The following is a 72,089-nucleotide window of genomic DNA, read 5'->3' on the forward strand; positions in this document are numbered from 1 at the left end:
TGTGAGACCCCCATAGCTCTGCAAGTAAGACCAGGGGCTTCTCAGCTTAATACCTGAGAACAAGCAGGCCAGGTAAAGAAGTACCAAGCTGCCTGTACTCATATGCAAATTCACCGGCCACTTGGGCTAGGACTGTAAGTCTCCAGCACAGGAGGGTACTGGGAAGATGAAAGTTGCATTTGAAGTACAGGGGAGGAGTGACAATCACTGCAAGATTGATAAAATAGAAAAAAAAAGCAAGGAAGATGGAGCCACAATGGGCATAGAGGATAGGGGCCATGGGTGTCAGAATGGCTGCCACTTCAGATCTGGCAAGAGCATCTCCAGCTATCAAGGCAGTATTGAACGTGTAACACTAACTCTTAATGTGGTCAGTTCGTTCTTAAGAGATTCCAATGAGTTGGTCAGCTGTGACCCGTGAACCCATGTTGATTTTTATGATTTATTATCTTCAGATCTTGCTCCTTGCTCCTCCATTTCTTCTTTTCTAATGAACTCTTCCCTGTATCGATGTTAAGTTACCTTGTCTGTATTTCCCTGGATGAGACTTCTGTCTCTTTCTGAAAGTCTTAGTAATATTAGACTTGGCTCTTTTCCTCATCCCACCTCTTACGCACAACACTGGGCTCAAATTAAATTAAAGAGAAATAATTTTGTTTTGATGCACAACATTACATAACCTTTATTCCTGACCGGCTCCCTCTTTCAACAGCCGTGCTCTAACGTTCTGGATCCTTCGATCTATCAACCAAAGTTTACCGAATCAGTGCCAGCATTACTGCCATACGAAGCACCCTCTGCTGGACATATATGTGACTGCATAATGAATTCATAAACACTGTGCCTAAGAAACATTGCAAGAGTCTCCACGAGAGCAATCCCATCTTCTTCGGGGATTTATTTAAACCATCAAATGGAAATTCTCCAAGAGAAAAGTGGTTTAATCTTCATTCACTCTAAATGTGCATGAATTTGTTGGCCAAAGTTTTCACAAATGTCTTCGATACTTTATTTTCCAACTTAATTTTTTGGACTGCAGAAAGCTTTAATGGTCAATCCTGATGGAAAATCATTAAATATTTACTATGAGCTGCCCCATCGTTGTTAATAGTGACTGACTGAGTTATTCATACCAAGAAAGTTCTAGGTGTAGTTTCCAGATTGTTTTGAATTAAGTAGTCATTTTTCAATGTGAAAGGTAATGGTTAGAATATTGTCTCATTTACAATAGACGCAGTTCAGAGGAGGTTCACTCGATTGATTCCAGAGATGAGAGGCTTGTCTTATGAAGAGAGATTGAGAAGTTTAGACCTGTACTCTCTTGAGTTTATAAGAATGAGAGGAGATCTAATTGAGGTACATAAGATGATAAAAGGTATTGGCAAAGTAGACGTGGAGTGGATGCTTCCTCTTCTGCGGCAACCTGGAACGAGAGGTCATAGTTGAGGATAAGGGGTAGCAGATTTAAAAAAGAGATGAGGAGAAATTGCCTCTCTCAAGGAGTCAAGAATCTGTGGAATTCACTAACCCAGACTGTGGTGGATACTGGGACATTGAGTAAATTTGAGGAGATAGACAGATTTTTAATTAGTAATGGGTTGAAAGGTCATGGAGAACGGGCGGTAAAGTGGAGTTGAGGCCGAGATGAGATCAGCCATGATCGTGTTAAATGATGGAGTGGGCTCGAGCGATTGAATTGCCTACTCCAGCTCCTAGTTCTTCTTGTCTTCTTATATAGAACATAGAACATAGAACAGTACAGCACAGAACAGGCCCTTCAGCCCTCGATGTTGTGCCGAGCAATGATCACCCTACTCAAACCCACGTATCCACCCTATACCCGTAACCCAACAACCCCCCCCCCCTTACTTTTTTAGGACACTACGGGCAATTTAGCATGGCCAATCCACCTAACCTGCACATCTTTGGACTGTGGGAGGAAACCGGAGCACCCGGAGGAAACCCACGCACACACGAGGAGGACGTGCAGACTCCGCACAGACAGTGACCCAGCCGGGAACCGAACCTGGGACCCTGGAGCTGTGAAGCATTTATGCTAACCACCATGCTACCGTGCTGCCTTCTTATGAACAGTCTTTATATCACTTTTGCTGTCCACCACAAAATTATTTCCCAGTGGCCAATGCAACAGAAAAGATAGTCTTCAGAATACTTTCATCAAATGTTTGCACCAAACAATGTAATTATCATAGCACTGCGTTCATGATCAAAGCATTTATCCATGTCAAGAAAGTTGGGCAGATAGGAGGACCATTACAGTTGGTTGCAGTTGAAAGGAGGTAAATACACACTAGGTTCCCACACCTGAAAACTATCCAGTAAATGGCACTGTATTGTGCTTGTGCGGATGGTGGATGAGGGTATGATTGGGTTTGGCCTCTGTCGTCTGAACGGCTGGCCAACACTCAATGTGCAGACAACCACAGGTAGAATGGCAATGAGGCTGAGCGGCCCAACACCTGTGGAAATGTAACGGAGTGAGGGGTCAATGGTTTAGAGGAGGACGCAAAAAGGGAGCAGGTGCAGAGAAGCATAAGTATGAAATATTAATGGTTGGTGCAGTGATTATGTGTCCAAGAAAACATAAAACATACAGTGCAGAAGGAGGCCATTTGGCCCATCAAATCTACACCGACCCACTTAAGCCCTCACTTCTACCCCATCCCTGTAACCCAATAACCCCTCCTAACCTTTTTTGGTTACAACCTCTTATGCGGCAACGGTTTTGTTACAAGGTGTTGTGAGGAAAATAACGCAACACTTTGAGTTCAAGCTCACAATTCTACATTCTGAGTTCCTACTCTGGGTTGTGCTGTACGAGAAACCACTAAACTAATGTCAAATCCTCCTTACAGAGGGAAACAAGCAGCAGACTCTTACATGCCACTTGAGCGGGAACTCCAAGTACAACTGGAGGGACATCCAATAAGTTATTAAGTGTGTGAGAGGCATCAATAACACTCCAGAATCTTACCCATGGCCATTCTTCATACTTTCACTGGATTTCCATATACAACGTACACTCCATGTTCAATAGCAAACTAAAAGATTTGTTCCGATACTTTTTTCAATGACACTACGAAATATCATCTAAAACAAATGCAGCTGAATTAGTCAGTCCTGCCCATCAATGGGGCATTCATCTTACAATGAGAATGAACCGGAGTTTCCAAAGGCAGTGGTGCAGCCACACAAACACAGATGAAGGTTTTTTTATGTGTTGAGCAGAATAAGTGAAAGAAACATAGACATAGACATAGAACATACAGTGCAGAAGGAGGCTATTCGGCCCATCAAGTCTGCACCGACCCACTTAAGCCCTCACTTCCACCCTATCCCTGTAACCCAATAACCCCCTCCTAACCTTTTTGGTCACTAAGGGCAATTTATAATGACCAATCCACCTAACCTGCACATCTTTGGACTGTGGGAGGAAACCGGAGCACCCGAAGGAAACCCACACAGACACGGAGAGAACGTGCAGACTCCGCACAGACAGCGACCCAAGCCGGGAATCGAACCTGGGACCCTGGCGCTGTGAAGCCACAGTGCTAGCCACTTGTGCTACCGATCACTGGAAGAAAGAGGATGAAGAGGGGAAGAATTAAAAGAAGGGAACGTAAGTCCAAGGCAATTGTAGACAAACTAGTAAGATCCAGTAAATGTTTAAAGGCTTAGATATGTTTCTATAATCAGCAACCTTGCAACATGTTCTCCAGAGCATCGCAAATGTGAAGCTAAGGAATGAATGTTGATGGTAATGTCCAGAAAAGAGCTTTCTCATCGCTTATATTCACAATATTAAAGATCTGGAGACCTTGTTCTCTAAGCCGGGTTTACCTATTGGAATTATCTTTTTTTTCTCCAGAGAAGCATCGCAATATTCATGAAAACTATACTTCTCATATTGAACAAGCGCCTTATTAGTCCATCAGCAAAGGTCCTCGGACCTCGTTCATCTTGGATTGCCCACTTCTTCTACATCCAGTAGGAACTCATTGCATGGCAATGGCGGGCATGCAGGCCACGATGATGAAAGTCAGGTGACATGGCCAAGCCAGCTGAGCTGGGTTTTGTTGACAGATGACAGATGAAATAGGCTTTCCAGAGCCTATTCTTCATTCTGTGTTGGGTATAAAATCCCTCCAGTCTATGCCTGGAATCCTTCGAAAATATCAGGCATCAAAGGCATCCAGTTTCCTTTCTTGGCAGGTTTTCAGGTTCCATGTTTCACAACAATATAGGAGAGTGGAGAACACATTCGCACTGTTGAACCAAGTATTGTTTCCATGGAAAGGTTTTTACTGTTACAAGTCTTTTCCAGTTGGTTGAAAAGCTTTACCTTTTCTCGCACAGAGCTCTTTATCTCTGGCTCCCTGGATATTAATGGAACTGCCCAGACCAGTGAAGTTCTCTACGACATCAACTTGGTTTTGACTGACTAACTTCTGTTGGTTGTTAGACTCCCAGCAACCACTCTCTCAGCCGGTTTGCTGATTCGTTTTGGTTTCATGGACCCAGCAGATCGTGAGGTGCAAAATCATCGCTTCCGACAGATTAATAAAAGAGGCAAAAAAAAATGCAATGATTTTGTTTCAAGATGAAAATCTCTAAACCTGAATAGGAGGTGACTAATTGACGATGACATTTTTTTATCACAGACCCTGCAGCTCGGTATGGCTCTAATATCCATCGCAATTTCTTTAACCATAGTTTCTTTTTTTTAATTCTCCCATTGTGTTTTCTACAATCCTGTTCCTTATATTCCTTGAGTAATTTGAAACAGTTGTGAATAATTTTCTTTTCACTTCCTGTTAACCTTAGCATCGATTTAACTGTTCCAGCCCAGAATGATGAATGAATATGGTTTAGGCAAATCTGCCAACAAAAAGTAAGATTATCATTAAATGTCACTGAACAGAGACATGTTGCTGTAGCTTTACTCATCAGGACAAATGCAAGAATACCAAATTTCAAACAATTTGGGCAGCACAGTAGCACACATGGCTAGCACTGTGGCTTCGCAGCGCCAGGGTCCCAGGTTCGATTCCCTGCTGGGGCACTGTCTGTGCGGAGTCTGCATGTTCTCCCCGTGTCTGCACTTATGCACTTGGGTAGGAAGAGTAAAGGAGCTGAATATTATTTAAATGGAGAAAGACTGCAGAAAGTTGCAGCTCAGAGGGATTTGGGGGTCCCTGCACATGAATCATTCAAAGCTAGAATGCAAGTTCAGCAGGTAATAGTGAAGGCAACTGGAATGTTGGCCTTCATTTCAAAGGGAATGGAGTATAAAAATAGGGAAGTCTTGCGGAAACTATACGAGGCACTGGTTAGACAACATCTGGAATAGTGTGAATTGCTTTGGTCCCCTTATCCAAGGAAAGATATACTGGCGTTGGAGGCAGTCCGGAGAAGGTTCACTCGGTTAGTCCAGCGTATGGGGGGATTTTCTTATGAGAGGTTGAGTAGGTTGGGTCTGTACTCATTGGAGCTTAGAACGAGAGGTTATCTTATTGAGATATATAGGATTCTCAGAGGGTTTGACAATGTATATCCTGAGAGGCTGTTTCCCCTTGTGGGCGAGTCTCGGACCAGAGAGCATAATATGAGAGTAACGGGTAATTCATTTAAGACAGGCATGAGGAGGAATTTCTTCTCTCAGAGGGTAATGAAGCTGTGAAATTCTTTACCGCAGAGGGCTGCAGAGGCTGGGTCGTTAAGTATTTCAAGGCTGAGATGGACAGATTTTTAATCGGAAAGGGAATCACGGGTTATGGACATAAGCGGGAAAGTGAAGTCGAGGATTATCATAGCAGATGAGTCATGATCTTATTGAATGGCGGAGCAGACTCGATGGGCCGAATAGTCTGCTTCTGCTCTACGTCTTATGGTCCAGATTTGACATTGCACATGTCTTGATCACTACAAGACAAAAAGCTTCAGCAACATGTCTCCCGTTTCAGTACGAGCCTCCCCGGACAGGAGTCGGAATGTGGCGACTAGGGGCTTTTCACAGTAACTTCATTCGAAGCCTACTTGTGACAATAAGCAATTTTCATTTCATTTCATTTTCAGTAATAGTCAGGCTCTACTGCCAAGTGACTGATCACCATTGAAGTAAAACTCAAAGAAATCCATAGACATGAAAGAAACACTACTGAAATTATCAAAATCCAGTCCCACAGATATTGTCACAGTAATTTCTGGGGAAGAAAAGTGTACTATTGAAATCTCCACTTGCCTGGGAAACAGAGAATGTGACCCAGAGTCCAGTCATTTAACTTTATTACTAAGGTGATTCATGGGGGAGCACATTACCGCCATTAAGCAAAAGTACCAGAAAAGGTAGAATGCAGCAAGAGTTGGTGTTTAGTTAATGCTACGGGGTGATTCTGAGCCCGCACGAGCCCAACGAGATTGGAGGAGAAGCCGGAATATCTCTCGAGATTAGGGAAATGCAATTCTTGCCTGAGAGGTCATGCTGCCCGATTTTCCCCACCCCAGGTCGACGACGTCACGAGGCTCACGCACACAAAGGGCATGAACATAGAACATGTTCTATGTGAAAGATTTGCATCATTTCAGATGTTATTAGTGAGTCCCCTGCCACATGATTCCCCCCTCATTAAATATTCATACCTCATGTCAGCGAGGTTTACAACAGGTTGGGCTGGGTGTGAGGCAGTTCAGGTGATCCGTCCAGAGTAGCAGAGGAAAGTAGCCTCCGGGGGTGGGGGTGGGGGACAACATCCTCTGGCAGTGTCAATCCGGCAGTGCCAACTTGAGCCCCATGGAGGGAGGAGGTTCATTGATGTGTGGTTTGGGGGGAGGGGGGAAATGGGGGAGAGTGACACTGAGGGTGGGGGTGAGATAGAATGCCAGCAAGATATATCGGTGGAGGGGGAGTGGGGGAAGAGCCGCAGATACTTCCGTGATGGGCGTTGTGGGCCGTTAAGCTGCAGCGCTGGTCAAGGTGCCCGGTAAAGATAGAGCCCTGATATCTTTGGAGCCGGTTGCCGGCTTTGTGAGGCTCAACCTCACCAGAATGATGCCGTAAAACACGCCCACTCTTTTTTTTTCTTCATAGAGGCTCAATATTTGGAGAGAAAACTGGGGCTGGATTCTCCGCCCCGCCACAGTTCTGCCCCGACCCGCCGGCGGGATTCTCCGTTACGCCGGACGGTCAATGGGTTTTCCCATTGTGGGGCAGCCCCACACCGTCGGGAAACCCCCTGGCGCTGGCAAAATGAAGAATCACGCCGTCGGAGAATCCAGCCCCTGGTCTGTGCAACTGGAGAGTTACACGCCAGTTTTCAATCTGAACCTGACACTTTGCGAAACTCTGGTAAGATTCCACCCTAAGTGTGTTATCAAAAAGGACCTTGGAAGTGAACTTATCTTTTCTTATCTCAAAAGGAAATTTCCTGCATTTCTGGATCCCTCTGTTGTTCATTTCCCCCTCCCTTCACCCCAACAGTGGCAGCCGTGCCTTCAACCTTCTGGGCCACACAATTCCTTCACTGAACCCTTTGCTCTTTTAAGATCCTCCTTAAAACTCACCTCTTTGTTCAAGATATTGGCCAATCCATTTAATAGATTTGGCTTGGCATCTATTGTTTTCTTCTGTGTGCTACTGCGAAGTGCCTTAGGGCATTTTTTCTACATGAAAGGATTATATAAGTGCAATTTATTGCATATGAAATGTTTCTTTTGACTGAGTTATGTAAAAGAAAAACCCTCCATACTTTAGGGGCCCTGAGAAAGTGGGATTAGATACAGGCAAGAGGAAGAACCAGTGTCGAGGTAGTATGCTGGCAACTTCAGAACATAAGAGACAAAGGTTCATTGGAGTAAAATCACCGTAAATATTGAAATACTAGAGAAACAGCAATGGTTGTTCGATAACGAATGAGTTTGCCTGTCATAAGCATGGGAATGTTGTCTAGCAGAGATTGGAGGTAAATTTGGTGTAGTATCAATCTGTATTGAGAATGGGTCCAGAACCATAATCTTCTGTCGCTAAGGCACTTTTCAGAATATTGACGATGACGAGCTATGAGTAGGCACTCAATTCTACATTTCACAAGTGAACTATCTTAAGTAGGTGTAAAGCAGCATATTAGTATTTGCCTAAAAGAGTGTTTGAAATGTCTCATCTTACTTTTACCCACCAGGAGCTTCATCCAGGTAAATGTAAGACTCGGGCATCTGGTGTAAATCAGCGAGAGTAGATTTGTTGGGTGGGGTGTTGTGGGGGGAGACCTAGTGGGTTAATTTGTGTTTTATCCACCACGAGACCCATGGGACGACCTGATTAATCTCCCCATGAGCCTCATGGAGTACGCGCTGACCCACTGAGATCGGAGGCCCATCAGCGGGATAGTTAACTCTGGACATTCAAACCTGGGTCCCCAGAGCATCATCCTAGGTGGCTCGATTACTAGTCCAGTGACAATACCACTACACCACTGCATCCCCTGTGCTATTATGTGCTCTTATCAGAACTGTGTCAAGAAATAATCATACGTTTTATGGAAATAGAACACTGTAGGGCCTACCCCAAATGTTCGAGGAAGGTTTTCATTGATGTAAATTTCCCCCTTGGTTACTAATCTGGTTGTCAAATGCTCCAATTTGACAAAAAATTGAAAGTATCACTTAGCACTCAAAAATATTCTTCCTGCTTTTCAGACCGAGGAAGTAAACATTAATAAAGATAAGCTGTATGTCCTCACTTAAAGTTGAAGTTGTGATCTTGAAAAGAGCAAAATCAGATTTTCCCATTCAAACCAATTTAAAAGCTGTGGTTACTTTCTGTAGGACATTTCCCGTCAGAAAAAAAAAATTAAATACACTCTACAAATTAATATATTATAACATTATATTATATAATATGTATTAATATATTATATTATTACACATTCTTAAATTCCTGTTCGCAATGAAATAACTTTTCATAATATAATGAATTTTAAAATATTTTAAAAGATATGCTCATTCCATTCTCTCTGCCACAGGTCGATCCTTTCCTGGTCTACTTTCTCCCTCTCTCCAACTTTCCCTCTCACTGACTCCATTTGCGGCTTCCCTGCCCTACTCTCTTTACCTTACCCTCTCCTGAACCCTTGTAGTGAGTGAGGGCTCAGGAGAGGCCAGAAAGAGGGAGAAGCAAGCATGGAAGCTAAAGCAGCCATGCTTGCGATGGTCAGTGAGTGGAAGAGAGTCTTAGTGAGCTGGAGAGAGTCTTGAGGACAGGGAGAGAGTCTCGAGGAGAGGGAGAGAATCTCGGGGAGAGGGAGAGAGTCTCGGGGAGAGGGAGAGACTCTTTCTGAGTGGGAGAGAGTCTCGGGGAGAGGGGGAGAGAGAGAGAGAGTGTCTCAAGGAGCTGGAGAGAGTCTCTGGGAGAGGGAGAGAGCCTCGGAGAGAGGGTTTTGGGAAGAGGGTCTTGGGTGGAGGGAGAGGATCTCATGGAGTGGGAGAGGGTCTCGGGAAGCAGGAGATGGTCCCAGAGAGCAGGAGAGGGTCTTGGGGAACAGAAGAGAGTCTCAGGAAGCAGGACAGAGTGTGGTAGGGAGTGGGAGAGAGGCCCAAGAAGTGGGAGACTGTCTCAGGGAGAGGGAAAGCGTCTCGGGACTGGGAGAGATTCTTGGGAGTGGGACAGGGTCTTGGGATGGGGAGAAAAAATTGTGAGGAGAGACCTCTCCAAAATTGCACCAATTAGGTCATGCTCACTCTGTCAGCCCTGGTGTGAAAAGACAATAGTCTAAATGGACTTCAGTAAGGCTTTTGACAAGTCCCCAGTAGGAGACTGATCAAGAAGGTAAGAGCCTATGGGATCCAGGGCAATTTGGCAAATTGAATCCAAAGTTAGCTTTGTGGCAAGAAGTAAAGGATGATTGTCGACAGTTGTTTTTGTGACTGGAAACCTGTGTCCAGTGGCGTACCACAGAGATTGGTGCTGGGTCCCTTGCTGATTGCAGTGTACATTAATGGTCTAGACGCGAATGTGGCAGGTATAAGCAGTAAGTTCGCAGATGAGAAGAAAATTGGTGGTGCCGTATATAGTGAAGATAATATACATCTTCGCTAATATATACAGGGTGATATAGATGGGGTGATCAGATGGGCAGAATACTGGCAAATGGAATTTTATCTGGAAAAGCGTGAAGTGATGCAATTTGAGGGGACTAACAAGGCATAGGAATACACATTGGCCCATCGAGTCTGCTCTGCCACTTAATCATAGCTGCTGTGTTTCTCATCCCCATTCTCCTGCCTTTTCCCCATAATTCCTGATCCCCTTATTAATCACTGACTCCACAGCCTTCTGCAGCAAACAGTTCCACAGATTCACCACCCTCTGGCTGAAGAAATTCCTCTTCATCTCAGTTTTAAAAGATCGTCCTTTCAGTCTGAGGCTGTGTCCTCGGGTTCTAGTTTTTCGTACTAGTGGAAACATCCTCTCCATGTCCACTCTATCTAGGCCTCTCAGTATCCTGTAAGTTTCAATAAAATCCCCCCTCATCCTTTTAAACTCCTACGAATACAGACCCAGAGTCCTCAAATATTCCTCATATGACAAGCTCTTCATTCCAGGGATCATCCTTAAGAACCTCCTCTAGGCCCTTTCTAAGGCCTGCACATCCTTTCTTAGATACCGGGTCCTAAACTACTCACAATACTCATAAGACCTACAAATAAGATCTGACCAGAGCCTCAAAGTTCATCACTGCTCTTGTATTCTAGCCCTCTCGACATGAATGCTAACATTGCATTTGCCTTCCTAACTGCTGGCTGAACCTGCACATTAACCTTAAGAGAATCCGAAACTAGGACTCCTAAGTCCCTTTGTGCTTCTGATTTCCTAAGCCCTTTCTCATTTAGAAAATAGTCTATGCCTCATTTCTTCCTACCGAAGTGCATAACCTCACATCTTTTATGGGATACTTGCCTTTATTAGCCGAGGCGGAGAATATAAGAGCAGGGAGGTTATTATGAGGCTGTATAAAACGCTTGTTAGCCATAGTTAGAGTACTTTGTTCTAGCTGTCACACTACAGGAAAGGCGTGATTGCACTGGAAAGCGCACAGAGGACATTCACTAAGATATTGCCTGGGCTGGAACGTTCCATCTATGGAAAGAGGCTGGTTCGGCTGGGGTTGTTTTCTTAAAGCAGAGAACGCTGAGGGACAATGTTACTGAAGTGTACAAAATTATGAGGGACATATACAGGAAGGAACTTTTCGCCTTAGTAGTGCCGGGGGGGGGGGGGGGGGGGGGGGGTCAATAACCAGGGGGCATAGAATTAAGATAAGAGGCAGGAAATTTAGAGGGGCTTTGAGGAAAATCCTTTTCACCCAGAGGGTGGTGGAATCTGGAACTCACTGCCTGAAAGGGCGGTAGAGGAGGGAACTCCCACAACATTTAAGAAGTGGTTAGATGAGCACTTGAAATGCCACAGCAAGGCTACGGACTAAGTGCTGGAAAATGGGATTAGAATCGATAGGTGCTTGATGGCCAGCACAGACACGATGGGCCGAGGGGCCTTTTTTTGTGCTGTAAAACTCTATAACTAAAATGAAAGCCCCGACGCTAAATGTGCGTAGCACCACTATTATATTTGTGACGCTGAAACAAAATTACACTGTACGAGGAAATTTAAAACAGGGGCTTATGGGATTATTAAACATTGGAAATGTAGTAAACTAAATAATATCTCATCTGCCGAGGCTGCCATGTTATTGTAAAGCATCAATTTTGTCCTTGTTTCATTCAAACTCAGAATCCAAGTAGCTATTGTCAAAAGTGACCTTGTTTCTATTCAATGTTCCTTTCATTTCTGACACATCAACCAGATCCACCAGGAGAAGTGAAAAGTAAATGGAGAGCAGTTGGGGAACAATTGGACCTATTTAGAGGGGGAGAAATATCTACGGTGCAGCTGAAGACCCCCAAAGCCTTCAAAGATGTATGTTTGCATTTTATCAGCAATACCAACAATCCATTAATCTGTATGAATGGGTCCGTAAAATCCATGTAATGTGATCTCCCATGTTACTTTCATGTGCATCTCTGTGGAGCTGACCTTATTTAGCTATTACGATAAACCATTTCAAATTTACTTTGACATCAGTGCATTAAAGCTGAGATCTCCATGGGGCCTATGTTTTGGTCCGCAGCATCTGTTTTCCCTGTCCAATAACTAACTACATTCTTTAAGTTTTTAACAGCACTTATGAACTGAGATCCAAGCTGGAGAAATGGCTCTTTGGCTACCCTGGCAAATGAAAGCAATTATTTTCCGAACAATTTTCAAGGAGTGCAAAATAAATGGGATTTATTCTCTACTACTGCAGTCATTTATCGTTTTAAAACCTCGGCTGGTAATTATGATCATTTTGTTTGCAAGCATTAGCAGTGACTCGAAGCTAAAAGAAATCAATCTATTCACTGCCTTTCACACTGCTTCCAAACTCTGCCTTACCTTGTTAGCTCCTCAGCTCCCTCCAGCACCACAACCTCTCACCTTTGCCGAAGGAGGCTCATCCATACAACTAATACATTACTTTGGAATGTAATGTTGTCAACATAGATTTCCCACTTAACAGCATGACTGCACTTTATATGTAATTCATTGGCTGCAAAGCACTTCAGAATGAGCTGAGGACGTGGATGGTGCTATACAAATGCAAGTTCTTGCTCATTTCTTCTTCTCCCTCACATTGGGATTTGGTTTCATTTACTGTCCACCCTCTGGTATCTGACCTAAGAAGCCAGACTCTATTTGTGAGCCTAGAGAGTGAGCCTTTTCACTCTGGGATTCCCTTCCTGAACCCTTTCGCCTTCCCACACCTGTCCCATCTTGATAAACCTTTCCAAAATGTCACATTTTGAGAGTTCTGAACGCTCTCCTACCCCATTCCTCCAATGATGTAGTGCAGTGGTATGACAGATGTCAAAATTAAAGAGTATGTGTGTGTTGTGTGTGCGTGTATAAATGTTTTAAATACTTTCAATCCCAAAATTTCTAACTTCAGTGGCAATGGATTCAAATGAATGCTGTTGGTTCTGAATGATAGAGTGTTTTGTGTACTTGTTAAGTACATACTTGTTTGCTGTATGTGGCAGACCCGGTGGGGGGAATGCCGGAGGTGATGGAGATTCTTGCTGAGTTTGGGAGTTTCTCGGGATATAAGTTGAACCTGGGCAAGAGTGAGCTGTTTGTCGTACACCCGGGAGATCAGGAGGAGGGGATTGGTAGGCTCCCGCTAAAAAGGGCAGTGAGGAGTTTTAGGTACCTGGGGGTCCAGGTGGCTAGGAGTTGGGGGACTTTGCATTAGCTTAAATTTACTAGGTTGATGGAGCAGATGGAGGAGGAGTTTAAAAGGTGGGACATGCTGCCGCTGTCGTTGGCGGGTAGAGTACAGTCCGTTAAAATGACGGTGCTCCCGAGGTTTTTGTTTTTGTTTCAGTGCCTCCCCATTTTCATTCCGAGGGCCTTTTTTAGGAGGGTGAACAGCAGCATCATGGGATTTGTTTGGGCGCACGGGACTCCGAGGGTGAGGAGGGTCTTTTTGGAGCGGGGCAGGGATAGAGGGGGGCTGGCGCTGCCCAACCTCTCTGGGTACTATTGGGCGGCTAATGTCTCGATGGTACGCAAGTGGGTAATGGATGGGGAGGGGGCAGCATGGAAACGGATGGAGATGGCGTCCTGTGGAGGCACGAACCTGAAGGCACTGGTAATGGCGCCGTTGCCGCTCCCTCCAACGAGGTACACTACGAGCCCGGTGGTGGCGGACACCCTCAAGATTTGGGGGCAGTGGAGGCGGTACAGGGGGGAAGTGGGGGGCTCGCTGGAGGCCCCCGCTGCGGGGGAACCACCGGTTTGTCCCAGGGAACATTGATGGCGGATTCCTGGGGTGGCAGAGGGCGGGCATAAGGACGTTGGGAGACCTGTTCATTGACGGGAGGTTTGCGAGCCTGGGTGAGCTGGAGGAGAAGTTTGAGCGCCCCACGGGGAATATGTTCAGGTACCTTCAGGTCAAAGCGTTTGCTTGGCAGCAGATTCCCTTCACTGCCCCCGCGGGGGGTAAGGGAAAGGGTGCTTTCGGGGGTGTGGGTCGGGGATGGGAAGGTATATGACATCTACCAGGTGATGCAGGAGGTGGAGGAGGTGTCGGTGGAGGAGCTGAAGGCTAAGTGGGAAGTGGAGCTGGGGGAGCAGATTGAGGAGGGGACATGGGCGGACGCCCTGGAGAAGGTGAATTCCTCCTCTTCATGTGCGAGGCTTAGCCTCATCCAGTTCAAGGTACTGCACAGGGCTCATATGTCCGGGACGAGGATGAGCAGGTTTTTTGGGGGTGAGGACAGGTGCATTAGGTGTTCGGGGAGCCCAGTGAACCATGCCCATATGTTTTGGGTATGCCCGGTACTGGGGGAATTCTGTCAGGGGGTAGCGAGGACGGTGTCGAGGGTGGTAGGGTCCAGGGTCAAGCCAGGCTGGGGACTCGCGATATTTGGGGTTGGGGTGGAGCCGGAAATGCAGGAGGCGAAAGAGGCTGGTGTTTTGGCCTTTGCGTCCCTAGTAGCCCGGCGGAGGGTCTTGTTGCAATGGAAAGATGCGAGACCCCCAAGCATGGAGACCTGGATCAATGACATGACAGGATTCATTAAGCTGGAGAAGGTCAAATTCGCCCTGAGGGGGTCGGTACAAAGGTTCTTTAGGCGGTGGCAGCCTTTCCTCGACCTACTGGCTCAAAGATAGGGAACTAGGTCAGCAGCAGCAGCAACCCGGGGGGGAGGGGGGTGGAAAGGGAGGGGGGGGTTTCAGGGGAGCATTGTTTATGTTAATTTAATTTATTGTTAATTTATCTTGTTGTTTATTGGGTTGGGGGGGCGGTGGGGGGGTTTGTTATATGCGTTGTTATGGGTGCCGGGGGGGGGGGGGGGGGGGGGGGTTATTATTGTTATTATTATTATTGTTCTGTTGTTATACATTTTTCAAAAATCTCAATAATTATTTTTTTTTTAACGTACTTACTTGTCCAATAGTTCTGTGTGTATTACCATGCAAATGCTGATCACCATGGGCCATATTCTGCAGTAGAAGTAATGGTGAAGATTGCAGTACTCACTGTGATACAATGCTCAAATCACAAATGCACAATTTAAATCATAGGGCGCGAGCAAAGTTCCTGAGTGAGTGTGTTTATCCGCGTGTTTCCCGGTACTTGCAGTGCCACGAAACACATCGCTATCCAACGCGACTTGTGTTGAATAAGGGGCCTTAATGGGGAACGCCCTGTTTTTTTGCAAAGGGGAGCTCCGCTTGCCGGAACTCCGCGTTGTAGCGAGAGATTGGGACGCCACTTTTAAATCGTGGCCTGATCTCTGAAGCCCACAAAAAAATCCTAAACCTCTCCCAGCCTGAACGCAATTTGGAATGGACCCCCGCGTTCCCCAACATCTATGGCGGGTAACCCAGCCTGATTGCGCTCACGCAAAAAATTTCAGTTTGGCACCTTGGCAGTGCCATCCTAGCACCATGACAGTGCCCCTGCCAGCTGGCAGTGCCACCTGGGAACCTTGGCAGTGCCAGGCTGACACCCAGATGGCACTGCCAGGGAGCCACACTGACACTACCAGGATACCCAGGTGGCACCACCAGGGCACGACACTTCCCAAAGGGCATGCAGCTGGAGGCCTCCGATCCCCTTGGAGACCCTCAGGGGGTCCATTTGGTCCCCATTCATGGGCACCAGTACCAAACAGCACTTGCCCAAGGTCCCCGAGGCGAAGGGTACCATGGGAATCTGCATATTATAATAAGGCTTATTGCCTAGCTCTAATATGCAGATTTGCCAAAAACTGATGCCGTTCATCGTGGCGGGATTCCCCTTGCAACGTCTCGCAAGATTGCGATGAATTTTGCGAGGCGTTCCGAGCTGGGTAGATACGGGAGCAGGGTCTCTCGGCTTTCACCGGCCATGCTGCGCCGCGGCGAGCTGCTTTTCCGGTGTGGCTGGAAGATCAAGCCCAGAAATTCAGACATTGCTGTCCAAAATTTCCTGTTCTTACAAAACCTTCACATCAACTTTATAATTCAAACACAGCGCAAAGTTCCTGGGCGGTATTCTCTAATCGCCGATGCCCAAATCGCATTCGGCAATCGGCCGGAGAATCCCTGTTTGCGCCGAAATTGGAGGCGGTGCCACTTTTGTGATGCGCGGCTCCCTCAAAAACGGCGTACTCGAAGAGTACCTGAGGCCCTCCCTGATGGTCCGCCCCAGATGGGCCGAGTTCTTGATGGCAGGGAACACTTATCCTGCTTTTTTAGGGAACCCAGCATGGCGGCAGCGGACTCATTCCAGCGCCGCCTAGTCGGGGATGGGGGTGGTGAGCTGTTCCGCGGGCAGGGGGTTGCTTTGGCAGGGGCTGGGGACGCTGGTGGGGGGTGGTCCGGGGGTGGCAAGGGGGGTTACTGGGAGACAGTATGTTGCAAGCCGGGCCTGTGCGCTGCAGGCTGCCGGCATGCGCATGCGCGGCCACAGACCTGGCATTTCTCTGGCCGTATACGCAGCTAAAGCCGGGGGCTCTATGCGGTGCCTGCAACAGCCCCCCACCAGACGGAGGATCGGTTCAGCTTTTTCAATGTTTTTTCTGGCACTGTTCCCATGCCAATGCCAGCACTTGGAGAATCCAGCCCCCTGTAGAACATAGAACAGTACAGCACAGAACAGGCCCTTCGGCCCTCGATGTTGTGCCGAGCAATGATCACCCTATTCAAACCCACGTATCCACCCTATACCCGTAACCCAACAACCCCCCCCCATTAACCTTACTTTTTTAGGACACTATGGGCAATTTAGCATGGCCAATCCACCTAACCCGCACATCTTTGGACTGTGGGAGGAAACCGGAGCACCCGGAGGAAACCCACGCACACACGAGGAGGACGTGCAGACTCCGCACAGACAGTGACCCAGCCGGGAATCGAACCTGGGACCCTGGAGCTGTGAAGCATTTATGCTAACCACCATGCTACCGTGCTGCCCTATATTTACCACATAGATAGGAGCTAAACTTGCCAGAAAAAATTAGGGCTTGTCTATTCCAATATCAGTATAGTAGCATGTTAAGTCTTCTTTCGTTCCTGTGTGCTCTGCCCAAAGGCAGGTCCATGCTTTTTGATCTGTTGATCCTTTATCCTGAGTTGGTTTTCTTGGTAGCTTGTGCCAGTTGAGGCTTGTCATTGCCTTTCACTCTCAGGGAGATAACAAGGAGGCAGGCCCCAAGTCAGAATGAGAGTTGAACCCATGCTGTTGGTGCTAGATCCGAACCACATGCTAGCGGACTGAGCTAACCAGCCGCCCATATTGCATCTTAATTATTGCCGAAAAATAACATTTACAAATATGGAGCCCCATTCCTTCAGCTCTTTATTATATCTTAAATAATCAAAACAACTTGTTCTGACTCCTTTCTTCTCTGTTTTAATTCAATGGTTCTTTCTTCGAAGATAAGCAAGTTTAAAACAGGCATGAGGAGAAATTAATTCTCTCAAAGGTTTGTGAATCTGTGAAATTCGCTACCTCAGAGTGCAGTGGACGGCAGGACATTGAGTAAATTTAAGGAGCAGATAAACATATTTTTAATTAAGAATGGGTTGAAGGATTATGAATAGGTAACGGGCAGGAAAGTGGAGTTGAGGCTGAACGGAGATCAGCCATGATCATATTGAACGGTAGAGCAGGCTCAAGGGGCTGAGTTAGTTCTTATGTTCTTCTGTTCTTATTATGTTTATTTCACTCTCTGTACCTGATTTGACCTGGAGCTTAATATTCCAACTTGCACTTTCTGGTCCAGATTCTGCACTGCTCATTAACAACCCTCCAATCTTATTGATCAATTGCTTACACTGTTCACCCAGGTTTCAGATACCCTGGAGAGAGCAAAGCTACCTTTTTCAATGGTTGGCCAACAGGAACTTGTCGTTAAAGCCCCATATGGTCTATGGATAAGTACCAATCTAATGAACAGCTGGGACCGCTCATTCGAAGCTCAGGGAAAACACTGGCCCATTGAGACATATGGAAACAGGCACATTAAGGAACTTGCATGATTGAGTTAGATGTCAAATAAGCAACTTTCATATGTTTGACGTTAATTTATAGGTTTTGTTTCAAAGTTACAAAGGAGAAACTTCCTGTGCATTGTTTGAAAGCATCCTCCCCCAAGATTGAAGAGCTTTTAAGATTATGTTACACGCGAGGGCAGGACGGTGGCACAATGGTTAGCATTGCTGCCTATGGCGCTGAGGACCTGGGTTCGAATCCTGGCCCTGGGTCACTGTCCATGTGAGTTTGCACGTTCTCCCCGTGTCTGTGTGGGTTTCACCCCCACAACCCAAAGATGTGCACGTTAGGTGGATTGACCACGCTAAATTGCCTCTTAATTGGAAAAAATAATTGGCTACTCTAAATTTAAAGAAAGATTATGTTACATTCTCTACCGCAAATGTTACCTTTCTCTTCTCTTCTCTAGGTTTTGTCATTTCAGATTTCTCATTTGAATTTTCCTCATAGCTACAGCCTGAATGATTCCATTTCCCCAGGATAGCCCATTTTTATTGCTTATTGCTTCACGCAATGTTCAGCCCTGCTCTTTCAGCAGCCTTTCTGCCAGAGAATTATCTTATATTCCACAAATTATTCTTTAATGTATTAGTAATTCTGTCAGTTTGCCAGACTAAGAGGTCTTAATGTCAGTCCTTAATTCAGTTACTTATTGATCTTGTTTTCTATACACACATGAAAAATTTATGGCTTTCATATGTCTCATTTCTTTCAGTATTGGAGTTGCTTTTCAAATTTATTCATTATATTCCATCCACAACCAGATTCTCTCCCTCCTCAAGAATTTAAATTATTCTGAACTCTGGTATTTGTTCCCTAAAATCATGCAGCAAAGAACTGTTTCCACCTTTTTCTTAAAACCATTCTTAATCACCGTTAAATATACCTTTAAAGTTGCTTGTCTTCTGTTACATTTGATCAAATTACAGCTTATTCGTGTTGATACCTTCCTCTACTTGACACTATGGTTTTCTAATTTGCTCAATTCATTGGCCGCTGAAGAATCCTGGCTCGGACACACTTCGTAGTCTGGAATGTATTACCAGCAAGTCTTTATTAAACAACGCATAACTGTGTATGTGCTTTCAGTAGAGGGTGCTCGCATGGAGTTGACTCCAGCCCAAGGGCAGGGTTATCCGGCCCCGCACACCACCGGAATCTCACCTGTCCCACCAAAAGCCAATGGACTTTTCATAGAATCATAGAACTTACAATGCAGAAGGAGGCCATTCGGCCTATTGATGCTGTACCGGCTGTCGGAAAGAGCACCCTACTTTAGCCCACACTACCACCCTATCCCTTAAGCCACTAGCCCCACCTAACTTAACGGCAATTTAGCATGGCCAACCCACCTAACCTGCACATCTTTGGACTGTGGGAGAAACCGGAGCATCCGGAGGAAACCGACGCCGACATGAGGAGACCGTGCAGACTCTGCATAGACAGTCACCCAAGCCGGGAATCGAACCTGGGACCCTTGAGCTGTGAAGCAACTGTGCTAACCACTGTGCTACCATGCTGTCCTCTCATTTTATCTGGCTCATTGCATACCCCTCCCCGGTGCTGGCCAAAGTCTTGACCCATATTGTCCACCTTGAGGTGGCTGACCCTGGCTCTGGAACGTTACTGTATTCAATCCTACATTGACACTGTACCAGACCCTATTACTCCAACAATGATTCATCATTCTCATTTGGTAGTTACTTTATGCTACCGTTAGATTCTCAATAATTCAACACTGTATAACAATGGAAAGATAACAGATTTATTCAGGTGACTTGAGCAGGGTGTAAAAGCGAGGTCGCACGTAAACCCCTGTATTCCCCCCCACCACCACCCCACCCACCCCCTCGATGAGTGAGGTGAAAATGATCCCGACATGTTTTAGTGTGGCTGATTAGTTATTTGTTTCATGGTGCCCTCCTAGAGCAGAATTTCTAGACAATAATTAATTGAACAGCCTTCTGCTAACTGAGAAACATTATTTTACAAACTGACTTGTCTTGTCCAGTTAGCATCTAACCAGTTGTTTATTTGAACACTGAAGTACACAGAAATTAATACATTTTTAAAATCATTATGGCTCCAAACTGTTCCTGTTTAGCTTGTTTCTGTTAAATTTCTATATTCGTATTTGTAATGGATATGTCTATGTAAGACCACAGAACGTAAGATGTGGGAGCAGAAGTGGGCCATTCAGCCCATCGTGTTTGCTCTGCCATTCAAAGCTGATCTGATATAATCCTCAACAGCACTTTCCCACCTTATCATTATAACCCTGATTCCCTTACTGATTAAAGGCACCATCTAACCGAATGGGAACAGAGTCCCGTAACAAACTTGTTTAGCCGGGTGTCTCCCAGCACTCAGAGTGCCAAGGAACACCATGCTATCTACCAAGACTCTGGTTCTATTTGGAGCCTTATTGGGCAAGGCCCTGCCAAGGCTGCACTTAGACCCATTTCCTGTACTGAGGAGCTCCATTCGCCAGATCCCCGTCGCAGGAAAAATGCCAGCTTGGCACCTTGGCACTTCAGGCCTGTCACCTTGGCAGTGCCCCTGCTAGCTGACAGTGCCACCTGGGCAGTCCCAGACTGGCACCCAGGTGGCACTGTCAGGGTAACAGATTGGCTATCTGCCTGCATGCAACAGGCAAACAGTTAAGGCTGTTGGAAGGCCTATTCCGGTCTACTCTCAGAGGCCCACTGGAATTTTCCGGTCAACCTCTCGGTACCTGAAAAAGTTGGGAACAACCAGATGGCAGACCAGTGGGCCAATCTTCAGGGAAGGCTTTGTGTCCCTCCTTGACTGCCTGGCCTTAGCTTCAGCCATAGGCTATCCAGTGGTCCCAGCTGCTGATTCTATTTTTTAATCAACAGTTTAAAATGTTGGAGAGAAGGCACCTAAAAATGGTGCTTCCCTCTCTCAATAACTTGAAAAAGCAACCTTGCTGCTTCATCTGAGCTGGACGGTCTCCTCATGGTCCTCCAACTTCGAGAGCCATCCTAAATTGGGTAACAAGCCCATCTCTTTGGCTACTAATTGAGCAATTTAATGAAAATAACGACAGTGCAGGGTTGGGACATCCGTTTGAACTTACATCAATGTCCCGAAGCCGATGAGAGAATTCTTGCCTTTATGTCGACGCCCATCTAAACCCATAGAAACCCTGAAAGTTTTGTCTATAGCGGATGTATAATTCCCGTAAAACTTCCCAATTACACTTTCCCCACCATTGTCCAGATCTCATTTTTCACAGCCATGCTGTATGTAAAGCACATCCTGAGGTGCATTAAGGCTAATAACGCTATGTTCTGAGATGAACTAGCAGAAGATTGCAAACCACTGTTTCCTTCCAATGGTTATGAAAATAGCTACTTCTTCCTCTGAAAACAATGTTTTGACTCTGAAGTGCAACAGACAGACTGAAAATATTCACAGACGTCAGCCTGTATCATTACATGTCCCAACAACACATCTCAGCTCTATTGGTCTATTTCTGATACTGCTCATTAGCAAGCCTGCCTTGCTATGAATCTTGTTGACTATGCAGACATGCCTTTCAGGCAGCAGATAGATTTTTATCTCTTCAGTCAAGGCAGGATTTGAACACAATTTCCAGTGGCCTGCTAATATGTAACCCGTCAGACTATCCAGTGCTCATTGTGCCATTTATGTTCAAGGCAAATATGTTCAAAGTGTATCCTGTTCATTCCAACAGAAGATCTATTGCAACAGTAATTCTGAGGTCCCATTCTCCTAGAAAGGAGCTATACTGACTTCAGGGTTGAGCTGCTCCAATCCCATGTTGTAGTAATTGCAATAATTGGTGACCACCACAGAGCTAACTAACAACGACTGGTTGATTGAGAATTCTAAACTATGTACAAAGTTTTATAACCAATGTCAGCATTCTCAGCACAGGATCACAACTGGCTGCAAAGACCCTTGCTCCACACTGAGCTCCCCTGTTCTCGTCGCATGACCCTTCCGACGCATACTCCTTTAAAGAGGTTACCACACATCTCCAACTCGCTCACCTCATCCATTCGGCTTCCCATCTTTGTGCTGTTTCGTCTCCCTCGCTCTCTCTCTTTCAACATATCAGTGGTCTATTGACCAACACTGGATCAGAAAAGGGTCGGGTATATCGAATCTAGTTTGCTGCTATTGTCAAAATCAAATCTTTGAAAAAAGCATGCTTTCCCATCAAACAGAAAGGCACGTGCTTTTCAGGTCAATATCCTGGATGTTACTCAGCCAATCTGTATCATACAATTGTATGTTGGTAGAAATCACAATCAGGTAATTTGGATATTCTGAATTCTCCCTCTGAATACCCAAACAGCGCCGGAATGCGGTGACTAGGACCTTTTTACAGTAATTTCATTGCAGTGTTAATGTAAGCCGACTTGCGACAATAATAAAGATTATTATTATTAGTTGCCGAGGCCACATTTGAAACCTTCATCCCAGATTAGGCCTTCTCAGCTGTGTTTGACATTTTAGTGAATTTTAATGCAGATTGAAAGGTTTTGTATTCTATTACAATTAATATCCTTCTGAGGAACCTGACACAGATAAACAGGTTGGTCTTGTGTGGTTCCACATAATCCAATGTGGACAAGCAAAAAGATGGGAACAGTGATAGAGCAGATTGAGTAATCTAACCTTTTGCTTGTCCGAGGAGATATTTAACATAAGATGTTATTACATTTCACTATTAACTGCATGAAGGAACGTATTCAATATAGTATATGCATAATCCTATGTTCCATAGCAGTGTCGCTGAAATCAGATTCTCCTGCTGGCTCAGTGAATGTATCAAGTGAATGCAGATGCAGAAGCTCCTACATTCAATTCTCCTTTTTTTTAAATACTGCAATAATGCAGCTGGAATAAATGGCACCATTGGAGCTTTACTCATACCCACAAATGCCTTCATGTAAGGAAGTGGGGGGGGGGGGGGGGGGGTAAGGGAAAACAAACAAATGAAAGTCTTCAATTAGTGAGCTGAATACATGCAGGACATGGACACAAATCCACACCCAGCTACTTAGACAAAGCTGGAACTGCTTTATATCTTATGTAGTAGTCCACCTGCACAGAGATATGAACATGAAAACAAGGAGCAGGAGTAGGTCATTCAGCCCCTCAAGCCTGTTCCGCCATTTAATAAGATCATAGAATTCCTAGAACGCAGGAGGCGGCCATTCGGACTATTGAATCTGCACTGACCCTCTGAAAGAGCACCCTACCTAGACTCACTCCCCCACCCTATCCCTGAAACCTCATAACCCCATCTAGCCTGCACATCTTTGGACACTAAGAGGCAATTTGGCATGGCCAATCCACCTAACCTGCACACCTTTGGACATCATGGCAGATCTGATGTAATAGTTCCAGCACCACTATTTCTGATGTGTTCCAATTCTGGGCACTGCCTTTCAGGAAGGATGGGGAGGTTTTAGACAGGATGCAGAAAGGATTTGCAAGAATGGATGCCAAGGTGGGGTTCTCCAGTTACATGGATAGATTGGAGAAAGGAAGGATACCAGGAAAGTTGATGGAAGAGTTCAAAATCATGAAGGGAGCTGAACAGAGTAAATAAAGTTGTTGCCACGGGCAGAAGGGTTGGGGACAACAGGACCCGAATTTAAGGAGGCAAAACAACTAACAGCAATATGAGGAAAAGCTTTTTCACAGTGAGTGGCTAGGATCCAGAATGCGATTGCCTCAGAGTGTGCTAGATTTGTGCTAGAGTATGCTAGATTAGATAGGTGCCAGATTTGGAGGTAGGTGAGCACTTTGGTGATAGTCACAATTCAGTTACGTTTACTTTAGGGATGGAAAGGGATAGGTATATATCGCAGGGCAAGAGTTATCGCTGGGGGAAAGGCAATTATGATGCAATGAGGCAATACTTAGGATGCATAGGATGGGGAAGGAAACTGCAGGGGATGGGCACAATTGAAATGTGGAGCACGTTCAAGGAACAGCTACTGCGTGTCCTTGATAAGTATGTAGCTGACAGGCAGGGAGGTAGTGGTTGTGAGAGGTAACCGTGGTTTACTAAAGTAGTTGAATCACTTGTCAAGAGGAAGAAGGAGGCTTATGTAAAGATGAGACGTGAAGGTTCGGTTAGAGAGTTACAAGTTAGCTAGGAAGAACCTAAAGAGAGAGCTAAGAAGAGCCAGGAGGGGACATGAAAGGTCTTTGGCAGGTATCATCAAGGATAACCCTAAAACTTTCTATAGGTATGTCAGGAATAAAAGAATGACTAGGGTAAGAGTAGGGCGAGTCAAAGACAGTAGTGGGAAGTTGTGTGTGGAGTCCGAGGAGATAGGAGAGGTGCTAAATGAATATTTTTCGTCAGTATTCACACAGGAAAAAGACAATGTTGTCGAGGAGAATACTGAGATACAGGCTACTAGATGAGTAGGGCTTGAGGTTTATAAGGAGGAGGTGTTAGCAATTCTGGAAAGTGTGAAAATAGATAAGTCCCCTGGGCTGGATAGGATTTATCTTCGGATTCTCTGAGAAGCTAGGGAGGAGATTACTGAGCCTTTGGCTTTGATCTTTATGTCGTCATTGTCTACAAGAATAGTGCCAGAAGACTGGAGGATAGCAAATGTTGTCCTCTTGTTCAAGAAGGGGAGTAGAGACAACCCCGGTAACTATAGACCAGTGAGCCTTACTTCTGTTGTGGGCAAAGTCTTGGAAAGGTTTATAAGAGATAGGATTTTAATCATCTAGAAATAAATAATTTGATTAGGGATAGTCAACACGGTTTTGTGAAGGGTAGATTGTGCCTCACAAACTTTATTGAGTTCTTTGAGAAGGTGACCAAACAGGTGGACGAGGGTAAAGCAGTTGCCGTGGTGTATATGGATTTCAGAAAGCGTTTGATAAAGTTCCCCACGGTAGGCTATTGCAGAAAGTACGGACGCATGGGATTCAGGGTGATTTAGCAATTTGGATCAGAAGTTGGCTCCCTGTAAGAAGACAGAGGGTGGTGGTTGATGGGAAATGTTCAGCCTGGAGTTCAGTTACTAGTGGTGTACCACAAGGATCCAAAGTGTTGTGAATCTATGGAATTTCTTGCCCAGTGAAGCAGTTGAGGCTCCTTCATTAAATGTTTTTAAGGTAAAGATAGATAGTTTTTTGAAGAATAAAGGGATTAAGGGTTATGGTGATCAGGCCGGAAAGTGGAGCTGAGTCCACAAAAGGTCAGCCATGATCTCATTGAATGGTGGAGCAGGCTCGAGGGGCCAGATGGCCTACTCCTGCTCCTAGTTCTTATGTTCTTATGTTCTTTACTCAGAGAGTAGTAAGGGCACGGAATAACTGCCTGCAACAATAGTGGACTCGCCAACATTAAGGGTATTTAAATGGTCATTGGATAAACATATGGATGATAAGGGGATAGTGTAGATGTGCTTTAGAGTGGTTTCACAGGTCGGCACAACATCGAGGGCTGGAAGGCCTGTACTGCGCTATAATATTCTATGTTCTATGTGTGTTCGAGGCAGATTCAATCAGGGCTTTCAAAAGGGAAGATCATAGAATGTTATCATAGAATTTCATAGAATTTAAAGTGCAGAAGGAGGCCATTCAACCCACCGGGTCTGCACCGGCTCCTGGAAAGAGCACCCTACCCAAGGTTAACATCTCCACCCTATCCCCATAACCCAGTAACCCCACCCAACACTAAGGGCAATTTTGGACACTAAGGGCAATTTATCATGTCCAATCCACCTAACCTGCACATCTTTGGACTGTGGGAGGAAACCGGAGCACCCGGAGGAAACCCACGCACACACAGGGAGGATGTGCAGACTCTGCACAGACAGTGACCCAAGCCGGAATCGAACCTGGGACCCTGGAGCTGTGAAGCGATTGTGCTATCCACAATGTTACCGTGCTGCCCTCTATCAGCACCCAAAGAGCAAAAAAGTCCAGGTCTTCAGGGAATGGGGAAGGAATAGGATTAATGAAGTTGTTATTACAAAGAGCCAGACAGGCATAACAGACCAAACAGGTTCCTCTGCACTTTTACCCTTCTGTGAATCTCTGATTCTACCAGATTTCCCTTTAAATTCTTCAATATGGCTGCCAGATACATCTTTCCTGTTCGACCTGTTGTTAGTGTTCACATTTTCAGTGTCAAGACATTTGACTTAAAGTATTATTTAAGTTCGATCTCAACACACACCCAGACGGTTCTATCTCAATCCCAAAATGAAATAGATGTCTCTACATTTACAAGTGCTGTGCAACCTTATCTGGACCATACCTCCTCTGGATCATATCCAAGCGTCTGTGGGGGGATTTTCCAGCTCCCCCTCCCCCACCCCAACCCCTCCCGTGGCGTGTTTCCCAGTGGCAGAGATGACATGTTATTGGCTGCTGACCTCATCTTCAGGTCCCGCCAATGTCTACAGCATTTTGCGTGGTTTACCCGCTGAGGAACCCATCATGGGGCGCTGCCTTTGGCAGGTCCAGAAGATCCCGTTGGTGGGAAGGGCTGGAAAATCCCTATGTGACCTAAACATACTCAGACAGGGTCAGATATGTAAACTTGTTAATAAAAACAGAAAATGCTGGATCAACTCAGGAGGCCTCGCAGCATCTGTGGGGAGAGAAACTGAGTTAACGAGGGGGGGGCATGGTTCTTTGGCCTCCCCGCCATGTTTTTCCCACAGTGGGGAGTTGACACGCCAGTTGGCGTCAGGGGATCTTTCCCATTGATCCCACCCCACTCCAGCGGGACCAGAGGATCCCACCGGCACGATCAGCTGGAGAGTTCCGGCCAACATTCCGAGTCCAATATGATACTTCTTCAGAGGTATCCAGAGTCGAAACGCTAACTCTATTACTCTCTCCACAGATGCTGCCCGGCCTGAGGTTACCCTGCACTTTCTGTTTTTATTTCAGATTTCCAGCAACCGCAATATTTTGCTTTTATTCTAGTGTAAACTTAGCACATGACGATAAAGTTAAAAATACCCTCTCATTATCTCTGCTGACTGCATTGCCAAGAGAATTCTTTGAGTATAAAGGCTCAAAACGCTAGTCAACAGGTCATGAGACATTCACACGTATTTAAACCTTGAATTTCCATTCCATATGAAGCGTCTGCTTGGGGTTTATTTAGACAACCACTCCACTGTGTGTTCACCATAAGTGGGGCTGGAATTAAAGTTAATCTGGTTGGGACCTGGAGTAATCTGAAAGGAAGCAGGTGCAGACCAAACTATAAACGGGGCTCCAGAGACCCTTTTTGCATGAACAGCACTCTCCTCTCTCCCTATTTTTGCTGCACCTGCAGCCAGTTCTCTCCAGTGATACCCCCCCCCCCTCCCCACACACACACCCACACACACTCACACACACCATCCCCTCATCGAATTATATTGTACTCACAAGCTATTTTTGAAGTCCTCTCCATCTATCGCTAACTTAAATCATGCTCTCTCTCTCTCCCTATTTCTCTTTTTTGCCATTTTTATATTCTGAAGCATTTGCTAAGACGCTGCCACATACCAAATTCAATCAAATAACACCTATTTGCTTAATTTTCAGAGATCACTTACATGTCCCCTGGGGTCTGGGTGGAGTCGCTGCTCAATTCGATTCTATTTCGAAGCCTCACAACCCATCAGTAACAGAGGGTTTTCTGTTCTGCATTTTTTGACCTGGATGCAAACCCAGTTCCCAATGGTAAAAAGGAAAGACTGTATGTGTGTATGTGTTGCCCAGGACAGGTGCCCAGCCTCACAAGGTTAGGGTTCTCAGATGAAATAGACCAATTTACAGTGGGATGGTTTCAATCAGATACAAGGGGGGTTTAATTGCACCAAGCCATCCAGGTACTCAAGAGCAGGGAGCGTAGTGGCAATGTTGTATTCCATACCCTTGCGTCACAGATAATGAGCAACATTGATTCCAATAGAGAACTCGTAACCTCTGATCAAACAGTAAACAGGGCAGACTTGAATACCTGTATTCGCAGAATGACCATCTATCAAAGCCACTGCAGTCATCAGGCGATGGGTAAGTTTCACTGTAGCTGCTGTTAAACCATATTTATTATCCAATATTTCCAGTTAGGTTTAATAATAGTTTTACTGATGTGGCCAGAAATAGAGCAGGGAATTTTCCGTCTCTAACATGAAAGCTAAAACAGTACAGGATAAATATTTAATGAAAGAATGAATAAATAATCTGATTTAAAGGTCTGCAAAATTACTGAGTGCTCCCAAGTACTCGTCATAAAATATCGATATCTGAGCCCTAAAGACTTTCTCAGTATTGATTTTTGATTGCTTTGGAAGGAATACAAATCATTCATGTTTGTTTACCAATTCCATAAGAAACTTCAATTCTGTTAAAAAAAACTTCTGAGGTGTTCTGGTGTTTTTTATTTGACCCAGAGATGGGTTTTCAGCCATATATTCATGCCAGTGCTAAGACCATTGTAATATTTGACTTTGCCCCTGTTTGAGCTAATCTTCTGTTGAAACCCTCACTCAAGCTTCTGTTACCTTTTGACTTGATGATTCCAGTGCACTGCTAGCTGGTCTCTCACAATCTTATCCATCAGTAAAGTGATGGAAAAGGTTGTCAACAGGTGCTATCAAGCGGCACTTACTTAGCAACAACCTGCTCACTGACACTCAGTTTGGGTTCCACCAGGATCACTCAACTCCTGACTTCATTGTAGCTTTGGTTCAAACAAAAAGAGCCGAATGCCAGAGATGAGGTGAAAGTGACTCCCTTGATATCAAGGCCGCATTTGACCAATTGCATGCCAAGGAGCCCGAGCAAAACCTGAGTCCACAGGACCTGGGGAAAACTCACCACTGGTTCGAATCATATCTGACACAAAGGTGGAACAGCAACTTACTGCGGATGCTGGAATCTGAAACGAAAGAGAAAATGCTGGAAAATCTCAGCAGGACTGGCAGCATCTGTAGGGAGAGAAAAGAACTAACGTTTCGAGTCCGATGACTCTTTGTCAAAGCTGACACAAAGGTGGTAATTGCTGGAAGTCAATCATCTCAGCTCCAGGACATCAGTGCAAGAGTTACTCAGAATAGTGTCGTAGGCCCAACCATCTTCAATTGTTCCATCAATTACCTTCTTTCCATCATAAGGTCAGAAGTGAGGATGTTCGTTGATGACTGCTCAACGTTCAGCATTATTTGTGACTCCTCAGGTACTAAAGCAATCCATGTCGAAGTGCAGCAAAACCTGGACAATATCCAGGCTTGGGTTGTGTGGTGTCTCGCGACATTTGCTGGAGGCTCCCAGTAGTAAACAAAGGAGTTTATTGATGAAAACAAAAGGCAGTTAGATAACAGGCACAAAACACTATGCAAAGGTCTTAACACTTCAGCTCACTGGTTCACACTGCCCAGGGTCCTGTTACCAGGACCCCACTCAAGCTCCCCAGTGGCCGGGGTTTACACACACCCATGTGATTGCCCCAGAGCTTGTCACATAGTCTATGGAGCCTACCCTCTTAAAAGGGCCACTCTACCACAACGGCAAGTAGCATTCACGCTCTCACAAGTGCCAGGTAATGACCAACTCCAACAGAAGAGAATCTAACCATCGCCCCTTGATATTCAATGGTATTACCATTGCTGAATCCCCTATCATCATCCTGGGCTTTAACATTGACTAGGGATGGGGGTGGTACATGGCGTAGTGGTTAGCATTGGGATTATGGCGCTGAGGACCCAGGTTCGAATCCCGGCCCTGGGTCACTGTACGTGTGGATTTTGCTCATTCTCCGTATGTCTGCGTGGGTTACACCCCCACAACCCAAAGATGTACTGGTTAGGTGCATTGGCCATGCTAAATTGCCCCTTAATTGGAAATAAAATAATTGGGTACTGTAAATTTATTTTTAAAAATTGACCAGAGACTAATTGGGCTAGCCATATAAATAGTGTGGCTACAAGAACAGGTGAAACACTCGGAATCTGCAGTGAGTAACACACCACTTGTCTCTCTAAAGCATATTCACAATCTACATGGCATAAGTCAGGAGTATGATGGAATAATCTTTCCTTGTCTGGATAAGAGCCACTCTGAAAATACTGTTATGGGCGAGGGTTTAGAGAACCCCAAAGTGTATCATGGAGTTCACCTGACCCACAACTTTTAATAGATTGTGGTATGGGGAGCACACGGCCCACTCTACAGGTGTGGTACAGCAGAAATGGAAAAGTATTTTTAAAAAGCGAAACAATGTTTATTCTATGAACTCAAGTTAACCTTTTTAAAACATACAGTAAACATCTTAGCAACCATTAATTCAAATACAACCCCTGTGGTGAATTATATGCCATCGTAATTCACACTGTATTGCCTTGCATGTATTGTGTCCTTGTGGGCTCTGTATGTGAGCCGTTGCGCGGCTCTGCCCATAGGGGGAGATGAGGAGTTTGTACGGGGCTTCACCTTTGGCTCCGCCCATGGCTCCTCCCACTAACCGGAAGTATAAGGCACTGTAGCTGTAAGCCTGCTCTCAGTTCCTCTGATCGCAGGCTGGCTTAGTTGTAAGACTATTAAAACCACAGTTTACTTCCAATCACGTGTCTAGTGAATTGATGGTCACATCAATTTAATAGTCTTAGAAAACTTGAAGAAAACTACTATGGAATCAGCCCTCAAACCTGACCAACTAGAACTCGACCCGCAGGCTGCAAAGGCGAAAGAAATCTTTCTACACTGGCTCAGATGTTTCAAGGGCTACCTGACTGAATCAAGCACTTCAGAAACTACAGAGGAGCAGAAACTCAGCCTACTGCACGCAAGGGTGAGCCATCGTATCCCTACGCAACTTAACTATACTACCTCATATACGGAGGCCCTGGCCATGCTCGAACGAATGTACGTGCGGCCCATCAATGAGGTCTACACGCGCCATATTTCCACGACCCTCCATCAGCGCCCCGCGGAGTCGCTGGAAGACATTCTGCGCGATTTAAAAGCCCTTGCTCGGGACTGCAATTTTCAGGCTGTATCAGCCGCCCAGCATATGGAACTCGCTGTCTGTGATGTATACGTGGCAGGGCTCAGGTCCAACTATGTGCGCCAACGGGTGCTTGAGAAAGGGGCCCAGAACTTGGAGGACGCTGTAGAATTAGCTACAACCATGGAGGTCTCGTTCCGCAGCCTCGCCTCGTTCCCCGCGGTCCAAGCGACCCCATCGTGGGCCCCCAACCAGCGACTGCCCCAGGCCTGCGCCGCGTGGCCACCCACTCACTATGCCGCACCAGCGTGCCATTTGTGTGGGCAGCCCCAACAGCCACGGCAGCACTGCCCGGCCCGCAACGCGAACTGGAGCAGCTGCGGTCGCAAAGGACACTATGCCCGGGTATGCCTAGCGAAGAAAACTCCAAACTCTCCCGCAGCCCAGAACACTCGATTCCCAAACTCACAAGCCCGCAGGCCCCGTAATGCTGCAGCGTGTATACCAACTCCGCCCCCACCCGACATGTGCGACTCATGGGGCCGCCATCTTGGCAACCTTCCTCCATGCGGCCGGCCACGTGCGACTCATGGGGGCCGCCATCTTGGACGTCATCTTCCTCGCCGCCCGCCACGTGCTATCCACGAGGGCAGCCATCTTAGAGTCCATCCTCTCCAACCTCTGAAACTCATCTCGAAGACTACGATCTCAGCGGACAGTCATCACGGGGCCACTCCAGCACAGCTGATCGAGCCGCCGACTACCCGCAACTCAGCGCGGTCACGTTGGACCAGTCGCGTCCGAAACACCTCTGTAACTCTATGATGACCGTTAAAATCAACAGGTACAGGGCGCCGTGCCGCTTCGACTCCGGGAGCACTGAGAGCTTCGTACACCCAGATCTGGTAAGACGCTGTTCGCTCCCTATCTTCCCTGCACGGCAAACTATCTCCCTCGCCTCGGGCTCACACTCTGTTCACAGCCAAGGGTGCACCGTCGTGACCCTAATGATTCAAGGCGCCAGCTACTCTAATTTCCAGCTGTACGTACTCCCCGAGCTCTGCGTCCCACTCTTACTGGGACTCGACTTCCAGTGTAATCTCAAGAGCCTCACACTCAGCTTCGACATACCCCTACCTCCACTCACTATCTGCAGTCTAGCGACGCTAAAAATCGACCCCCCCTCCACTCTTTGCCAATCTCACTCCGGACTGCAAACCCGTAGCCACTCGCAGCAGGCGGTACAGCCTGCAGGACAGGGTGTTTATCAGAACCGAGGTCCAGAGGCTCCTACGTGAGGGGGTCATAGAGGCCAGTAACAGCCCTGGAGAGCTCAGGTGGTGGTCGTCAAGACCGGGGAAAAATTCCGAATGGTAGTGGACTATAGCCAAACCATTAACCGGTTCACGCTCCTCGATGCGTACCCCCTCCCCAGGATTGCAGACATGGTGAATCAGATCGCCCAGTACCACATCTTCTCCACGGTGGATCTGAAGTCTGCATACCACCAGCTCCCAATCCGCCCGGATGACCGCCACTACACGGCGTTCGAGGCAGATGGCTGACTCTTCCATTTCTTCCGGGTTCCCTTTGGCGTCACGAATGGGGTCTCGGTGTACAACGAGCAATAGACCGAATGGTGGACCAGTACGGGCTGCGGGCCACGTTTCCGTACTTGGATAACGTCACCATCTGTGGCCATGATCAGCAGGACCACGAGGCCAACCTCCATCGATTTCTCCAGACGGCACAGAAACTGAATGTCACGTATAACACGGAGAAATGCGTTTTCCGCACGACCAGGCTAGTCATCCTCGGCTATGTCGTGGAAAACGGAGTCCTGGGCCCCAACCCAGACCGTATGCGCCCCCTCTTACAACTCCCTCTTCCTCACCGTCCCAGGGCCCTCAAGAGGTGCCTGGGATTCTTCTCGTATTATGCCCGGTGGGTCCCCCAGTATGCGGACAAAGCCCGCCCACTATTTAAGGCCACACTCTTTCCTCTGTCAGCTGAGGCCCGCCAGGCCTTCACCTGCAGTAAGGAGGACATCGCCAAGGCTGCCATGCGGGCGGTGGATGAATCCGTCCCCTTCCAGGTGGAAAGCGACGCCTCAGCGGTTGCTCTCGCAGCCACTCTGAATCAGGCAGGGAGACCAGTTGCCTTTTTCTCCCGAACCCTCTCCGCTTCGGAACTTTGACACTCCTCAGTCGAAAAAGAAGCACAAGCCATGTGACACTGGAGGCACTACCTCGCAAGTAGGAGGTTCATCCTCATCACCGACCAAAGATCGGTTACCTTCATGTTTGACAACTCACAAAGGGGCAAAATTAAAAATGGTAAAATCCTGCGGTGGAGGATCGAACTCTCCACCTATAATTATGATATTATGTAACGACCGGAGAAGCTCAACGAGCCCCCAGATGCCCTGTCCCGCGGCATGTGCGCCAGCGCGCAAGACGACCGCCTGAAAGCTATCCACAATGACCTCTGCCACCTGGGCTTCACCCAGCTCGCCCACTACGTCAAAGCCCGAAATCTGCCATTCTCCACCGAGGAGGTAAAAGCCATTACCAGGGATTGCCCGATCTGTGCGGAGTGCGAACCGCACTTCTATAGACCAGACAGGGCCCACCTGGTAAAGGCATCCCCACCCTTTGAATGCCTGAGCATCTATTTCAAAGGGCCACTTCCCTCGACCAATCGGAATGTGTACTTTCTGAACGTCATCAATGAGTTCTCCCGCTTCCCGTTTGCCATCCCGTGCCCTGATATGACCTCCCACACAGTCATCAGAGACTGCACAGTATCTTCACCCTGTTCGGTTTCCCCAGCTACGTACACAGCGACAGGGGTTCGTCCTTTATGAGCGACGAGCTGCGTCAGTGTCTGATCGACAAGGGCATCGCCTCGAGCAGGACTACCAGCTACAACCCCAGGGGGAATGGGCAGGTGGAGAGGGAGAATGCGACAGTCTGGAAGACCGTCCTACTGACCCTCCGGTCCAGGAATCTCCCGACCTCCCATTGGCAGGAGGTCCTGTCCAACGCGCTCCACGCTATTAGGTCCCTCCTATGCACCGCCACCAACCAGACCCCTCACGAAAGGCTATTTGTTTTTTCTAGGGGCACTTCCACGGGGGTTTCGCTCCCAGCATGGTTGAAGACACCGGGCCCGGTTCTCCTCCGGAAGCACGTCTGGGCACACAAAACTGATCCGCTCATAGAAAGAGTGCTCCTACTCCACTCAAACGCCCAATACGCTTTCATCAAATACCCTGACGGCCGTCAGGACACCGTTTCCCTCCGGGACCTGGCGCCTGCAGGATCCAACTCCACCAGCACTACTGCCGAGGTACCCCTCACGCTACACCCCACCCAACCCTTCGCGCCCTGCGCCCCTGCACCTATAGATTCACCGCCCATGCTCTGCGCCCCTTGCGCCTATAGGTTTCCTGCGCTCCCTGTCGCCCGTCGCACAGGTCGGGTACGAAGCTCGGACCGAATCACCCCCGGAGTCCACCATCATACCCTCACTGACTGCCACCACCCAGCAACCCGAAGAGGCTGCAACCCCGGTGCTCCGCCGCTCCCAAAGGACGACTCGGCCACCGGACCGGCTCAATTTGTAGACCCGTCACCCCCGCCGGACATGATTTTTTTACAGGGGGTGAATGTGGCGAATTGTATGCCATCGTAATTCTTCACTGTATGCCTTGCATGTATTGTGTCCTTGTGGGCTCTGTATGTGCGCCGTTGCATGGCTCTGTCCATAGGAGGAGATGAGGAGTTTGTACTGGGCTCCACCCTTGGCTCCGTCCATGGCTCCTCCCACTAACCAGAAGTATAAAGCACTGCAACTGTAAGCCTGCTCTCAGTTCCTCTGGTTGCAGGCTGGCTTAGTTGTAAGACTATTAAAACCACAGTTTACTTCCAATCACGTGTCTAGTGAATTGATGGTCACATCAACCCCCAAAGACTACAACACTAAGTAATCCTTTAAGCTTTCCTTTCAACATCCATAAGACTTAAAGACATAACTTTTAACAGAAGCACATTGGGTTAAAGTCACTTCTGAGAGTAGTTATTAGTTTTAAATCACCAAAGGATCAATTTACTGTTTTTACATTACAGAGAGAGACACTCATACACCTTCTGGCTGTGACTGCAGCTATCCAGCTCTTAAAACGAAACTAAAACACACCCTGCAGCAAACAGCCTAAAATGAAAGTAAAAAAACTGACAGACAGTCCAGCTCCACCCACTCTCTGACATCACTGCAGTAATAATCACCTATTTCTTAAAGGTACACTCACTATGGATATTTATATACACACCCATTTATTTTATTTATTTATTTTTAAAATTAAGATTACCCAATTATTTTTTCCAATTAAGGGGCAATTTAGTGTGGCCAATCCACCTACTCTGCACATTTTTGGGTCGTGGGGGCGAAACCCACACAGACACGGGGAGAATGTGCAAACTCCACACGGACAGTGACCCAGAATCGAACCTGGGACCTCAGCGCCGTGAGGCGGTTGTGCTAACCACTAGGCCACCGTGCTGCCCTGATACACACCCATTTATAAACACACATTTCTTAAAGGTACTCTCCCATGACAATACCCAAAATGTTTGACACCATCCAGGACAAAGCAGTCCACCAGATTGGCACCCGATACACAAACATTCACTCTCTTCCCCCACTGATGCCCAATATCAACAGTGTGTGTCATCTACAAGATGCACTGTAAGAATTCACCAAGGCTCCTTAGATATCACCTTCCAAATCTATGACCGCTACCATCTAGTAGGACAGGACAGCAGATATGTTGGAACACCAGCACCTGTAATTTCCATCCAAGTCACTCACTAGCTTAACGTTGAAATCTATTGCCATTACTTCATTGTTGCTGGTTCTAAATCCTGAAACCCCCCTCCCTAACAGCACTGTGGGTGTAACTACATCACATAGACTCCAGCAGTTCTAGGAAGCAGCTTACCACCACCGTCTCGAGGGCAATTAGAGATTGGCAACAAATGCTGGCGTAGCCAGGGAAGCCCACATCCCTTAAATGAATAACAAAAATGGTCCAGAATTTTCCGATCATTGCTCCTTTCTCACCAGGAGTGGCCAGTGAAGCTATCAGCTGTGAAATAATTATTCTTATCAAACCATGACAAGTCAACGAGAAGAAAGATTTACCTTTATATTCTTCCATTTAAAAATAAATAAATTTTGAGTACCCAATTCATTTTTTCCAATTAAGGGGCAATTTATTGAGGCCAATTCTGCACATCTTTGGGGCATGGGGGTGAAACCCACGCCAACACGGGAGAATGTGAAAACTCCACATGGACAGTGACCCAGAGCCGGGATCAAACCTCGGCACCATGATGCAGCAGTGCTATCCACTGCGCCACCATGCTGCCCTACATTGCAACTTCCATGACCCTCAAATGTCCAAGCATGCATTATAGCCAATGTAATGCTTGTGAAGTGCAGTCACTGTTGTAGTATAGGACGCATGGTAGCCAATTTGTGGGCAGCAAGCCTCCACATACAACAATGTAATAATGGTCGATAACCTCTTTTAATGACATTGTTGAGCAATTGATCACGGTCAGGACACCAGGGAGATCTACCCCACTCTTCTTACAATCATACTGTGGGACCTCTTATGTCCACCTGAAAGGGGTGAGTTTAACACCACATCCAAAAGACGAAATAGGCCTTTGTTATTGTCATGTCAAATTTGAAATAAGTTGTTTGCCTAATTTGCATGCTTCATTGATAAAGCAAGAGGAATACAAATAGCAAAAAGGCTGTTATTTTTGTAATGAAAGCATTGGATGCATGTGAAATAGGAGAGGCAGTGGCACAGTGGTATTATCACTGGTCTAGTAATCCAGAGAACCAAGGTTGCACAGAGAACTGGGGTTCAAATCCCACAACAGCAGATGATGAAATTTGAATTCAATAAAATGACCATGAAACTATTGTCGTTAAAGCCCATCTGGTTCACCTGTGTTCTTTAAGGAAGGAAATGTTCTGTCCTTACCTGGTCAGGCCTACATGTGACTCAACACTCCCTCTGCATTGGGCAATTACAGATGGTTAGCTCAGTTGGCTGGACAGTTCATTTATGCTGCGGAACGACGTCAACAGCTTGGGTTTAATTCCCATACCGGCCCACCGTTTAAACTTTGCTCCTTGCCTGAGATGTGGTGACCCTCAGGTTAAATCACCACCAGTCAGCTCTCAAAAGGGGAGAGGGACCTATGGTCCTTGGGGACTGTGGAGATTTCGATTCTAGTCCTCTTTATCTTCCCCTCTCTCTCTGGTGCTGATTCAAGTGGAGAGGTCAGATATTCCGACATCCTCTTTTACGTGATCTGCATGATCCCTATATAAGGAATCCTTTTCCAAGTATATCAAATTGTGCAGCTTCCACATATTCAAACCACAGAGAGGGCCTTGTGCCTCTTTTGTCTATGTCAATCTCCATCCATCTTGAAGAGTCTTCAGATCTTTATCATTAACGAATTGACCAGCCCTGAGATGAGCAGATGGAATGTCTGATGGTCAGATTTTCATTACGGCCAAGACAGTGACTTTATTTTTTAGCTGAGGATTACCTTGGAGTTGTTTACAGGCAATGAAGTACAGTCCCCTGAACACGTACTGGTATGAGCAACCCGAAGTAAAAACATGAATTCATTTATTTCAAAAAAAATTATTTTCATTTTCGTTGAACGCTTTTAAAATATTAAAATGGTATTAAAATGTTGGAAATGGGGGAATAAAGGCTGACTGTTTGGGGCCCAGATGGCATGCAACCAAACCTCCAGGAATACGTCCAACCAGGAATTGGCAATGCACAACCAAGTGGAAGGGCTGGTTGCCTGGCAACACCAAGGTTTAAAGGAGTAGAGGAGAAGGTGAGATTATTCAGGTCTGGCGAGTGTAGAGCAGATTTACAAGGATGTTGCCAGGGATGAAAAAATTGTAAATTGGAAAGGCTAGGCTTGTTTTCCTCAGAGCAGAGGAGGCTAAGGGGGTGACTTAATTGAGGTATGCAAGGTTATGAGGGGCCCAGATAAAGTTAAATCTGGTGAGGTGTTTCGAGCAGCGCAGATCTCGTGAGGAGCCTCTCGCAAGGTGAATTTTTCAAATCTGAAGTTTGCAGGAGCAAGACACCAAGTCGGTGCGACAAGGCTGTTAAATCGCGCCCTTACAAGAATATTGCCAGGGCTTGAAAATTGCAGCTATTAGGAGAGATTGAATTGGCTAGAATTGTTTTCCTTCGAACAGAGGAGGCTGAAAGGTGACTTAATTGACGTGCAGAAAATTATGAGGGGCCTAAACAGAATAGACAAATCTGTTCCCCGGGGCTGAGGAGGCCAATTACCAGAAGGTAGAGATTTAATGTGATTGGTCAAAGGATTAGATGGAACATGATGAAAACTTGTCGACCCAGAGAGTGATGGGCATCTGGGATTCACTGTCTGGTTTGGTCATGGAAACAGAAACCCTCAACTCATTTAAGAGGTACTTGGATCTGCACCTAAAGTGCTGTAATATGCAGCAGGGATACGGACCAGTTGCTGCAAAGTGGAATGAGAATGTGCAGCTAGTTTTTTTCTTTCTTCTTGTATGGCTAGCACAGACAAAATGGGTTGAATGGCCTCTTTCTGTGTCATAACGTTTCTTTGATTCTTTGGTCTAAGTCTCATGCCGAAGGTGGATTTTTAAAACCTGAAGTTTGCAGGAGCAAGAGTAAACTAAAGGAAGTGAGGAGTTATGTGTCTTGGAGGCCCTGATTCTTTGGGAGAGCAGTAACGAGGCACACTTTATAATGGGCAGACTTCCACACCTGGCATGCGCACTCGGCAGGCGGAACCAACCCCGATTCCCGGTCCTGCCCCGGGGTTGGTGGAGGTGAGCGCGGCAGAGGGTGTCGTGTCCAATGGCAGGCTGCCATGAACTTTAAAGGCAGCAGGCTGAGGCGACTGAGGTATCACTGCCTAGAATGGCCAGCACTGGGAGACACAGAAGGCGGAAGAGGAATTCCGGCAGGAATCCCTCTTTGCCCAGATACCTGCCTCAGCCGCCCGGTTGAGGCAGTCACAGCTGGAAGGGACATATTGGCGCCCATGGATGGAAGGAGGAGGCCACCACACCTCACCAAGGAGGCATGGAAAGAGGTGGCCGCTGAGGTCAGTGGCATGACCATGTCCGGGGCATCTGGACCCAGTGCTGGAAAAAGTTCAACGTCTTTCTGTTTCAGCATGGGCGAGCGATGAGTGGGCATTGTCCAGTGTGGGGAACAGAGGAAGGGTGTCTGTTCGTTGTCACAATGAAATGTGTTGGATTCAGCGAGTCTCTGACCACCCATCTACGTATGCGTCTCAAGGCTGGGGAGATGAGTCTGAAGCCTTTGATCCATCTAAGGGTGAAGTGGCCATAAGAGTGGTAACGTTCTCGAATCTCTCGGGAATGACCTGAGTTGGAAGGCCGCATGTGATGCTGCTGGAGTTGAAGGGTTGAGTGCTCAATGGAGCTCTGCACTTAGCTGTGGTAGAAACATAACTACGACAACTGGGAGAGAGCAGCCACTGGTGGTGGGGTGCCAAACCTAGTCATCCTCTCCAGCCATGAGATGGGAGAATTGGAGATCGAGTGCGATGGTGGAAGGACATCGTCAGGTCGTGATGAGGCTGGTAACTCAGAGAAAGGTAAGAGCCAGAGGGCAGAGTCATGATGAGATGAGGATGAAAGTGACGAATAGGTATCTCATTCCTCAGAATGACTTCAGTTATGCGCTGGTCTTTGGGACACTTCACTGTAACTGAGACCAGTCGTAATGGGAAGCATAAGTTGTAAGTTAAGTCAGTCTGATATGAATTATCACTCTGAATGTGTTTGTTTTCATCCCTCAGATGAGTCATTCACCAGAACCAGCCAAGAGGCTGATGGCCCTCCTTTGAAACCGGACCATGACAACTCGCAGGATGTCACCGTGGCACACCCTCCCTCAACACCGAGCACGAGCGCAGATACGGGCACATTAGAAGCAATCAGGGAGGTGAGGACCCACCTTCAATGGCAGATGAGCTGGCTGTCATCTCTGGAGCCTCTTCTCATGGCCCCCCAGAAAACGGCAGTATCTGCTCTGCCTCTCTGCTAGTCACCACGCCATCCTTTGAGTCCACGGCGAATGAGGAGTGCCCAGATATGTCGCTAAGCGAGCCCTTCCAAGCAGCGCCGGCCCATGCCCGGCTGGCCAAAAGATGACCACCTTTGTCTTCTGTATCAACAGGGCATCGACATCAGTGCCTCTCTCTCCACTGACAGCAAGGGGGGGACACCGTACATAGCACTCGCTAAGTCACTGTGAGCATAACCAGGGGTTTACACAGGATGCTTTTGATTTCCTTCCCTGTCACATTTTACTGTAGATTATCCACAGTTATTGCTTTGTGTTGTCATTGTTGTTACCATTAAATCTTTATAGCTCACAAAACATCAGTGTCCTGTTTGCTCGAATGGTTTCAGCCTCATAAAAGGCTGAGGTAGGATGTCCAAGGTATAAACCTTTATTAGTCAGGCATTTGAGCTCATGGAGTGGGTAAGTGTGAGGGGTTTGAGATTGGAGTGGTGTATGTGGACTCTGTGGGAGGGCACGACATGGCAGCGAGCTGGAAAATTGCTGAATCATGACCTCACTTGTGTTCCTCCCACCTTGAATGTTCCTGATGTCAGCCTGCTCATCCTCGCCTTCTGGCTGCCCAGGATCTGATTTTGAGTTAACATTGGTGTCCTCTTCTGTTCCAGGTTCATCAGCCATATCGTCATCCTGGTACACAGGTTCACCCCTGGAGAGAGTGAGATTAAGAAAAGCACAGCAGGCAGCACGGTGGCGCAGCGGGTTAGCACTGCGGCCTCACGGCGCCGAGGTCCCAGGTTTGATCCCGGCTCTGGGTCAGTGTCCGTGTGGAGTTTGCACAGTCTCCCCGTGTTTGCGTGGGTTTCGCCCTCACAACCCAAAAATGTAAAAGCTAGATGGATTGAACATGCTAAATTGGCCCTTAATTGAAAAAATGAATTGGGTACTCTAAATTTATATTTAAATAAAAGAAGAAAAGTACAGCAGACACAATGAGTGACAGCCGCTAGGGTGAATACTGCAGACTGCCCCCGGATGGATCCAGACATTGGAACATTATCTCCAGTAACCTAATGTTCCTCTGTGGATACATGGCAGTGGTTGTATCTTTCCTCTGCCTCTCCACTCAGGCACCTTGCAAGTGTCATCAGCCACCTATTCAGCGGATACCCCTTGTCACCAATCAGTCACCTTTAATAAGGACACTGGAGTCCACACCGAGTAAAAATAAGAAACAAGTTTTATTTACAAACATAGAACAGTACAGCGCAGAACAGGCCCTTCGGCCCTCGATGTTGTGCCGAGCAATGATCACCCTACGCAAACCCACGTATCCACCCTATACCCGTAACCCAACAACCCCCCCTAACCTTACTTTTTAGGACACTACGGGCAATTTAGCATGGCCAATCCACCTAACCCGCACATCTTTGGACTGTGGGAGGAAACCGGAGCACCCGGAGGAAACCCACGCACACACGTGGAGGACGTGAAGACTCCGCACAGACAGTGACCCAAGCCGGAATCGAACCTGGGACCCTGGAGCTGTGAAGCATTTATGCTAACCACCATGCTACCGTGCTGCCCTATAAATATACACACTCTAAAGTATAACTACTCTCTCTCTCTCATGCCTCACGATTTTATCCCAGGTTCCCCAAGTCAATACACATATCATTACATCCCCTTTTTTTTCAACTATAAATATACACACTCCGGTAGACCAGTTCCTGCTCGGTCGGTGCTTTACTGATCGACCTTATGTACATTGGGCAATTGAGATACCCCGCCCCTAGCAGGGGAGCTCATACTCCTCAAGGAGCACAGGGCAGACAAGCGTTCCCATCCCGTAGGTCCCTTGCGGGACCGAAGACCCCCCTCGACGAGCAATGGGATGGAGAAGGAGGAGCAGTTGGAGGACATCGGCTCCAATAAGTCCTCAAGGTGGCAGGAATCGTCAGGAGGTGGCTGAACTGCAGAGTGGCCGTCCAAGACCTCTGAGGTCTGTGTCTCCATCTCAAAGTCAGATGACACAATGTTGGGCATGTCGGCGTCGAGAAAGACTGGTGACACCATAGCAGGCGGGTTTGGCAATGGAACCAGAGGATTCAGGGCAGGTTTCTTCCGAGGAACCTCACAAGGGAGCAACCTCCGTGAACGAATATGATCCAGGTGTCATTTCATTAGTTGCCGCCGGACCCGAACCCGGTAAGAGTCTGTTCCCGTTTGATGGACGACAATTCCAGAGAGGCAGCAAATGCCGGTGTTGAAGTTACGAACGAACACCGTGTCGTCAGTTGCAAAGTGGTGAAGAAGTCGACGTCAAATTGGGCAACACCCTTGCAAATCTTGGTTCCAACACACTGATGTCCAGTAGAATCAAACTCAATCGTGTACAAAGTCTACGACCCATTAACATCTCAGCCGGGGCTACCCTAGTTACTGAGTGCCATGTGGTCCTGTACAAGAATAGAAATCTTGCCAGTCTTGCGTCCATCGAGCCAGATATCTGTTTTTTGAGCCCCAGTTTAACTGTCTGCACAGCTCCCTCTGCCAATCCATTCAATGGCGGATGGTATGGGGAGGTGCAGACGTGGCAAATCCTGTTGCTATTCACAAAAGCAGGAAAGAGGCCACGCAATCAGTCTTGAGTACTGTTGTGTTCTCCATTTTGCTTTACCTGGATGGCTTGGATGCGTAGTGTTGAATAAAGAATGCAAAGCTTTGTTAACAAACAAAACTATAAATTTATTTACACTACTAAGATTCGTTCACATTCCTAAAGTAGAAGGTTTCTATATAAAACCATGCTATCTCTAACTACAGAACTCTAAAGTACAACTGCTCTCTCTCTCTCTCATGCCTCACGATCTTATCCCAGGTTCCCTAAGTCAATACACATATCATTACATCCCCTTTTTTTTCAAAGATGTTTGGAGATTTCTACAAACATGTGTATAGTAAGAAGCATTGTATGTTCTTTACATGTAATTGAGTACTGAAATTGTACAGTAGTACTTTTAAAAAACTTTTTACAGTCCACAAATTGGACTGTATTCACTGTTGTAGTGTGCTACAGTACCATGTTCGTTGTCTGATGTGGTTTCTTTCTGTGCTTGTGGTGTCAATTTTGTATTTCCTTTGACGTAAAAACCTGTTCGCTATCAGTTTTTTTTAACAAGGACCAACTCTTCTAGACTATAGGAACATCGTTGTTTCTTTCCAAACAATGTACCATGTTTGAACTTTCTACTCCTGTTCTTCCTGACAGTGGCGCCATTATGTGTGAATTTTGTATTGCCTATACATGCATTTGTCCGTGTTACCACAACCTGTAGTTGTGTTTCACACACTGTTCTGCAGTCCCTTGCTCGGTTGCCATCTGGATTGCTTTTCATACTGTATGGTCTGTCAAGTGTGACTGTGAGTTCGAACACTTGTCATTGCATTGGATTGTGCTGTTCAGTTGTCCTTCGATTTCACAGCCATGCCTTTGAGTACAGTCTGTCGTTCCGTAGTGACTTTTTGTGTGCTGAAGATCCATTCCTTTTAGCTTGTTTGATTAATTTTCAACCATTATACCATCAGTGTCCTTTGTATTATCTGATGTTTCGCTGCACTTTAGGATCTCAGATTCCTGTGGATAATCTGATGTATCGTTGAGCTCTTGGTGCTTCTCATCTCGAGTCTGGCTGTTCACGATTGATGCGCTCTCATTGATCTAATCACTGTTTCACTTTCATTGTTATGTTCTTATTGGTTGTTCACAATTGATGTGTTCTCAGTTGATATCTTCACTGTTGCACTCTGATTGTCAGCTTTTGTACAGTCCAGCTGAGATCTGTCAATCTCACTTTTGTCCTGCACAGCTTGTATACGACTTGTGATCACTTTGTCACTCATCGCAAATAAAATGGATAGACCTTCATTCTCTTCTTCGTGCTGCTCATTACCTGTTACTTCACTGTTGCCCTTCCTGGCAAATACAGTGGGTAGACGTTCAGAGACCTCTTTTTCTGGCTCAGCAAATATATGAGATAGACCTTCATAGTCTGCTTCTTCTGGCTCAGGAACTGAATTAGATATACAGTCATAGTCTCCTTCTGGCTCGACAAATAAATTAGAGAGACCCTCATAGTCTTCCCTTCTTGTTGTTCATTTGTCAGATACTGTCATCCAATGTCGCAATGATCTGCCACTCCATCAATGTATTGGATTAATCTACCTTTGGTAGAGTGGTATTTAGATTTTCAATTGTGTTGCTAATGGAATGATCAGTTATGCCGAATATTTCTGCCATACCTGAATAATAGACTGCAATGTATGAGTTACCTTCTATATTCTCATATTGGTTAAAATTGTCTTCTTCTTTCATTGCCCTCTTTCTGGAGTATTTCATTGCTCTCTCTCTGGAGTCTTTCATTGCCCTCTTTCTGGAGTATTTAATTGCTCTCTCTCTGGAGTCTTTCACTGCCCTCTTACTGGAGTCTTTCACTGCTCTCTTTCTGGAGTATTTCGCTGCTCTCTCTCTGGAGTCTTCCATTGCTCTCTTTCTGGAGTCTTTCACTGCTCTCTTTATGGAGTATTTTGTTGCTCTCTCTCTCTGGAGTCTTTCACTGCTCTCTTTCTGGAGTATTTCATTGCTCCCTTTCTGGAGTAATTCATTGCTCTCTTTCTGGAGTCATTCGCTGCTCTCTTTCTGGAGTCTTTCATTGCTCTCTTTCTGGAGTATTTCATTGCTCTCTCTCTCTCTCTGGAGTCTTTCATTGATCTCTCTCTCTAGAGTATTTCACTGCTCTCTTTCTGGAGTATTTCACTGCTCTCATTCTGGAGTCTTTCATTGCCCTCTTTCTGGAGTATTTCACTGCTCTCTTTCTGGAGTATTTAATTGCGCTCATTCTGGAGTCTTTCACTGCTCTCTTTCTGGAGTATTTCACTGCTCTCTTTCTGGAGTATTTCACTGCTCTCTTTTTGGAGTCTTTCACTGCTCTCTTTCTGGAGTATTTCACTGCTCTCTCTCTCTGGAGTCTTCCATTGCTCTCTTTCTGGAGTCTTTCACTGCTCTCTTTATGGAGTATTTCATTGCTCTCTCTCTGGAGTCTTGCATTGCCCTCTTTCTGGAGTCTTTCACTGCTCTCTTTCTGGAGTATTTCACTGCTCTCTCTGGAGTCTTCCATTGCTCTCTTTCTGGAGTCTTTCACTGCTCTCTTTATGGAGTATTTCATTGCTCTCTCTCTGGAGTCTTTCACTGCTCTCTTTCTGGAGTATTTCATTGCTCTCTTTCTGGAGTATTTCACTGCTCTCTTTCTGGAGTCTTTCACTGCTCTCTCTCTGGAGTCTTTCATTGCTCTCTTTCTGGAGTCTTTCACTGCTCTCTTTATGGAGTATTTCATTGCTCTCTTTTTGTAGTATTTCATTGCTCTCTTTCTGGACTCATTCACTGCTCTCTTTCTGGAGCCTTTCATTGCTCTCTTTCTGGAGTCTTTCACTGCTCTCTTTATGGAGTATTTCATTGCTCTCTTTTTGGAGTATTTCATTGCTCTCTTTCTGGACTCATTCACTGCTCTCTTTCTGGAGCCTTTCATTGCTCTCTTTCTGGAGTCTTTCATTGCTCTCTTTCTGGAGTATTTCATTGCTCTCTTTCTGGAGTATTTCACTGCTCTCTTTCTGGACTCATTCACTACTCTCTTTCTCTGGAGTATTTCACTGCTCTCTTTCTGGAGTCTTTCACTGCTCTCTTTCTGGAGTATTTCATTGCTCTCTTTCTGGAGTATTTCACTGCTCTCTTTTTGGAGTCTTTCACTGCTCTCTTTCTGGAGTATTTCACTGCTCTCTTTCTGGAGTATTTAATTGCTCTCTTTCTGGAGTCTTTCACTGCTCTCTCTCTGGAGTCTTTCATTGCTCTCTTTTTGGAGTCTTTCTCTGCTCACTTTCTGGAGTATTTCACTGCTCTCTTTCTGGAGTATTTAATTGCTCTCTTTCTGGAGTATTTCACTGCTCTCTTTCTGGAGTATTTCACAGCTCTCTGTCTGGAGTCTTTCCTTGCTCTCTCTCTCTCTCTGGAGTATTTAATTGCTCTCTTTCTGGAGTATTTCACTCCTCTCTTTCTGAGTATTTCATTGCTCTATTTCTGGAGTATTACACTGCTCTCTTTCTGGAGTATTTCACTGCTCTCTTTCTGGAGTATTTAATTGCTCTCTCTCTCTGGAGTTTATCACGGCTCTCTCTCTGGAGTCTTTCACTGCTCTCTTTCTGGAGTCTTCACTGCTCTCTTTCTGGAGTCTTTCAGTGCTCTTCCTTCGGAATCTCTTATTGTATCAACTGCTTGTTCAATGTTGTAGCAAAAGTATTATTTTTCAGCTATTCATTTAAATTGAGGCGATGTTCGGCCATGTGCGATAAAATTCTATTGTTTGTTGCATTTTAAAGTTGGCTCTCTGATCGCTGGGCATTTTTTTTGTGAGTAGCCATGGCCACAACGTCTTGACAACATTGTGTCCGTGATGTCATGTGCACACTTCCAGCCGGGAATACTCATCGAGTCCCTTCTGCGTATTAATTATGACGTACGTCCTTGAGGATTTATCGAGTTCCAGTTGTGGATAAGCATTGTTCATATCTCATTTTGTGAACATACAGCCACCTGCCAAACTTGTATATAAACTCTCGATGCGAAGTAAAGGGTAACGGTTTAACCTTGAAGCTATGTGCCCCATCAATTTATAGTCTCCGCAGAGACAGACTGTCTTATCTGGCTTCGTTACAGGGACCACCAGCGTTGCCCAATCAGCGAAGCGCACTGGACGAATAATGTGCAAACTTTCCAAACATTGAGGTTCGATCTCAACCTTTCCCACAATAGCGTAGGGAACCAACAGGGCATGAAAATATCAGGCTGGGCTTCCGGATCCACCTGGATTTTGGCCACGGCCCCTATAATGGCACCCAAACCAGGCTGGAAAGCCTCCAGGAATTTACTCAGTACAAACCTCCAGACCCCACTTGGAGGATATGCTGCCAATCCAACTACAGCTGGTGTAGGCAATCACGGCCCAACAAGCTGGGACTGCTTCCTTGCAAAACAATGAGAGGAAGACGCACTAACTGGTGCCCATAAACCATTGGAGTGAGGATGGACCCCACAATATTCAGGAGTCCCCTGTATAAGTAGCCAAACGAGCTGTTGTTAGCTGGGTCTTGTGCTCACCAAAGACAAAGTTTACACTCCTTGTTCGATAAGATCAAAAGTGCTTGGCACCACTACAGAAATGGCCGCTCCCGTATCCAGCTGCATTTAGAGTATTTGATGATTCACTTGTATCGGAAGGTGAATAAGGGCTACGGAGCGCACTGCCAAACAGGTCACCTGAATCTTAGCCTCATCCTCAGCCTGTTCTGGGTCATCCAGATGCAAGGCCCGGCCCCAGGGCTGATGCCTACCTTGACCAGGGTGCCTGGAGTACTGGCCTTCCTCCTGCCAGTGAGTACATCGAGACTGGTTTCCACATGAGTCCGGAATCCCCTTCAGCCAAATTCAGGGATGTTGCACGTCTCAGCGGCCGGCTGTTCATCCAGAGCCCAGAGTCTCAGCGGCATTCGGTCCGGGCCATGGAGATACCAAATGAGGGGTGATGCCCTAAAATGTTGACTTTCGTTCCTTGTATCTCTTGAATGCCGTGTTCTGCGCTTTCTTGGGATAGGGAGATCTGCAGTGCCTGTTGGAAAGTTAAGGAGACTTCACCCGAAAACTTTTTCTGGGATTACATATTGTTTATACCGCAGACCAAGCAATCGTGGAGGATATCGGACAAAACAGTTCCATACTCACAAAACAGGGCTATCTTCTGTAGCTGAGACACAACCTCAGAGATGGGCTCACCGGTGGGCCTCGCCCCCATATTAAGCCGACATCTTTGAACAATTATCAACAGGCATAGGTTAAAGTGTTGTGCCACGAGTGTCATGAGCTGATCAAATGCCCAACTATCCGGCATCGCCGGGTATATGAGACTCCGGATCACCCCGAATGTATGCGGTCCACAGTCTGCCATTCTTCATGTCATTATTGGCCGGGAAGAAATAACCCATTCGTTCAACGTATTGGTTCCAGTCTTCAACACCGGCATCAAATGCATCTAACCACCCAAACAGAGGCCCTGTGAATCACAGGCTCTGTGCGGGATATTACACACCATTTGAGGTGAATTGGAGCCTTGGCACTTATGATGCTGTTCTTTGTAGGCATTATGAGAGCTGCCCATGTACCTTGTGCAGACCTGCAGAATCTGGGTCTTGTGCTCACAGACTATCTCAACGTTCATTGAGTGGAATCTCTTTCTATTCACATATGTGTCTAGCTGGCCGGATGGCAACTTGATGGCCATATGTGTGCAATCTATGGCACCCTTGGTGCGAGGGAAACCTGCAATGGTGGCGAAGCCTCTGGCCCACTCAGCCTGACTGACTTGGTCCGTCCTGAAATGGATGAATGTTCTCGCCCACATGAACAGAGTGCCAGTCACCAGCTTTACACAGCTTTGTGCAACTGACTGTGAGACTCTGCAAAGATCACCCACTGTACGCTGGAAGGATCTGGAGGCATAAAAGTTTAATGCCAGCGCGACATTCAGAGCCACTGGTATTGGGTGTCCACCTACACAATTGGAGTCTATCACAGGGCCAACCATCTGGTATAAGCCCATCACGGCTTCCGTTGTAAGCTGTAGCCTTCTGCGGCACTGGACCAATGTCATGTCCAAATAGCCATGATGTGGAGATGCCGACGTTGGACTGGGGTGAGCACAGTAAGAAGTCTTACAACACCAGGCTAAAGTCCAACAGGTTTGTTTTGAATCACAAGCTTTCGGAGCACTGCTCCTTCCTCAGATGAATATGTTGTAAGACTTCTTACTTTGTCCAAGTAGTTTTAACGCTGCCTGTACACGCCAGTAGCTGGGTAGTGGTGTTCTCTGTAGGGATGTGTTCCTTCTCCTCCCTGAAGTCCATCATGATTCTTTGCCTGAATCTCTGCCCAAGGTGGTTGCTCACAACCACCTGGCATCCACCCTCTTTGTTCCCTGTCGACCTCCTCAGAGGATGTGTTCCCTGCAGGTTTGCAGATGGGGCGGCCCCATGCACAAGGAGTGATAAAGATCACCAAACAGGATTAGACAAAGTCAACATGGATTTATGAAAGGGAAATCATGTTTGACAAACCTACTGGCATTTTCTGAGGATGTAACTAGAAGAATAGATAAGGGTGAACCAGTGGATGTAGTGTATTTGGATTTTCAGAAAGCTTTTGATAAAGTCCCACAATAATAGTTTAATGTGCAAAATTAAAGCTCAGGAGATTGGGGGTAATGTATTGCGCTGGATTGAGAATTGATCAGGAGGCAGGAAATAGAGAGTAGGAATAAATGGGTCTTTTACAAAGTGACAGTGATTTGTAGGATCCAGAAGGGATCAGTACTTCATAGATTTCATAGAATTTACAGTGCAGAAGGAGGCCTATCGAGTCGGTACCGGCTCTTGGAAAGAGCACCCTACCCAAGCCCACACCTCCACCCTATCCCCATAACCCAGTAACCCCACCCAACACTAAGGCCTTGGGTCCCGGCTATTCACAATATGCAACAATGAGGAAACAAATGTAGTATTTCCAACTTCGCTGATGTCACGAAACTTGATGGGAATGTGAATGGTGAAGAGGACATTAAGAAACTTCAAGGCAATTTAGACATGTTGGGCGTGATTTAACCAAAAAAGTTTCTAAGTGTGGTAGCAAGTGGGAACTGCCGTGAGCTTCCCAACCCTTGGACTGGCGAGGCCGTGACCGCGACCGAACGTTAATTGGTCCACTTAACGAGGCCCCACAGGCTTCATGTCGCAAATGATGGTCCCACCAGTTGATTCACCAGAACCGCGCTTGCCAAGAGAGAGCAGCACTTTACCCGTTCCTGCACGACCAACCCCGCTCGGCTCACAGCCATGCTGCCGAGAAGACCAGCGCTACGATTCAGGGATGCCGATCTGGGCAGATTACTCTACGCGGTGGACGCCAGTTGGGATGCCCTGTTCCCCCGAGGGGTTCGGAGGGTCAGCCACAGGGCAGCCAGTGCCGCCTGGGAGGAAGTGACAGTGGCCGTCAGCTCGGGGAGTGTGACGAGGACCGGCACCCAGTGCTGCAAGAAGATCAACGACCTCCACCGGGGCGTATGGGTGAGTTAGCAGCGGACCCTCGAATCCCCCACCCAACATTCCCCATCCCCCCCCCCCCCCTCCTGATATGGGCCACCTCTCCCACCACGATGAACGATGCCTGCAGCTAACAATGCCCCCTGTGTCCCCGCAGGAGATGTCAGCCCACAAGAGACAGAAGAAGGTCCAGAGAGGCAGCGGGGTTCCAGAAATCAGAGTTCTGATCCCTTACGAGGAACAGGCCCTGGAGGTCGTGGGGTGGCCAAGGACAGATCGGACACCAAAGTAGAGGTCGGTGTATGGCACAGAAGGGAGGTTCCACCAGCCCCCACCAGATGACCTGTCACATGTGAGTTGTTAATGCCATGTAAACTGACCCAATCCTCCCACTAACCCCATGTTCATTCTCCAGCAGGATTTCCATCCGACAGCCCAACCCGCTTTTTCCACCCACCAGAATCCCATGAGAACATCTTGGAGGAGAGCTCCCAGGATGCCATTGTTGAAGCATCACAGCTGTCACCCCCAACATCCACCAGCACAGAGACAGATACCTCAGTGGGCAACAGTAGTGGTCAGGCTTCTGGAGCACATTCTGGTGAGCACCACATAGTTACTGATGTACATCGGATGGAGGCAGGAACGCCGAGGCAAGTCAGCAGTCGTACGTCTGACAGATCCCAGGACCCAGCTGTGTCCCAGTCAGATGTTGAGCTTCTGGACCAGGTTTACTCGGAGCTGATGCAGATGCTAGTGAGTGAGGTTCAGAGGAATGTCAGCAACCCCCCAGCAGGTCCACAGCTGATTGGAAGCTATGGGCGCAGGAGATGGCCCTGGCAATGCGTGACACCGAGGCCAACACTGCTAGGGTGGCGATCACAGTGGCGAGCCTGGTGCACGACATTGGCAGCGTGAGTGGAGGGGTCCAAGGTGTGGCTTAGTCAGTGACAGCCATGGCTGAGCGCCTCAATCGCATGTACCAGTTGCTGGGGAACGCAATCCAATACCAGGCGGACCTTGATGAGAAGCTGCGGGGCATGTCCCAGTCTCAGGGGGGCATTTCCAAGGCCCCCCAGAGAACGTCCCAGTCGCTAGGACATGTTGCATTCTCAGGTGGGCATAGCTGAGGCATGATAGAGCATGTCCCATTCGCTGGGGATGTGTCCCAGTTGCAGGTGGGCATTGCCGGGGCACTCCAGAACACGTCCCAGCCACTGAGGAGCATCACTGAGGGTTTTGGCACTGTGCTGCAGACACTGGGGAGTTGCCAGAGCTAGCAGAGCCAGATAGTGCAAGGGCAGCCGGAGCGGCACCATCAGGGCATTGGGGCAGTTGGGGACACATTTGTTGAACAATAAAAATTGTTGACCTCGGCCAATATGATGCCTCTGGCACATTCTTCCGCAATGCGAGCTGAGCACCAATCCCATGCCCCATTTCCCTGGACCCCTCTCCCATGCAGCACACCTTGCCTGGCAAACCCTTCTCGCACGCCCCAGGCGCGTCGGGTGCCCCTGCTCACCGGACCCCACACCTTGTACCCCAGACACCCGCACATAACCCTAACCGGGACCCACCCTCTGGTTGCTGTAAGTCCCCGGTGCTAGGGCCTGTTTTGTTACCTGTGTGGTAGGTAACATGTGCTACTCAATTCTTGGCTAATGAAGAGGTCTCGATGAAAAAGACTCAAACTCATCCAATAGTAACGCAAGGTTTATTGAGTAACTATAACAATAATTGCATGAATTCTTTACTTTAACTTTGATACTAGTGATAAGGTTAACAAGATATAACTACAGTAACTATATGTAACTCCACTAGCCATCTGAACTACTCTGCTATTGCCCTGGTCACAGTGCACCCCTGAGAGAGCAAGAGACCTAATGTGGCTGCCTTTTATACCCCTGTTGGTCCGGCCCTCTAGTGATCATGTGGTGCTACTGATTACACATTAACCCCTTGTGTACATGCACATATAGAGATCACTACAGGGCCCAGCCCCTAGGTGTTCAGTTGTTTGCCACTGTATCCACGGTTTTGCCTCCTGGTGTTTTCGAGCGCATTGTCCAGACATCAGGGTCTGTTTGGGAAGCTGGGAAATAACTCCCATATGCTACACGATGCACCTACCAACAGGGATCCACTTGGGAGGTGGGAAGTGCTCACTCAACTACGCTTGCCAATTCCCTGTTAGCAATAGCTTTCATCCGCGCGGCCAAACGTCTCCGTGGTCATTGGGGGTGATGGAGAATCAATGGGACAGGCGGGCAGGGGTTGCCACCGGAACAGAACCACACAATCCAGGGGTATGAGGCACCCATCTTCCCTCCTCCCCCCTCAGCCCAGTCCAGGCCATGGGCGGCCATCTCCCCAAATGATGGCGACCAACGCTGACCGAGGCTACCCCATGGTGGGCTCCACCACCCCACTCCAAGCACCGGGGTAGCAAGCTCAGTAAACTTGGGATCATTGCCTGGGAGCGAAGGTGACTACTCCCAGCCTCAGGTCCATGCAGTGGCTTTCCGCCAGCTTCGTGTTTTTAAAAAGGAGTACGAATCGGCACCCACGTGACCACTTGCTGGAGAGGCCGTTAGATCACGAGAGGCCGTTAGATAGGGGGTCGCTCCCATTAATTGTATGGAGATTGGGTTTAATTGGTGATTTTTAGTTTCTCGCCACACTACTACTGGATCCTGATTTTGCCAATGGGAGCGGGCTGGTTAGATCGCAAACATCAGTGCCCGCACAGTTCGCAATTTTGGCCACTCACACAATTTTATGGCTTCATCATGCTCTTTCTTAAGCGCTACGTGGCCATTAAATCACGCCCGTTGAGCGAGTGGCCAAATGCATGTCAGATGCTGTAAACGTGGATATGTTATTCACTTTGGACAGAAAAACAAAATGGCAGAGTGTCATTTAAATGGTGCTCGATTGGGAAGTAGTGACAAAAAGACCTAGGTGTCCTTGTACACCAATCATTGAAAGAAAACAAACTGATGCAGCAAGCAGTTAGGAAAGTAAATGATGCCTTGGCCTTCATTGTAAGAGGACTTGAGTAAGCAAGGATAACGAAGCAGGTGTAAAGGGTATTGACGAGACCACACCGGGAGTACTGTGTGCAGCTTTAGTCTTCTCAACCAAGAAAAGAAACTTGCCATCAAGGGAATGCAGTGAAGGTTCACTAGACTGATTGCGGGGATGAAAGTGTTTTCTTATGAGGAAAGATGAGATGGACTAGGCCCCTATTCACTGGAATCTAGAAGAAATGATAGTGGATCTAATTAAAACATACACAATTCTGACAGGGCTGGACACACTGGATGCAGAGATGTTGCTTCCTCTGGCATGGTGGATGTAGAACAAGGGGTCACAGACTCAGGACAAAGGATAGGTCATTTAGGACTGAGGCAAAGAGAAATGTCTTCACGTATAGGGTGGTGAACCTATGGAATTCTCTACCACCGAAGGCTGTGGAGGCCAAGTCATTGAACATACTGAAGAAGGAGATAGATATATTTCTCGACTCCAAAGGGATCAAAGGGTATAAAAAGAGCATTCTGATAGAGACTAACCATGATCATGTTGAATGGAAGAGCAGATGCAATGGGTTGAATGGCCAATCCTGCTCCTACTTTTGATGGTTATATGATTCTTTATCATCGGAATCATCCTCATAGATCTTTTCTGCATCCATTCTCATGCCTTATATTAATCCTTTGAAGCATTGTGCCCAGAATTGGACAAAATACTATAGTTGTGGCTAAACTAGTGTTTTAGAAAGGTCACTGCAATTATCTGTTGCACTGTATCACAGTACTTTCATGTGAGAATACCTTTAAGAAATGAGTGTTTATAAATGGGTGTGTATATAAATATTTGCAGTGAGAGTACCTTTAAGAAATGGGTGTTTATTACTGCAGTGATGTCAGAGTTTGGGTGGAGCTGGGCTGTCTGTCAGCTTTTTACTTTCGTTTTAGGCTGTTTCTCTGTAATACAAAGACTGTAAATCGATCCTTTGGTGATTTAAAACTAATAACTGCTCTCAGTAGTGACTTTAACCTGATGTGCTTCGGTTAAAAGTTATTTTTTAAGTCTTATGGATGTTAAAAGGAAAGCTTAAAAGACCTTTGGGGGTTGTATTTGAATTAATGGTTACTAAGATGTTCACTGTATGTTTTAAAAAGATTAACTTGAGTTCATAGAATAAACATTATGTTGCTTTAAAAAATACTTTTCATTTCTGTTGTACCACACCTGTAGAGTGGGCCCCATACCACAATCTATTAAAAGTTGTGGGGCAGGTGAACTTCATGATACACTTTGGCGTTTTCTAAACCCTGGCCCATAACAGTACATTTTGCCAGTCTCCTTCCTGTGGCTTTGACACTCACTGACACTGATGTCCTGCTTGATGCTATCCTCCATCCCAAAGTGACCAACTTTGATATCTGCTGACTTTAATGGTAGGTGATTCAATTTTCATTCACAGATGGTCTTGGGAATGAAGGAGGTGGGAGCCCCTGTATTGACCTCCATTTTTACTGGTTATCCATTCAGTTTTGGAATTACACAGAACTGATGTGATTCACTTTGAACTGTAAATACATTCAACTTCAGTTCCTCATCAGAATTACGTGCTGTGTAATTCCCATTCTCTTCCACATTGTGAAGTTTCTTAATAGAATTAGATTTTTTCTTCTTTGAGGAGTTTTCTGTATTTGTCCTTTTGTATTCTTCCCTGGAGAAGATGTTTTACTCCAGCAAGCTCTTGTGTGTGTTCAGTTCTTCCACAATTTTACTTTAGCTGCCCTTGCTCCAGCAATTATCCTGTGAATGGCTGGTTTTTGCACAGCGATGATACACCTGTTGCAGGGTAGACTTTTTCTGGGCTGCAGCCAGTTCATGGATCCTCGTGCCTGCTCCAAGCTGAGAGGCCTCCTTAGCAACAAGCTCCATTCAAATGGCCATGTCTAATACTGTTTTCAGACTTAGATTTTGTTCCGTTGATAAAGTTCTCTGATGGCCTCATTTCTCAACCGACAAACCGAGCGATCTCCAATCTCAGAGCGTATCATCTAGCGAGTCACAAAATTCACAATATTCTGTGAGGTGCTTCAGGGTCACCACAGACGATTCTATTTTTTCTTTCTAGCTGATTCCTTCACTGAAATTGAAACCTCTCAGTGATAATTAATGGCTTTGGTGCATAATGGTCTTCTAATATTTTTGTTTTTTAATAAACAATTTTATTGAGGTAGTTTTTGGCTTTGTAAACAGTTACAGACATCAACAGAAAGAAAGCAAAAAAGGCAAAAATGTGCAAACATCCACGTACATTCAATACTTCAATCGTAACATACTGCCCAAGCCCGCTCCTCTCCCACCGGTACTACCCACCATTTTATCCCTCCTACTCTACTCTACCCCCCACCCCCTGCTGACGCTCACACTCCCGCAAATAAGTCAATAAATGGTTGCCACCTCCGGGCGAACCCCTGTACAGATCCCCTCAAGGCGAACTTAGTTTTTTCCATACCCAGGAAACTCGACATGATCGTAAGCCACAACTCAGTCTTCGGGGGCTTTGAGTCCCTCCACGCCAATAGTATTCGTCGCCGGGCTATCAGGGAAGCAAAGGCCAAAACATCAGCCTCTTTCTCCCCCTGGACTCCCGGGTCTTCCGAAACCCCAAAAATTGCTACCCCTGGACCCATCCTTGTTTTTAGCACCCGGGACATAACGCCCGCAAATCCCTCCCAGTACCCACTAAGCTTAGGGCATGCCCAAAACATGTGAATGTGGTTCGCTGGTCCTCCTGCGCACCTAGCGCATTTGTCCTCTATCCCAAAGAATTTGCTCATCCGAGCCACCGTCATGTGGGCCCGGTGAACGACCTTAAATTGAATCAGCCCGAGCCTGGCACATGTTGCGGTCAAATTTACCCTACTCAGGGCCTCTGCCCACAGCCCGTCTTCCATTTCCCCGCCTAGCTCCTCCTCCCATTTAAGTTTCAGTTCCTCCGTCTGGGACCCTTCCTCCCTCATGAGCACCTTATAAATATCAGAGACTCTACCCTCCCCTTCTTCCCCCCTAGAGACTATTCTGTCTAGGATCCCCATTGGCGGGAGGCGTTGGAAAGATGGGACCTGTCTACAGACAAAGTCCCGCAACTGTAGGTACCTAAAATCATTTCCACTTACCATACCAAATTTCTCCTCCAAGCTCCTCAAACTTGCAAAGCTCCCTTCCAGGAACATATCACCCACCCTTCCCACCCCCGCCCGCCGCCATGCTCGAAACCCCACATCCATACTCTCAGGGCAAACCGATGGTTGTCGCAGATTGGCGCCCAAACCGACGCCCCCATCTCCCCCACACTGCAGGGTCACCACCACTACCGGGCTGTTGGAGTACCTGGCCGGCGGCAGCGGTAGAGGAGCCGTGACCAGGGCTGCCAAGCTGGTGTCCTTGCACGAAGCCGCTTCCACCCGCTCCCAGATAGACCCCGTACCCACCATCCACTTCCTTATCATAGCGATGTTGGCCGCCCAGTAATAATTAATCAGACTCGGCAAAGTCAGCCCTCCCTCGCTGCGATTCCTCTCCAGCATCGCCTTCTTCACCCGCGGAGACTTTCCCGCCCAAACAAAGCTCATGATCATCCTATTAACTCTTTTGAAGGACTGTGGGACAAAGATCGGGAGGCACTGAAAAACAAACAGAAATCTAGGGAGCATTGTCATCTTTACAGTCTGCACCATCCCTGCCAGCGACAGCGGGAGTGCATCCCATCTCCGAAACTCTCCCTTCATTTGCTCCACCACCCTGGCCAAATTTAACTTGTGCAGCCTGCCCCAGTCTCGCGCCACCTGGATTCCCAAATACCGGAAATTTTCCTCAACCAGCCTAAACGGTAGCCCTCTCAATCTGTTCTCCTGGCCCCTTGCCTGTACCACAAACATTTCACTCTTGGCCGTATTTAATTTGTATCCTGAAAACTGGCCGAACTTCCTCAACATTCCCAGTATACTTCCCATCCCGGCCACTGGGTCCGACAAGTACAGGAGCAGGTCGTCTGCATAAAGAGAGACCCTATGTTTTACCCCGCCCCTCACCATCCCCTTCCATCCCTCTGCGGCCCTCAGCGCAATCGCCAGTGGCTCTATGGCCAGCGCAAACAGCAGCGGGGAGAGCGGGCAGCCCTGTCTGGTCCCTCGGTACAACCTAAAGTACTCCGACACTTCTCTGTTGGTCCTGACGCTGGCCCTCGGGGCCTGATATAATAATTTGATCCAATTCACCAGTCCCTCCCCGAATCCAAACCGTCCGAGCACCTCCCATAGATAGTCCCACTCCACCCGGTCAAAGGCCTTCTCGGCGTCCATCGCCACCACTACCTCCACCTCCCTACCCGCCGGGGGCATCATTATCACATTAAGTAATCTTCTCAGGTTGGCCGCCAGCTACCTACCTTTCACGAACCCAGTTTTGTCCTCCCCAATCACCTCCGGTACACAGTCCTCCATTCTAACCGCCAGTACCTTTGCCAGGAGCTTGGCGTCAACATTAATCAGGGAGATTGGCCTGTAGGACCCGCACGCCTCCGGGTCTTTACCCCGCTTCAATATCAGTGATATAGTGGCTTGCGACATTGTCGGCGGCAGGGTCCCTCTGTTCCTTGCCTCGTTGAAAACCCTCGCCAAGACCGGGCCCACCAGCTCAGAAAACTTCCTATAGAACTCTACTGGGTATCCATCCAGCCCTAGGGCTTTCCCCGACTGCATGGCCTTTAGGCCCCCCAATACCTCCTCCACTCTAATCGGGGCCCCCAGCTCATCCACTCGCGGGGGGCGAGTGGGCCCCAATTGAAATCAGCTCCCCACGCACTACTGCCTTTAGCGCCTCCCACCTACTGTTGGGAATGTTAACCCGTCCAGAAACCTATTCATCTCCTCTGGTTCTTCCGGCGGCTCTGAAGTATACAGCTTGCGATAGAAGTCCTGGAATACCTTATTCAATCCTGCCGGGTCCTCCACTTTGCGCCCCTCCCCATCCAGCACTCAACTTATTTCCCTGGCCGCCTCCCTCTTCCTGATTTGCTGCGCTAACAGTCTGCTAGCCTTTTCCCCATGTTCGTACACCACGCCCCTCGCCTTCCTAAGCTGTTCCACGGCCCTACTCGTGGATAGTGCCCCTAGTTCCACTTGCAGTCTCTGCCTCTCCCTGAGTAAAACCTTCCCCGGGGACTCCGCGCGCTCTTCATCTATCCGACCCATTTCCCTGACCAATCTATCCATCTCTGCCCGGTCTGCCTTGGCTCTGTGGGCCCCAATTGAAATCAGCTCCCCACGCACTACTGCCTTTAGCGCCTCCCACAGGGTCGCCGCTGAGACCTCACCTGCAAGTAATTTTGCATACACCTCCGAAACCTCTCACAGATCCCCTCCTCCGACAGCAGTCCCACGCCTAGCCTCCATTGCAGGTGTTGGTAGTTCGCCCCCCCCGATCTGCAGGTCTACACAGTGCGGGGCATGGTCTGAGATAGTAATTGCCGAATATTCCGTGTTCTTTACCTCCCCTATACAATCCGTGCTTAGTACAAAGAAATCTATCCTGGAATATACTTTATGGACGTGCGAGTAAAACGAGTAGCCCCTTCCTGACGGCTGTCTATCTTTCCAGGGGTCCTCTGCCCCCATTTGCTCCATAAACCCTTTCAGCTCCCTTGCCATTGCTGGGAGTCTACCCGTTCTGGGACACGACCGATCCAAAGCCGGGTCAAGGACCATGTTAAAGTCCCCCCCCCCCCCCCCCCCCCCCATTATTAGCCTGCGAGAGTCAAGGTCCGGGATCTTCCCCAGCACTCTTTTAATGAAGTCCACGTCATCCCAGTTCGGGGCATATATTCACCAGCACCACTCTTCTCCCCTCCAGTCTGCCCCATACCATCAGGTATCTGCCCCCCCCCCGTCTGCGGCTATGCCCTCCACCTCAAACTGCACCTGCTTGTTGATCATGATTGCCACCCCCCTGGACTTCGAGTCCAAGTCCGAGTGGAAGACCTGGCTAATCCAGCCCTTCCTTAGCCTGGTCAGGTCAGACACTTTCAGATGTGTTTCCTGCAACATAATTACGTCCGCCCTCAGAGCCCGCAAGTGCGCGAACACCCGCGGCCTCTTAACCGGCCCATTCAGTCCCCTGACGTTCCAGGTGATCAGCCTGGTCGGGGGGCACAACCCCCCCCCCCCCCACGCTGGTCAGCCATAGCCTTTCTCGGGCCGGCCCCCGGCCCGTGCATCGCGCCATTCCTGGCCCGCCCGTTGGCTGCCTCCACCCTCGACCACCTTTCCAGTGCCGATTTCAAGTCCCTCCCACGTCGTCTTCTAATATTTTAACCAATTTTTTTAATGTATTTTTATTGAAGTTTTCACATTCTTTATAACAGTCACTTGAAAATAAAGGAAAAAGAGAAAAAAAAGACATATGTGTCAATGTAAAACAGCAACAGCACATAGCAAGGGTTAATGCCAACATGGGAACAATTAATTAGGGAGAAAAGTTCCAGCATGTTCCTTCCACGAATTCAAGACTCGCCTGCGCCAAGCATGATACACTCAACATAACAGAGTTGCATCAAACAAAAATCATCATCATCAAAAAAAAAATAACAGAGGAATAAAAAGCCCGAGAACCTTAAAGTTGTGGGGGAATTATACCCACAATGCAACCAAACTCTCTTCCAGGCCCAAGACAGAGTAGATGACCATCTTATAGTTAGAAGACAATATGGAGAGAATCAAGTAACCACAAGTCCAAGGAAATCTCAGGCCTGACCTCAAACCCAGGATTTCCCACAGAAACTTAAGAAAAGGCTAAAGAATGCGAAACAAGCAGGTAACAAGACCTTAGCTACCAACTCCACCCACCGGACCTTAGCTCCAAGGGACAATCAAAGAATGATACATACCCTCGGGGCACCAGAATAGCCGTAAGCTTTAAGGCCAAGAAGGATATCAATAGATTCCAGCCAGAAAGGATGACCCCATCCCAAGGGGAAAGGTAGGTTGTGAAAGAAGTCCCCAAAAGTAGGGAGGTGTTGCCCACTCTCCCCAGTACCAGGAAACCCAACCTGACAACCAGGATCAGCCAGGAATAAGTAGGGCTACCACAAGATCGCTTGTCAAAAAGACTCTCTCATTTGACTATGGCGCCAAGACCCACCATCTTAACATCCCCACACGTGCTCAGGAAAACAAAGAAGACCAAAGTGAGGAATTCAAAGGAAAACATACCTCCAGGGTCCTTCAGAAGGGAGAAAAAGACAAGGGTGGTCCTAGGGAATAGCAGGATATCAGCCATGGTGCCGGGCCTGGCCTAGTCTAGCAGCATCACAAAAGACTCAGGAGGATCTGACCCCAGGAACCTTCATACAACCCCAATCCTTACCCCCCCCCCCCACCCCTCCCCCCCCCCCACTGAGGCATTTCTCCGCTCACCCTGGATCAAGGGATGTACATACTGGTCCCAGCCAATGGAGAATCCCAGCACCGAGGAAGAAGAACCAACAAGACACCCACATCACGGGTGCCGTGGGAGAGAGAGCTATTGCTCTCCCCCTGACACTCCAGGGCCCCCACCAGGCCATTCCAACACCAGAATGAAACCACCACCGCCCCCCCCTCCCCCCACCCCAGATGGGAGAGAAGAAAAACCATGAGGTGGGGGCGACACCCCGCCGTCAGGATGCTCCGTTTTGCTCGCAGCCCGGGGGTTTCCCGACGGCTTGGGGCTGCCCCACAATGGGAAACCTCATTGACCAGCCGGCAAAACGCAGCTTCCCGCCAGCGTGCTGAACGAGAATCCAGCCCTTTATATTTTCTCTGCAGCTATCAACTGTAAAAAAACCTCCTCAGTCTCCCCCACTCCTTACAGATTTGACACTCATATTAATCCGAAGGTGGCTTTCATGCAATGGGTGAGAATTGCATGGGGGAAACCCGGAAGATAACTGGCTGATCCTGTTCGTCAGGTCAGGCTCGCTGAGTCTGTGATCCCAACTCCCTTGAACCAATTAATTCTGACTTCCCGGTTTCGGGTGTCTAAGTTGCAGAGTCAGTGTGGTGCGCATCTGTATGACATGGTTTCAGCTTTATTTGAAAGAGATAATCTACAAATGGAAATTAGATAGTGGACATAGAACAAGAGCTCAGATTGTTGGAACAATTGCTGATGTGAGAAGGAAATTTTTTTCCCCAACAGTGGGGGGAAGAAACCTACTGCTCTCACCAAGAAGGCATGCTTGGAGGTGGCTGAGGAAATGAGCTGTATAACTAACTGATACACTATAGAAAGCAGTTTCATGTCCCAAACAGGCGAGAAAATGGAATCCATCTGTTGGTTCAACTTCATCCTGTGCTTTAAGCCCGCACTCCACGTCACCTATCACTCCTTTTCGCTAAGTCATCACTCTTAATGTTCAGCAGAATAGGAGCCCACATTTCATCATGTTCTCAGTTATCCACTATTGATACTCATCCCAATCCTGTTGAAATGCAATGTATGTGTCTCATCGTCTCCCTCACTAAATGCACTGTATCCAATGAGTGAATGCCTCACCTTCATTCACTCACAGGTCTGCTTGCCTCCTCTGTGTAGGTGAAGAGAGCACATAACGGCAAGAAGGGAGAGGATTGACGGCGATAGACAAATGTTTCAGCTCTGAGATGCAAAGGAGGACACATGTTGGGTATAAGTAACTTGCTTCCTCATGTTGCCGAGGACGCGCGTTCGATCCCAGCCCTGGGTCACTGTCCGTGTAGAGCTTGCACAATCTCCCCGTGTGTGCGTGGGTCTCACCCCCACAACCCAAATGTGGATTGGCCACACTAAATTGCCCCTTCATTTGAAAAAATTAATTGGATTTTCTAAAAAAAAAAATTTTTGAATCTGTGTGCCTCTAAGTCAATGGTGGAGACACAGGGAACTGCCAAGTTAACTGGTAACAGAATTACGTATATCTCTGACACAAAAATGCCAACTTCACTTCATCAATGACTAAAATATGGATGGATTGAGGATGGTAACAGTCAAAATTGTTCCTTTTTTTCTCTTCTGCTGCCTGGCGTGCAGTATGTGTCACAGTACATCCATCAGAATAATTCCTCGATGAATCAAGGCTGCATCGTTATGGGATCCATAACTGTGCACCAACACAGACGATCACATTCCTGTTGCCCAGTTGCAGAGACTTAGTTGAGTTTTGTCCCAGTGAGTCACAATTCAACTGCACACAAACACACTCTGGTGGCAAGGGCAATCGTGGAAAACCCAGATCGGGACACAGATGCTGACCCCCTCCCCTCTAAACCCCCCCCCCCCCCCCCCAGGGACCCTCATTGAGGAGAAAAATGTTAGAGGTATATGAGTGACTGAGTGCACACCCTATACAATTACATAGGTAAAGGAGTACAACCCAATGACTAGGGCATTTGCAATTAAGGAAATTCTGAGAACGTCTTCAATGGCGAGAGTGGTTGCCTCCATAGAGCTTCAAGTCTCAAAAGTGCGTCCATACAGACCATGGCAGTGTCTCTGCAGACATTTGATGCCAACTTTTCTGTTGTCTTAAACAAGGTTCCAGATATTTTATTCTTGACCTGAATATTTACATCAAAATGCCTTCAAAAATTTAATCTCAAGCAGTTTCAGCATGCATATCAGTATACAAAGTCTCCAGAAAGTAAAAACACACTGCAAAAATGCGCAACGTCTGCCCACTCAAACTACAAAAATGTTGCATTTATAAAAATTGATAAAAATATTCCTTTCAATTGTACAAGTGACACTGGTCCAGGAGAGGGGGACAGTGATAGGGACATGGAAGTGGGAGCACTGCTTAAAACACTTGCATCTTCTCTCCCTATCTCCTCTCCCTCTATAGTCAAGTCTTCTCCTGTACTGATACAGGTGGAGACGTCTCAAGCTCCAAAAGCCAAAGTGTCTCCAAAATATCTCAATAACCAGGGCAAGGTTCTGAACAGCCTGTCTCTATCTCCACTCAAGCTACATGGGTGGAGGAGGATGGAAGCATCAAATTATGAATTTATAATTCTCCGTAGTTATGCACAAGGGTGTTTGACAAAATATTGTTGAGTTATTTTTAATAATATGACATAAAAATGTAATCATCTGCGTCGCTTCCACATCTTGCCCATTATTGTCTTTCGAAGGCCAACTTGTTTTGCGATGCATGTTAACACGTGCAAGGTCGCATTGGGCAAATGTACAATGAATGGATGGATGATTGAAGGTTAGTGAATTGATGATTAGTGTGAAGGGAGGTACTGTGAGTGGACTGTGGGATTTCTATTGTTTTGCTTCACATTGTGTGAATCATAATAATCTCAGGGCTTCTCCAGCATCCTAGGCAGCAATGTAAAAGGCTGGCCTGGTAGTGACACCTTCATCTTCCTCGTCCCGCAACTCATCTACCATATTCTCCTCACTCGAAGATAAATGATGAGACCTTTCATCCTGATGAACGAATGTGCACAAGATTGAATCCCAAGATGAGACTGTTGTCTCAGAGAGATTGAGTAAATTGAGCCTATATTCTGCAGAATGTAGAAGAATAATTTTACGGAAGCGTATAAAGTGAGGGTGGCATAGTGATTAGCACTGCTGCCTCACTGCGCCGAGGACCTGGGTTCGATCCTGGCCCCCGGGTCATTGTGTGGCGTTTGCACATTCTCCCCGTGTCTGTATGGGTCTCACCCCCACAACCGAAAAAGATGTGCAGAGTAGGTGAATTGGCCACACCAAATTGCCCCTTAAATGGAAAAAAAGAATTGGGCATTCTAAATTTATTTAAAAATATAAAATAAAGTTCTCAGTGGACTTGACAGTGAAGCTGTTGAGACGCCATTTTCTACTGGGCAGAATAGAACTAGGGGTCAGTGCCCCCAGATATGACTGAGATGAGGGGATGTATCTTCAATCAAAAGTTTGTGAATCCTTGGTGTTCTCTACCCTAGAGGCTGAGGGTATTCAGTCTTTGAGTATATTCAAAGCTGACATTGATGGGCACGAGAGAGATCAAGGCTGAATTTTATGTGCCTTGGGGCAGGATGATGGAGGAGGCAAAAAATTGGTCAACATAGTAGCAGTGTTATGCCTGTCGCTGCCCATGCTGATGGTGTAGGAGGCATTGGGCAGCTTGCTCACCCAGGGGGCCAGTTGAGGTCCTTAAGTGGGCAATAAAGGCCACTAGAGATCCTCTTCCCACCACAACTGGAGGCTTTTCCACAACGGGAGAAGCCCACATCAGGTGTCCAGACCAGGCCTTGGGGGGTACCTTCTATGCGAGACCCCCCCCGCAAGGTACCATTCCCCCGCCCTGACCACAAGTGTTTCTCCTCCCCTCTGTTGATACCAGTCCCTCCCCTCAATTTCCTTGCTGGGGACTGCCAACCTTGCCACAGCAGAACCCAAACTTATCTGAAAGTCCGGGCCCATGGCTTGTCTCTTCAGGATAGTATGCAGCCCTAGCAGTGGTCCCTTCCCCCAGTAGCAATGCTGGGACAAGAGAACTGCCAGCCATTCGATGAGTTGGTATCCCTTGGAGGCGGGGCAGTCCTGCCTCAGGCCAATTAGGCACGACGGCTGTTAAATGCCCACCGAGCAAGCTGGTCAAGTGTGGAAGGGTTCAACAGTAGTGTTTGGGCTTAGATGGGGACTCTACCCCTCGTGCAAAATTCAGCCCCAAAGTGTCCTGGGGATGGGATTGAAAAATGGAAAGATTTAGAAGTACATTCAGGATCTTATTGAGTGTTTGTGCAGTTTCAATATGCCATTTGACGTGTTCTGCTCTTATTTCTTGTATTCTTATGCCATAGCTTCCTCGGAGCGGCAATGTCAGGTTGCCATTCCTACCAACTTACCTACGCTAAATTTCTTCAGTGCTTGTCTTGCCCAACTTTCCTAACTCAGGTGTGGGTGGAGATGGGCGGGTTAGGTATCGTGGGGGGTGGGGGCGGTGAGGTGTGTCAGACATGGTGGGTTGTGGGGGGTGGACATGGGGCTATGGGGGTGTCATACATGGGAGACTTGGGTGGTTGGGGGGCTGGTCAGACACAGGGGTGGGCAGGGTCATACATCAATTCGGGTTGGGATCGGGCCAGATCAGGAAGGGGTATTCAGGAGAGGGTTAGGTTCGGCCAAAGGCTAGTCGTGTTGGGCCTGAGGCCGTTTAAATTGGCCAAGGGTGTCAGATCAAGAGAGGGTATTTGGAGAATCCCATGCAGATGGGGGATTGGGTGGGAGATGCTCTGAGGGTGTGTGCTTAAGGTGGAGGGGGGTGCTTAGGGGGGGGGTTGGGGGGAAAGCCCTGTGGGGTTGCAATTGTGGGAGGCGCTCCACACAGGGATCGGTCTGGATATTTCAAATAGTTATGCTAAAATTAGAATTGCTTTTTTTCTTTAACACTTTCAGAGGAACTATTAGTGTAACACTGGCAGACCAATCCTAAGTTAGCAATTAAAATCAGTTCTTTCGGATGGTTTCCAGTGCAGCGCAGTTGCCCAGGGAAAGTTAGCACTTCTGGGCAATTGGCGGGTAAATCTTTCCCTGGGAACTTCCAAAAGGGATTCCACAACGCATCTTTCAGGTCCTACCTGCTGTAACTATGTGGAACTGACTGGAGGATCCTGGATAAGACAACAATAACATCCTGGAAGGATACAGTGTTTAAGGGAGGTGGTCAGATGATTGCCACCACCGAATGTGACAACCTGAATCTGTGGGAGCACTGCTCTTCAGAAAGATCAAGGAAGGTGAATCACTGTTAACCCTGTGACGTTGGCTGTGTCTCCTCCAATCTCATGCACATTTCTTTATTCTTTCATGGGATTATAATAAAATTACTGCAACAGAATTTGAAATATGACATATAAAATTTTCCTCCATTCATCACATCACTAATAACTCCAAGAGAGTGAATTCAGAAGGAACTTCTTTACCCAGAGGGTAATTAGAATGTGGAACTCCACCACATGCAGTGTGTGAGGCAAATAGTTCGGATGCATTTAAGTGGTTAATAGATAGGCACTTGATGGAGAAAGGAATAGGAGGAGGGGCGAGATGAAGTAGGGTGAGAAACGGCTCATGTTGAGAACATAGAACCATCAAATTCTGACAGAGCAGAAGGAGGCCATTCAGCCCATTGAGTCAGCAGCAACCCTCTGAAGGAGAATCCTACCCCACTTCCTCGCCCTATCCCAGTAACCCCACCTAACCTGCACATCTTTGGACCGAGGGAGGAAACCTGAGCACACGGAAGAAACACACGTAGACATGGGGGAACATGCAAACTTCACACAGACAGCCATCCAAGGCCGGAATTCAACCCGACTTCCTGACGCTGTGAGGCAGCAGTGCTAGGATGCACTAGCATAGAGCAGTAGGGCCAAATTACCTCTTTCTGTGCTCTAAATTTTATAATATTCAATACTGTCAGCATTCAGCTCAATATAAATAGCTAGTGAAAGATGTACTATGTTTGTGCTCAGGTTGACCTTGTTTTGTTTGTACCTGATATGGCGTGGAGAAATTGAGAAGGCAGCGAACCTTGCATAAACATGAAAGGTATGAAAAGTTCAAGCAGCCAGCGCCAGAGAGGGAGACAGGTTGAGCTTTGTTTTCAACATTTCAGTATTTAAAGCTGGCTATTATCAGAGCTGAAGAATGTAACAATTTCTCGCTTTTGGTGCCACATGAGGTACAGCACAAGCCAGATTCTTCCCAACAATGAACCTTAGAGACAGCCTCTGATGAGCAATAGTGTGATTGTTGGTCCCCACCTCACACACAAATCCAGATGTGTGGAATGCCTCTCTCGTTACATTCAATGCCCGTTTGCTCTATTTGCACCAAACCTCTGCACGCATTATTTGATCAAAACCACCTCACAGACAGTGAAATCTGTCTTCCTCTTTCCGATGTTGACAGTCCCAGTGTACTTTATTTCATTTTCTATTTCATTTCAAATTAATCTTTTTTTCCCTGAGTCTGTGCCCCAAAACGTACAGCAGGTGTAAGAGAAGAAAACATAACACATTTTCATTTATAGTGCAGGCGAGAGAGCCAAGGACAAGGCTGCTGCCTGTCAGGGCTGCCCTTTGCCCAGTGTTATTGGCAAATCTACAAGGTCAGACCCAAGGCCTGTGTTATGTTGCGAGACGATCGATGAGGCACTGTTGCAACACAACAGAGGTTTATTGAACTGAGAAGAACTATACACACAGGGGAGCACAACTATTACACAGGGCTTGTACCCACGACTCCTGGGCTACCTCTGACAAAGCCCCAGCCTGAACCGCTGATCGGCTTACGACATGATAGGCGGCATGGTCGCACAGTGGTTAACACTGCTGCCTCACAGCGCCAGGGACCTGGGTACTATTCTGGCCTTGGATGACTGACTGTGTGGAGTTTGCACGTTCTCCCAGACGTGGTTTCGTCTGGGTGCTCTGGATTCCTCCCACAATCAAAAGATAGGTGGATTGGACATAATTAATGCACAGGATTACTGCGATAGGCTGGGGGAGTGGGCCGAGGTAGTGTGCTCTTTCGGAGGATCAGTGCACACTCGCTCGGCCAAATGGACACCTTGTGCACCATAAGGATTCTATGGATTCGCTCACCCCATCGCATCACGTAGCCCTCAAATTATTGTCCCTTAAAGAGACCACTCTACTGCAGTCCTTTCCTTCCCCCCCCCCCCCCGCCACAAAATTCCCTTTCAGATCCCTGAAATACAAAAACATTAAAACTCTGACTCAGTAAGGGAGCTCAAAACAAAGTTCATAAGTTAAGTCTAAATAAAAAAGAAGAACAAAGAAAATTACAGCACAGGAACAGGCCCTTCGGCCCTCCAAGCCTGCACCAACCATTCTGCCCATCTGAACTAAAGCCCCCTACCCTTCTGGGGGCATATCCCTCTATTCCCATCCTATTCATGTATTTGTCAAGAAGCCTCTTAAAAGTCAATAAAGAACAAAGAAAATTACAAAGTCGTCGGGTGACTTCCTAACACCTGCTGAATGTCTCGACTTGACCACTGGCTCTTCCAAATTAGGAGCATCTGGGTATCCAGCAAGGACAGGCAGATCAAAACTGGGGCTGTGCTGAGTACCACTTCCACTCTTTTGTGGCCCTTGATGATTCCCCTTGAGAAGATTTTGGTTCTAACACCATCGTCTTGCAAGTAATGCACTAGTATCTGTGATTGGGCCCATTTTCGGGGATGACAGATTCTCTCTTCCTTAAACGATCAACATGTTTTCTACTCTCAAGGCCCTGTAAGTGTATGACAGAGGATACTGGAGCAGTCCCGGCATCAACTCTCCTGGGCAACAATTCTGGTCACCCACTAACGTTCTGCATGGACACTAAAACGCCTGCTTGAAACAGCCTGCCCTTGTTAGCTGCATCATTGTGGTTTTTCTGTGAGGCTTGCTTAGCCTCCACCCTCCGCGGCAAATTTGGGAAAGTATTGTCGAGCCATGTCCTGAGACGCAGGCCCATTAGCAATTCAGCCAGGGTAGCCCCAGTGGCGGGATGTGAGGTTGAACTGTACGAGAGCAAGAAGTCCGCTGAGTGAAGCAGTCGTGGCCGATGAGCTTGTTCCTTCATTGATGCTTTGAAAGTTTGGAGAGCTCTTTCAGCCAGCCCGTTTGATGCAGGTGGTAGGGGCTGTCCTTAGGTCCCAGATTCCATTGGGGTTCACAAAGAGTTGAAACTTTTCAGCTGTGAAGACAATACCGTTGTCTGAGACAATCACCTCTGGTAAGCCATGAGTGCAAAGATTTGACGCAGCTTGACCACTGTGGCTGCTGCAATGGTCAAGCACAGAGGGCGGGATTCTCCAACCCCTGCCAGGTAGGAGAATCGCCGGGGGGGGCGTTGTGAATCCTGTCCCAACACCCCGACGCCGGCTGCCGGATTCTCCGGCACCGGTTTTGGGGGGACGGGGGCAGGAATCGCGTCGCGCTGGTCGGTGGCCATTGGCAGTGCCCCCCCCCAGGCGATTCTCTGCTCCACAATGGGCCGAGTGGCCGCCCGTTTTCGGCCAGTCCTGCCGGCTTAACTCAAACAAGGTGCTTACCGGCAAGACCTGGCACTGTGGGCAGCCTGCGGAGTCCTCGGGGGGGGGTGGTTTTCTGACCCCGTGTGGGGGGCACGGTGGCCTGGCCCGCGATCGGGGCCCACCGATCTGCGGGCGGGTCTGTGCCATGGGGGCACTCTCCCTCTGCACCGGCTGCTATAATGGTCCGCCATGGCTGGCGCAGAGAAGAACCCCCTGCGCATACGCTGGGGTCACGCCAGAACATGCTGGCATTCCCGTGCATGTGCCAACTCGCGCCGGCCGGCGGATGCCTTTCAGCGCCAGTTGGCGCGGCGCCAACCCTGCCGGCGCCGGCCTAGCCCCTGAAGATGCGGAGGTTCACGCCACTCCTCGGCACCGGTACGGTCCTCCCCACAGGATAACGGAGAATCCCGGACAGAGGCTGGACATCTAGACATTTCAAGTGGACATCTACGATTTCTTTATTCTTGATAACACAGGTTCTCTGTTGCTCCATGCTTTAACGTGGATGAAATACTGGAATCACCAAAAATGGGCTATGTCCCCACGCCAGCGTACAAACGCTGGAGTGCTTCTCGCAGCTTCAGCTGCAGATGCGGGCTCCCGCACTTCCGGTTCCGACCAACTTGACGATGTGGTCAAAGGTCTTTGAGTCGAGTGCCTCGAGGGGCATGAAGTTCCTAATTAAATTTTACGTCTGGGTCCCACAAACTGTCAGAAGGAACACCTTCTACTTGTCTTCCCCTGTGATCTCATTTATAGTGGAGCCATTCGATGTACTGGCTCCAATCATCAGCCCCTTGGTCAAGCAAGTTTGTTTACTGATGATAGGCATTCTTGCTCACATTTTAATGGTTTCCAACTCTCATTGGTCCTTCTTTCCCTTTTCAAGTGGTCCTTCCTTCCCCCTCTAATCATAAAGTACTGCAGGCTGAGAGCGAGCCTTTTTCCTCATCGCCAATGTGGTGGCTCGAGACAACACTCTGGAATCTTCCAGTAGTAACCATGGGGTTTATTGATGAAAAACAAAGGCTGGTAGTTACACAGGCATAGAAAACAATATAACAGGTCTGGTCATGTTGGCTGGGGTCCTGCTGCCATGGGCCCGCATAAACTTCCTATTGGCCGGGATTCATGGGCTCCTGCACAATTGGCCTCAGGCCGGTCACATGGTCCATCAAGCCTGCTGCTTAAAGGGCCTGATGCACAATCAATGGACACGAAACATAGATGAGATCCAAACGATAGGCTTTAATGCACACGATGTGTGCCCGGCAGCAGACGTACAGAAGAAAGGCCAACTGCCGGGACGCACGGGTTCTTATATCCCGCCTCATAGCCAATCAGCTGAGAGGCACATGACTTACCCGGGCCAATGGGCAGCGAGTCCTCTGCACCAATAGCAGCTCACTTCCAGGTATAATAATAGCCCTAGTCATACTACCACATTCACCCCTTGTTGAAAAAGAAGCGGGGGGGTGGGGGGGAGAGGGTGGTACGGAAAACGCGGACATGGGGGGGGGCATATCCCGTGAGTACGTGAGACTGGTAGTATGACTAGAGATGTTTAGGTCGTACCATTGCATCTATGGCTGCCCACTGGACCGCAATTATGTGCGAAATACAGCAACTATGTACAGTGTATAAAATTGTGGGGGGGAGGAAAAATGGTGAACAGGCAAGGAAAAGAAACAAAAGTCCATCTGCCGGCAGAAGTCCACCAGTAGATCACATCGGTTCAATCAGTCGATCGGGCGCCTTTGATGTCCTGCTTGACCTGCGTAGCTGTGCCAGCGACGTCGGAGCGGTGGTCGTGCGTGACTCCGTGAGCGATGATCCTGTTCCTGTGTCCGTACCCCTGGTCAGAGCTAGCGGGGGCCAGGCCCGGGGGGGGGGGGGGGGGCGTCCTGTCCGCTGGCCCGTAGGGGTGTTGGTGGGGTGGGGGGGGGGGGTTGTTGGGGGCAGTTGGGGTTCGGGGGGGGGTGCTGGTGCTGGGGGTCGTGGCCGAGATCCATATAGTCGGCTAAACCAGCATTTTATCTCAAGACTGCACCTTGGCCACTCCATAAGACTGTTCAAAATCATCCTCTGTGTAACATGTAAAGAGAGTAGAAGCAACGTGTTTAGAAAATATTGTCACATCTTATGACTGAGTAAAAGTGGATGCTAAGTTATGAATTTGCAGTTTACAGCCAAGCCAAAGTACAATATGAGGTTAAGCCATCTGTAGGCACTTTGAAAGGGATGTGGTTAAGATGTTATGTTACAAATTGGAACTACATTAAGCATTATTGAATTTTTCAAATGTCTGCTTGAACTGCATTTATCAAGATGCAGGCTAATGAAGAAGGCTGAGAATCATATCTACATGGCTGGAGGAGATATAAGCCGGAAATTCCTATTGCTGATATCAGCCCATGAATGCTTAAT

This window comes from Scyliorhinus canicula, chromosome 18 (genome assembly GCF_902713615.1).
Source record: "Scyliorhinus canicula chromosome 18, sScyCan1.1, whole genome shotgun sequence".
NCBI lineage: Eukaryota > Metazoa > Chordata > Chondrichthyes > Carcharhiniformes > Scyliorhinidae > Scyliorhinus > Scyliorhinus canicula.